The following is a 59,076-nucleotide window of genomic DNA, read 5'->3' as shown; positions in this document are numbered from 1 at the left end:
TATATATATATATATATATATATATATATATATATATATATAGGCTTTGTTTCTCATGAGATCCCCTTGATATATGAGATCATGAGATCGCATCTCATCCATTAATCAACTTTTAATGGATGAGTATGATTGAAAGTCAAAAACCAATTAATTAATGACAAATTTGAATAAGAATGGTGAAAGAGTAATTATATGATAGTGTTTAATTATGGTGATCATTTAAATAGCATATTTATCATAATATTATTCATCCTATCAATGGTAATATATAGATATACTTTGTATTATGATATTTTAACGTGCAAATAAGGAACGGTATTTTACACTCTTACAGAGCTTGCAAATGGCGCATAACACATGTATGTACATTTGTAAATTTTCCTACGTTAATGTTGCGTTAGTGTGTGCATTTGTGTGGTAGGGTGTGTGCGAATTTCTGGTAATGGAACTTTGCACCATCCTTTTTTTTTTTTTTTTTTTTTTAATTTAGTTCGATGGTGGTTGCGCTTATGTGGGTGGGCGTGTGCAAATTGTAAGCATGAAGTTTCATAAGATTCTTAAGCATGATGAAGCTATAGTATTGGTGTTTGCCATTTTTCGTTTGCCGTAATTTAATGTTGAGTTAGTGTGTGCATTTGTGTGGTAGGGTGTATGCGAATTTCTGATAATGGAACTTTGCATCACCTTTTTTTTTTTTTTTTTTTGTTTAGTTTGATAGTGGTTGCGCTTATGTAGGTGGCCGTGTGCAAATTGTAAGCATGAAGTTTCATAAGATTCTTAAGAATGATGAAGCTATAGTGTTGGTGTTTGCTGTTTGCCGTAATTTAATGTTGGCGTTAGTGTGTGCATTTTTACGTTGGTGTGTGTCTTTTTAAAAAAAAAAAAAAAAATTTCGTACGTATTAGGTTTGCAATTGTAGGTCTTTGTGTGTGCTATTTGGGGGGTTTGGCGTGTGTAAGTGGTTTTTTTTTTTTTTTTTTTTTTTTTTTTTTTTTTTTTTTTTTTTTTTGAGGTGGTAGGTGTGTGCAGTTATGTGGTATGGCGTGTGCAATTTTTTAAGCGTGTGCGTTGGAACAATATTAGGCGTGTGTGTTAGAACAGTTGAGCTTGTGCATTACACTTTATCGTCATTTTTAAACAGTAAACGAAAGGAAAAATATTACATTTACTATCAACATTTTGAGTTTACATTTACGCAAATTGGTGTGGGTGTGTACGTTTGTGTTACATGGCGTGTGCATATTCTGGTGTGTGCATATTATGTGTTTTTTATTATTACTTTACTTTTGATTTCATGGCATGTGCATATTTCGAGCAGTGCAACTTTGCACCCTGCCGTGTTATTTTTTTTTTCTTTTCTTTTTTCTTTTTTCAAATTTAGTGGTGTGATGGTAGTTGCATTTAGGTAGGTGGACGTGTGAATTGGTGCATGTTTGAATGTGTAAGTTGTGTGCGTTACTTCATCTTGACGTGTGCATGGCATTTTTTTTTTTAATTTTGTAGTTTGGTGGTAGTTGCGTTTATGAAGGTTAGCGGGTGCGAAATGTTAGTGTGTTTCAATGGGGTGTTTGGAGGCGTGAATTAGTATGAAGTTTCTGATTTTTGGGTGTGTGCAGTTTATTTATTTCATTTTTTTGACCAAAATTATTATTAGGTGTGTGTGTGAGTTCATGTTGTTGGGTTTTTTTTTTTTTTTTTTTTTTTTTTTTTTTTAAGATTGTAAAAGTACTTTTCTTTTATTTTTGTTTAACCAGAATTGTTATTTACGGTGGTGTGTACATGGTGTGCAACAACAGGTGCAAGTTACTGTACCCGCCAAATTTGCATGACGGTGATTTTTTTTTTTTTGTTGTTAAAAAATTGTTATTTGGAGTGAGCGTGAATCATTCACGTTTTTTTTTTGTTAAAATTTATTTATTAATTAAAAGAATGCAAAAGCAGTGGACATATGATTTTGTCGGTGGTGTGTGCATAGTAGTGGTAAGGCATGTGCATAGTAATGGTAAGGCATGTGCATCGCAGTGGTAAGACGTGTGTATGTTATACAATTCTAAATTAAAATAAAAAGCAATCAAATACTCCGTAATATTTAACAAATTACAACTCAAAAATTTTGTAATAGTACAAGAATTTACTAATATAATATTTACAAGCACATTATTAATAAGACAATAATAACAAAATGAGGTATAGTGGGGCATTGATCTATTGAAATGCTTTAGTGCTTTGACGCCCAGACAACTTCGGTTGTTCATCCACAAGTTGTAGTTCCATCTTCTAATGGCCAAAATAAATAACCCAACAACGGTGACGCCACAAAAACTTGCAACTCTGTTGGGCGTTCAACAATAACATGAGGCTGCTTCCCTGCACATAATGTTGAGGATACAAATCATGTTATCACAAATACTCCAACACCAAAGAAATCACACGAACACACAATATGCACAAACCTACAAACGCATATGCACACTGTGAACACATCATCCTGCAATGATCAACAAACCCGAAATAAATACACAAAACCGCACCCATGGTACTCTCGCCACACCCCATGACTCCACAAAATGATAATTAAATACAAAGAATGCATGCACACACAAATGTGCATTTATGCACCAAAAAAAAAAAAAAAAAACAATCCTAAAATGCACATATATCCCAACTAAAATACACACATCATATGATATTTAGACATCACTCCCAACTGGCCAATAACAATACCACATAGGATATATGCACAAACTAAAACCAGCAAGACTACAATGCACACACCTTCCAACTAATATGCGCACAACAAAGCACTACATAACTTCACCAAATCCTGAATATAAAAAACAAAAAACCAAAAAAAACAAAAAACAAAAAACAAGAAAAAAAAAAAAGAAGAAATGAAACTCCCACCACACCCAGGAATCCATAAAAATTCAAAAGAAAAACAGAGCATACAAATGTGCATATATAGTTATACACACAAACCAAGGCACAAACACTATCTTATGGTTGCCCAGAAAAACTAAATCTTATACAATAAACTTTAACACAATATTTAAAAAAAAACATATATTGAAAATAAATGAGCTACACCTGAATGAAATCTTGCACTATGTATAACTATTATGTTTAATGTGATATGGCAAAAAAAAAAAAAAACAAAACAAAAAAAAAGAAGAAGAAGTCATAGAGACATGAAATAAATATTTGGTTGCCTACTTACAACAATTACGATAAAGAAAAGAGAAAAATAAAAAATAAAAACCCTTGCTTAAACTAGTACAGAGAAATTTTAATTATACTAAAAATTAATGAATTTAGGCATACCAAGACTATATGGTCTAATGGTACCTAGGTTGGACTTCCATTTGGAAGGTTACAAGTTTGAGCCTCAGTGAAGGCGTTATTGATTTTTTGTGTTTCGGTAGGTTGAGAAAGTATATGAACACATACTACAATGTAATAGGGCCAGTAACATTCAAAAAAGTAATTTATGTACAAAATAGTGTATACGTACAAGAAGAAAGCAGTAAGGGGTTTCCTACTTAAACAACGAATTGATGAGTGTGAACTGCAAAATAAAAGTAAAACCTAGAAGGAAAATAACTAGTATATCTCAGAATTCAAAATTGGTAATTAATTAATGAATAGGTGAAATTACATCACAGCCCCTAACCAATTTACGTTCAGCACATAACACCCTCAAATCTGATTCGTTAAAAAAAATGGCTATATATATATATATATATATATATATATATATATATATATATATACCCGCATGGGCAGCTCAACTGGTTATAGAGATGAAAAGTTGAAAGAATAAGCTCCTTGTGCGCAATGAGCAAATGTTTAACCTCTGTGATTTATGTTCCATTGATTTACATCCTCTCAAATACTCTGTTGGGTTGGGGTTCAACCTTTTGAAAAAATGAATATATTTTGTATTGGATAAAAATATTACCTCAACCTTTTTCATACGTTTTATTAGGAAAATACAGAGTATAATTTCATTAATGTTATAGATAAGGTAGAATAGTAAAATTTGCAGCAAAATAGTGAATAGTGAATTTCATATTTTAATTCCCTTTACTAGAAAGAGGCAAGATGAGAATACAGTTACAGTATAATGTCGGCAATGGGACAATTATTACCGCCGCCATGCCCACTTCCACTCGGATCTGCCACGTTCAACATCCTACACTTCAACTGCCCAACATTTTACAACTTCACTTTTCGTAATTTTCTACTTTTTACACCGTCAAAAGTAAAAACACGTTTTACGTAGGCTCTCTTATATAGAGACTAGCATTTTGTATGCGCGATGCGCAAAAATTTATGTTCAATATTAAAATATTTGTAAGTAACAAAATTTAAAAAATTAGTTAAAATTATATTTTGCAATTTCTTAAAGTGATGATACTTTTGAATTATCATATATTTGAATAATATAGTGATCAAAACAAAAAAATATATTATATTTTTATATAATAATAATTTACAATTAATACTAATCTAACATTCACATATATGATATATTGATATGGATACACAAATAATATATATATATATATATATATATATATATATATATATATATATATATATATATATATATCATACACATATATAATTTAACATTCATATAAATATTTAATTAAAATATAATTTATAATTAAATTAATTGTTATATGATATTTTTAATAAAATGATAATTAAAAATAGGAAAAGGATATGATAGATGTAGGTGTATGGTAAGATTGGTAGATATATTAAAAACTAACGGTGTTATAATGGTGTAAGGGTGATTTTGTCCAATGCAAATGAATGTACAATAATAAAAGCAAAATGTATATATTTATTAGCATATAAACAAGGGACAAAAATTAAGGACATAACTTGTATTGACACTTATTATGTTTTTAGATATATATATATAGATAAATGAGAGTACAGGTCAAAACACACTTCCTTGTAAAAATAAAAAATATGGACATATTTATACTTTTTATTTTATCTTAAAAGTTAAAGATGGGGATATTATGATTACTAAAATTTTAAGTTTACAATGAAACTTATTTTTAAAATTTTTTAATAATTATAAAATTAATTTCGTATTTTTTTATTAAAATTTTTAACCATTGATAGACCTTAATAGATTACTAAGATCTGTCTTTAGATTTGATCATATATATATATAAATGGGTTCTCGTGCGATTGGTCTTCTCAATTGCAGTTGCTAAGGTGCGTTGTTTTCCTTCTTAAGGTGCGTGGTTTGTATTCTTAAGGTGCTTTGTTTGTGTGCATAAGATGAGTGGTTTGTGTACATAAGGTGCACCATTTTAATGCTTAAGGTGCAACCGCATGGGAAGCTATACCCATACCTGAACCCTAGCTTCCATATATATATATATATATATATATATATATATATATATATATATATATATATATATATATATATATATATATATATATATATATATATATATTTCAATAAAAATATTCTACATCATCAACTAAAAATGGAACGAAAATTAGGTAAAAACATCACTGCATCTCATATTCTAATTGACTAATTGACTGAAAATAAAAAAGAATAATTGGTTGAAAATGAATATGATATTACTAATTGACTGAAAATATAAAATGATCACTAATTGACTATATTCTACCATTATATATTTTCACCCGAACCACCCATCCGGATGGACTGATGGTGTTAGCTCTAGGCGAAGATGGACAAGATTGTGTTGCTACTACCAATGTTGTCTACAAAGAGGTTTCAATAATGTGTAAATACAATTGGTGGTATTATGTTTTTTTTTTTTAAGAAATCGCAAAATTGCTATATATCTAGACAAAAAATATATTTTTCATACAAATGAATTAGGATATCAATTCATTTTTATAACTGAGTTCCTAGATAACGAGCACATTTGCCAACAGTGGCGGATCCAGAAAAAATTGTCAGTGGGGACAATACATTATAATTTGAAAAACAATGAAACACTTAAGAAATATAGTCATAAATATTGTTGGATATAGACGAAAAATAAAACACATTAAAACTTTATAAAAATATTCATAATATATATATATATATATATATATATATATATATATATATATATATATATATGTATATATGTATATATGTATGTATATATGTATATATACATATATATATATGTATATATACATATATATATATGTATATATATGTATATATATATATATATATACATATATATATATATATATATATATATATATATATATATATATATATATATATATATATGTATGTTGTGCAACCGTGTGCACCATTTGCAAAAACGACGTCGTTTTGACTAAAAACGCGCGTCCCACTTAAAAGAAAAATCAAGTTCGATTTCCGGCAATAGCATTTTTTTGTGCATAATTTGAATTATATATCCACAATGAATGAACTAAATATCCACAATGAATAAACTAAATATCCACAGAGAATGAATAACTAAAAATCCAGAATGAATGAACTAAATATCCACAATGAATGAACTAAAAATTCACAATGAATGAACAACATAATGCTGTTGATGGGAATCGAAACTGATTTTTTTTTTAATAAATAGGAAGCGCGTTTTTAGTCAAAACGACGTCGTTATGCAACCGTGTGCACCATGCATGGTGCACACGATTGCACATCATAACTATTGTTGATGGCGCCATGGGACCTTGGGGGTCATTTTATTGAGAAAGTCTTGACCTAATCAGGAGTGTCCATCTTTATTGATGAGGTGTTAATCAATAAGAATAATGCATGAAAATCTATTGAGTTAAGGAAAGAATTAAGCCTAGAGCAAAATAAGCTACATCTGAAAAATATTGGGAAACTTTTACAAAATGACAAATTTGTCCTCTAATAATTTGACAAATCAAAATAATTTTTTAATTTAAATAAAATTTATAAGTAATAGATTGAACCAACCCGTTTCAAGATAAATAAAGGGAAAATTGTATTGAGCAATAATTTATGGATCGAGTCTACAATTTATGCATAATTGATGGACTAAAACAACTATTTTCTCTTTTTGTATTTTTAAAACCTCTATTCCAATTATAGAGTCTTACATAACCAAATATCAATATTGATAATCATTCAAATTTCTAATTCTACCTACTACCAAACATGCAAAATACTCTCACCAAAATTCATTACAATTACCAAGTACTCCGTATTTGATTTCCATTCCAATTTCAATTTCCATATTCGAACCAAACACACCCTCAAGACTCCTGCAAATTGGATTACAATTATTAATAGATAAATTAATTCATAATTAAGTTATTCATAAACTTGTAATTAAACAAACATATATCATAATTAATACTCACAAAATGCGTAGGATATTAATTTTTATTTTTTTTTGAGAAAAGGATATTAATTATTTATTATATCATTTTTCATCACACGATTGTTTATTTTATTTTTTTGGTGAGAAACTTTTATCACACGATTGTAATAACACACACACACACACACACACACACACACACACACACATATATATATATATATATATATATATATATATATATATATATTTTTTTTTTTTTGAAATACTAATAATTCTTTACAAAATATAGTATATGTTCTATATTTGTGCAAACTATTTCAAACCAAAGAATCAACATTTTTACATTTAAATTTTGAGTATTTCTATATTTGGTTTTTCATGTAATCTTCAGATTTTTTTATTTTATTTTATAAATCGATGAAGTCTAGTCCCAAAAATTAAACTACAATAAGTTAATTTTAAAAAAGTTTAGAGATTAAATTTGACTATAATTATTAAATTCGAAAATATTAGTATATTATATATATATTTTTTAATGCTAATAACTCTGTTAGAATGCAATATTTGTTCATAACTACTTTCTCAACGTACTGGAGTACAAAGAGACAATACCGCCTTCAGTGGGACTCGTACGCATGACCTCCCATTTGGAAGAGCCATGTCACTAGACCATAAGGTCATTGACATTAGTAAATTATATATTTGACAAAGGTGAAATTAATTTTTTTTGGGGATAAATATACTAATAAATTTAACCAATTATGCACTATCGAACCCGGATTGATTAAACATATGATTATGAATTATAAATAATTAAATAATTATATTAATAATTAAATTCAATTTTGTTTACATTAACATATATTATAAGTTAAAGGGAAAAGGATTAGATGTACCTTCAAATTATAGGTGGAAAAAGATGCATTCAAACTATAAAAAGTTCAAATTAGACACCTCTAACTCCTTATTTCAATACAATTAACAAGGCGTTTGATTGGAATGAATGAATTAAAGGGGAAATGAATTGTAATTCGGTGGGAAAAGAATAAAGTGAGAATATAATATATAGCTAGTATGAATTAAAATTATAGTTTGGTAAGGAGGAATATAATTATTCGGAATGGAAATGGAAGAATTGATATAAAGATTAAAATGTCATTGTATAATAATATTAATAATAATATTTAAGAGCAAATATATCATTTTCTTTCATTTCCCTTTTCTTTGTATGGATGAACTGCAATTCATTGAATTGAGGAAATTGTAATTCCCTCCAACCAAACAATATAGTTTATCATTTAATTGAATTGTATTGGCATTGAGTTACAATTCATGCCAACCAAACACCCTATTAGTTGATTAACTGATTATCTTTTAGGTAATCAGTAAAAATGTCTTTTTTATTTTAAAAAATATTGTTAAAATAAAAAAAATTCTAAAAATATTTTTTAATTCAAATAATTTAATTAAAAATAGAATAAAATAAAAATAATAAAGAAGAAATTTTTACAAAGAAACTTGTGTCTGATGGGCTTCTTCACCCCGCCGGCTACTCTATCCAATTGGATGAAGAAAATGGCCAATTTCTCCATTGATGAAAAAGTGAGCAATTTGTTTTTTTTTTTTTTAAATGTTTTTGGATAAAAGATGTACATCAAATGTATGTTATCGATTATCACATTGAGTTTACTAACCAATCGACCTTTTTTTGAAATATGGCGTACCATTATATTAATTCAGAAATTGAATGATAGAGTCAGGAGGGATTAAATCTCAGTACATAGAATGATCCTGATCATAGGTTAAACTAGCAAGAGTATGTGCATGTAAATTTAAAGCTCTAGGAACAAAACTAAGCGAACAATAAATGAAACTACTAATAGCTATTCTACATTGCTCAATCACAATTCCAACATAGGATAAGTTCGGTGTAGTAACTGCATGAACCGCATTCCTTAAGACAAGACAATCCGTAAGAATATCCACCTCATTCTCGTTTCGGTCTTTAAGCCAGGACAAGACTTCCTTGCATGCTAGTGCTTCTGCCATAAGAGGAGTAAAACACCCCGGGAGCTTTCCATTTGCCGCTGCTTTAAACACACCATTCGGACCGAGTAGGACCGCCCAATAGGTTGCATTGCCGGTACTCGGGTCGTATCCGGCGTCAACGTGGCACGTCGCCCGTCCGGCTGCCACCGCTTGCACCCCTTCGGCTGATGTCGCCACTGGTCGAGCGTGGATTGCCGTGTAGCTCGCTTCTCCCGCAGCTGCACGGCGCCACACCACCTTCGGCCTCCTTACCGCATGTTCCCAGACCGCCTCGTTTCTGGCCATCTATAAAAAATAGAGGACCCCCACAACGCGTCTGACCTGTTCGCCTGTGAGCATATCCATAACAGTCATAAGCCAGTTTGGAAAAGACGTAGAATAAATATTCATAATAGGCAGCCCTGAAATATTCCATACGGCTCTAGAATAATCACATAAAACTAATGAGTGCATAACATTCTCATTAGTAAGACCACACAACATGCATGTTGGGTTCACATCTACCCTCTTTATAATCAAATTTGTTGTGGTTGGGAGTATATCACACACCGCTCTCCATAAAAAAGTTTTTCATTTGGGTGAGACTTTCAACTTCCACAATGTAATCCATCTATCAAATTCTCCCAAAGTATGATTAAATTCTCCCATTAGGCGCCTATAAGCATCCTTTACAGTGTAGCAACCATTTGGGTCATTATGCCAATACCATGTGTCTTTATAATCTGGGCTCACAGGTATTTTTAAAATTCGATCCACATCCTCAGGTTCAAATAGATCTGATAAAATATGGGGGTCCCATGTTTTTGTTTGCTGATCTATTAAACCTGCTACAACTGCACCCCTTAATGGTTCAGGCATTACTGTTTGAACAAGTGGACTAGGATTATCATGCAACCACGGATGACCCCATATTAAAGTTTCCTGGCCATTTCCAATTCTCCTTCGTACATGGGCAATAACCAAATCATGAGCAACCATAATACTCCGCCAACAAAAACTGGGATTATTTCCCACCGTTGCATCCACAAAAGAAGTTTTCGGGTAGTATCTTGCTTATATATTCTTGCTGCCAGAGACTCCGGATTAGTTAAAAATCGCCATGCCTGTTTACCCAACATCGCAAGATTAAAATTCCTCAGATCTTTAAACCCCACTCCACCAAACTTTTTAGGGATACACAATTTATTCCATGCTTTCCAGTGGATTCCTCTTTCTGGCCATTTTCCCCACCAATACCTATTCATGGCCCTTTGAATTGACTCGCAAACTGATTTAGGGAGCAAAAAAACACTCATTGAAAATGTGGGCATATACTGAGCCACACTTTTCAAAAGCACTTCTTTACCAGCCTGTGATAGCAATTTCTTGTTCCACAAGAAAACTCTTTGTCTGATTTTATCTTCTACATAAGAGAAAACAGTCCATTTATTTCTCCCTACAAAAGAGGGTAGCCCCAAATATTTTCCAAAATTCCGCGTCTGCTCCACGCCCAGACAGTCCGCTACTTCCTCTCTCATCTGTTCTCCAGTATTCTTACTATAGCATATATTAGATTTATGATAGTTCACCAACTGACCAGATAACTCCCCATATCTTTCCAAACACTGTTTGACCACTATAGCTTCCTGGACATTGCTTTAAAGAACAATAAACTATCATCAGCAAAGAAGAGATGTGATATTGGGGGGCTCCCCTCGCCACCCTACAACCGTGAATAGATCCTACTGCCTGTGCTTTCTGTAAAAGCATGGATAAACCTTCAGCACAAATAATAAATAGGAAAGGTGAAAGTGGATCTCCCTGTCTGAGACCCCTTGTTGGTTGCACCTGGCCTCTACTCACGCCATTCACCATAACACTGTATGATACAGTGGTAACACATGTCATTATCAGCTTAATCCACCGTTCATCAAAACCCATTACCTCCAGCATCCTTTTCAAGAATGGCCACTCCATTCTATCATAAGCCTTAGCCATATCCAGTTTAAGTGCTCCCCATCCTGCTATTCCACATTGCTTACGATTCAAAAAGTGGCCCACCTCCGCCGCCACAAGTATATTATCCGTTATAAGCCTACCTGGGATGAAGGCACTTTGGGACTCTGAGATTAAATCCCCCAACATAGGTTTCAACCTGTTGGCAATCATCTTTGCCATAACTCTATACAAGACATTGCTCAGGGCAATATGCCTCAAATCCGCCACAGTTGTAAGGTCATTCTTCTTTGGAATCAAAACAATATTGGTAGCATTCAAATCATTCGGAATTTCACCTGAATTCAAACAATTGACAATAAAAGCAGACACATCCTCTCCAACTATATCCCAGAAACGCTGATAAAACCCCGAATTCATTCCATCCGGTCCCGATGCCTTGTTAGGATACATGGCAAATAAAGCAGTTTTGACCTCGGCCACATCATAGGGACACAATAATGCTTCATTCTGGTCAGTCGTCACTCGGGGGCCAAACTCATCAAATAAAGGGTCCTCACACACAGGATTACTAGTAGCAAAAATTGTATTGAAATAGTTGATTACTACATTATTCATATTCTGTCCCTCCACCCATACCCCAGACTCATTCAACAGTTTAGAAACAAAATTCTTTTTCTTTCTAGCAGAAGCATACCTGTGATAATACTTTGTATTCGCATCTGCGCCACGAAGCCAATGCTGCTTCGCTCTCTGCCTCCAAAAGACATCTTCCTAGGCTTTTAACTGGGAGATCTGATTATTCAACAACTGGAACTGAGCCAAAGATCCCGGATCCCTCCTACCACGGATCCGCCCCTGCTCCTTGCGGAGCCGCCGGATGTGCTCTCCAAACTTATGAAAATGGTCACCGCCCCAGCGCATCAGTCTATCCCCACATCGTTGCTGACAATTCAACAACCCCTCTATCCTCCCCCCTTGCCAGGCAGTTTCCACCACTTCTCTACACCCCTCATCCAGCAGCCATGCCATCTCAAACCTGAACCTCCTCGGAACCCTTCTTCCCCCCCCCCCCCCCCCCCCCCCCTCCTTTGTGCATTTATATCAAGGAACAGAGCTGAGTGATCTGAGTTACGAGTAATTATATTCTATACACCCGCCCTTCCATGCGCATCACACCACTCCATCGTTGCCAACACCTTATCTAATCTCTCCTCCAACCATTGATCCGTTCCACTATATTTCTCCCAAGTAAACTGGTATCCCCTCATAGGTAGCTGACGTAAACCACAGTCATCCACAACTTCACTAAAACCCCGGAGAAAGTTATCTGGATGTGGATTGTTTCCCCTTTTCTCATGCTGGAATAAGAGATCATTAAAATCTCCTATTACAACCCACGGAAGCGGAGACTTCCCCACCAATGATTTCAGCAACTCCCATGATTCTCGCCTTTGACTACTCTTAGGGAAGTCGTAGAAACATGTCATACGCCATGTCTCTCCTGATGGCATACAGACCTCAATATCCACATGGTTTTTCGAATAGCCCAGAAGTGTAGCTGTATTATTCTTCTTCCACAACAAAGCCAGTCCCCCACCATTCCTCTCATTATCCACATAGAACAAACCTTCAAAACCTATCCTCACACGGAGCCTTTCCGCATGATCTCGTTGCACCATTGTTTCCATTAGAAATACAAAGTCAGGCTTCTTACCGGACACAAGGTCCACAATCTCTCGAACTGTACGTGGATTGCCCAAGCCATGACAGTTCCAACTTATCGTACTCATGATGATGGGCGGGACTGGGCTCCAGTTCCCGCCACTCGCAAGTTTTTTGACACATCGGTCATAGCCACATCCTCCCCTTCACCCTCAACCCCTCGGCGGCATTTAACATTTGCCACCACTCCCTCCACCCTCTCCCCAACCCCCATACTGCCCTCCCTTATCTCCCCCTCTTCCCGCCCCCATGCTCCGCCACCTTCCACACCCTCCCCCTCCTCCTCCCTCACCCTAGGTTTCGGCTTCCTCCCAACCGGCACCAACCAGTTTTCCCCCCACCGCCCTCGGCGCACCCCTACTCCCTCCCGCCCGTAACCCTACAAACGGGTGCATCTCAACCGACATTGGTCTCTTACGTGCTTTCAGACAGAACATGTGAACATGGCCCAACATCCCACAAAACGTACAATATTTGTGTAGACGTTCATACCGAAAAGTTATCCAACTCATCGACTTATCTCGTTTCACCAACTTCATGCCACGCCTCAACGGCTTCCCTACCGCAATAGATACGCGGATTCGGTAGAACGTAAGCCATGGTGCTCCCGCGAACCTCTCATCATGTTTCACAAACTTACCTATAAAGTTTCCAGCCTGCTCAAGTACCGTATCTGACGTATACCCCATCGGCAATCCATGCAACTGAACCCACATATCAATTGAATTCAGCTCCACCTCCCCAGGCACAGCTCCGGCCACCACCTCCCGGCATACCAAGGTATTATTTTCAAAACCCCATGGACCCCATCCAAGACGTAATCTATGTCCGTCCTATGATAAAAGACAAACAAGAAAAGTCCCGGTTGAATCTCCGTAACCTGCACCCCCCTCACCGGTTGCCATACGGATGCCATAACCTGCTTCATGAACTCCAATTTGACCAGCTTCGTAGTTAGAAAACGGCCGACAACAGCCCACGTTTCCTCGTCATCAACCTGGAGTTCGCCGACCCCTTCCCCCTCCGGCACAAACTCATCATGTTCATCCTCCAAATCAAAACCCTCCCACCGTGCCGTCAACCTTTCGACCTCACTGCCCTCGTTCGCCATTCCTGCTGCGTACACACGGCCTCGCCTCACGTCAGAAGGAAGCCTGCGCTGTTCGTCGTAGAAATCCGGCGTTCTCCGCCGTAGTAATTGACCGGAAAACGCAAGAAAACCTAGGTTTCCCTAGAGAGAAAACCGAAACCCTAGTTTTACCCTAGATTAGCTCAACTTTGTTAATCGGTATTGCATTGTAATTGTAGATACAAGTTAGACTAACCAATCGACCTAATTGCATCAAATTGAAGGGTTGAGGTATCTACTTGAAACTTTTTATACTTTAGGGTCTAATTATTTTTTTTTGTACTATTGACTCTATGTCTCTGTTACAAGGTAGTATATATGTATATGTTCAGTATACTTTCTTTATCTGTTGTAGAACAAAGAGCTAATAATATCCCATCATCGGAGTTTGATCCTATGACCTTCCCTAAAGAAGAGCTACAAGAGTACCAATTTAGCACAAGATATTTGACATGACCTAATTGTTTCCTTATCTTATATTTTAATGACATATTTGATTGTTTTCTTTAGGTTAAAATATTACAGAGTACATTATATTTTCTATGTCCCATTTTATGTGTCTAATTAACGAGTGCAAATTATATTTCATATGTAATTTATACATTATTATACTGTTGGAAAAAATAGCTTAAAATGGCATAAAATGGCATGTTAAGTGGCTATTTTGTGGTACAATTATCAGTGGGGTCCACTTCCGATTTGGGTCGGGTCAAAGTGGATTCGGATTCTTCGTAGTGAGACGAAGAGATCGATATATTGTACGCTCAAAACGGATAATGGGTGAATGAGATATTGATTCTCAAAGTAGACCCATTTGAGCTGGAAAATGATGGGAAAAAGTGAGCTTTTTGTCCCACATTGCTTTGGAATGAAGATTTTCCCCCCTATATACAAGAGCTCTTTTGAAGCTTGTAGAATTGTATAGCATAGAGGCTCTCTCGCGCGGGGGGTGGGGGGGGGGGGGTGCAAATCAAATTCCAACTTTCAGAGATTGAAAAAGGCTTGATTCAAGCCCGAGCTCGTGTGCGCCGCTGGCCTTGCGGGCTAAGTTATGCCAAACTTCGGTATCATTTTCCAACTGGTATAGCCACTTGGTTCGGTTCTACCGAGAGCACAACTCTCGTGCAACAGCCACCTACTCTCGTGTAGTGGTGCACCGAGAGCACAACTCTCGTGCAACAGAGTCCACGAGAGGTGCAAGGGCCGAAACTGGATGAGGTCGAAAGTTGAGACCGAACCCTGTACGCTAACGGTCAGGAACCCGAAAGTTCTGACTGTTGAGGGGATTGAATTCATCTGTTACGGAATTAATTGTCTATTAATTCCAATTTTGAATTCTGAATTCAATTCCCAGGTAGTGGCCTGCTGTTATAGCTGTTGGAAGGCAGCTTTAATGTCATTTTTAATTGCCATAATAAAGGCTATTGGCTCCTTCAACCCTATATAAGAGAGGGTAGAGGCAGTAGAGTTTTACACACAGAAACATAGAACACGAAAGTTCGGTTTTTCAGCTTCAAAACCTCTCTGCTTCTACTCTTTCTTGGCCTACTGTGTTCATAGCCATTGTCTTGCTCGCCGGATTCCTTGTTTGAGTGCTCAAACATTGAATCATTAGCAAGTTTTATCCTAGGAAGCCTAGGCCACAACGCTCCTAGCATCTTTGGGAGGTGGCAAATAAGGTTTTAAGGAGAGAGTGCTCACTCGACTCTTGCAAAAACCCAACACCAAACACTAGCCAATTTCTTCAATTTTTCTTCCCCTCTTTCCAGGAAATAATAGTCAATTTTTATTTGATTATTATTTGTTTTCTATCAACGGTTCCAACATATACAATAATAGAGTTTATTCAGTTTGCACCTTCGAATAATGTTGTGAGTTTATGGTCATAAAAAAATTTACATTGTATAAGTTCATAATCTATAATACTTCAAAAACTAAATTAAAATATTTCATGCGCATAATAATAAATGTATTATTCTTACTACTACTATTATTAGCAATTTCCATAGATTAATCTAGCTTTTTCCACCTTTAAAAAAAAAAAAAAAAAAAGAGCAAACCAAAACAAAAGAGTACGCTATACAACATTTATCACACGAAAAAAAAGACATTTTTTTTGCGCTACATTACCTACATATAGCACATGATATTAATTTTATTATGAAAGTAATCTAAATTAATTTCAAATTATACTCACAAAGTTTAATTCATATTTATACAAATAACTAATTTAAAATCTTTTAACATAATACACATATACAAGAATTGGTACTTGATAGTATGACTTTAGATATTAGTAGCTCGTTTACAAATTAACTCAAGCTATTAAGTTAGATATTTGTTCTTTCATTGTGTTTTAAAAGGAAAGTTCTTCAAAAATTTATCAAATTAAGAAATGTATAACTTTCGTTATTGTTTTTAATATGCAATATCGTTATGAATCAACATAAAAGCGACTTTCATTTTTTATTAATTAATGCATTTAAATAAAATGAAATTGGTTTTTTTTTTTAAATGAAATTGAAGAAAAAAAGATTAAATATTTCAAATATAACATTCCACCATGTGTTTCATCCTATCATTTATTGAATAATCTGAAATTAGATTACCTTACAACGCCTTACCATATTTTTAAAATCTACCTTTTTATTAAAGAGTCGACTAACAAATAAAAAATAAATTTAATATAATTAGGAAGAAATTATCTACCAAGGACCTTGTAGTCTAGTGGCACCAAGTTGCTCTCCCATTTGAGAGATTGTAGGTTTGAGGGTCAGTGGAGGTGTAATTGACTCTTTGTACTTTAGTAGTACTCAAAAGAAAATTCTCTCTCTAAGTGATTTCTCCATAAATTTGATCCGATCAAAATGTGGTCTCGAAACATGAGAAATTTTACTTTTTGTATATAAGATCTCTCTGAGTGATTTCTCCATAAATTTTATCCGATCAAAATGTGGTCTCGAAACACGGAAATTTCGCTTTTTGTATATAAGATTATAAGAAACTGTTAAAGAGAATTTTTTTGAATACACTATAAACTCTATTACAATATAGTATCCGTTCAATATGCTTTCTCTAATCGTAGTAGTCCAATGAGTCAATATCCCACCATTGAAGTTTGATTTTGTGGCTCATAAATTTTATCCGAACAAAATGTGGTCTCGAAACACAAGAAATTTCACTTTTAATTATATATACATTTGATTGTTTTCATTAAGTTAAAATATTATTATAGAGTACATTATATTTCCTATGTCCCATTTTATCACTACTGGAAATTATGGAATTTTCGACCACCTGAAAGTGATCTTAAATCAAGTCGAAAGTCTTGTTCCGACCACTTTTGGTATCCGGAAAAACTTTTGTTGCTATTTCTGACCACTTTTTTGCTTTTAACTTGATTCAAGATCACTTTCAGGTGGGCGAAAATTCCATAATTTCCAGTAGTGTATGTGTCTAGTTAACGAGTGCAAATTATATTTTGTATGTAATTTATAAATTATTACACAATAATGGAGTTTATTCAGTTTGCACCCTGGAATAATGTTGTGAGTTTATGGTCATAAAAAAATTTACATTGTATAAGTTCATAATCTATAATATTTCAAAAACTAAATTAAAATATTTCATGCATTCAAAAAAAAAAAATTAAAATATTTCATGCGCATAATAATAAATGTATTATTCTTCTCCCAAATAAATGTATTATTCTTACTACTACTATTATTAGCAATTTCCATAGCTTAATCTAGCTAGCTTTTTCCACTTTTTTTGTTTTTTTTTTTGTTTTTTTTTTTTTGTTTTTTTTGTTTTTTTTTTTTTTTGTTTTTTGTTTATTTGAAGAAAGCTTTTTTCCACCTTTAAAAGAAAAGAAAAAAAAAAAAGAGCAAAAAAAAAAAGGAATAAGGTACAAATTGGCCACTGAATGTAACCTGAAAGTGCAATTATGTCAATGAAGAAAAAAAGAGTACAACTAGGCCACTGAACACTCCAAATGTATGCAATTTCACCTTATAGTAGGTTATCATCCATTTCATCAAGTTGCTTGCTTACCAGGATGGTGAGTTGGCACTTTTAAATAATTTTTAATAATAAATTTAAATAAAAAATAAAATATGAATATAATAAAAATAAAATATAATAAAGTTAATTATTAAAAATTATCCATTTCACTCCAATGTTTTTTATTTTTAAAGTTAATTATTAAAAATTATCCATTTCACCCCAATGTTTTTTTTTTATTTTTTATTTCTTATTCTTAAAGTTAATTATTAAAAATAATCCATTTCGGTGTTTTTTTTTTTTTTTTTTTTTTGTATTTTATAGTTAATTATTAAAAATTATTTTAAAATGTCAACTCTGAAATTGATGGTAACCTGTTATCAGGTGAAATTGCATACATTTAGAGTATTCAGTGATCTAATTGTACTTTTTTTTTCCTTTCATTGGCCTAATTGCACTTTCAGGTTATGTTCACTGACCAATTTAGACTTTATTCCAAAAAAAAAAAAAGTACACTATACAACATTTATCACACGAAAAAAAGACTTTTTTTTTGCGCTACATTGCCTACGTATAGCACATGATATTAATTTTATTATGAAAATAATCTAAATTAATTTCAAATTATACTCACAAAGTTTAATTCATACTTATATGAATATAACTAATTTAAAATTTTTTAACATAATACACATATACAAGAATTGATACTATAACCTTAGATATTAGTAGCTGGTTTACAGATTAACTCAAGCTATTAAGTTAGATATTTGTTCTTTTCTTTTTGTTTTAAAAGGAAAATTCTTCAAAAATTTATCAAATTAAGAAATGTATAACTTTCGTTATTGTTTTTAATATGCAATATCGTTATGAATCAACATAAAAGCACTTTCATTTTTTTACTAATGCATTTAAAGAAAATGAAATTGTTTAAAAAAAAATGAAATTGAAGAAAAAAAGATTAAATATTCCAAATATAACATTCCACCATGTGTTTCATCCTATCATTTATTGAATAATCTGAAATTAGATTACCTTACAACATGTTACCATATTTTTAAAATCTACTTTTTTTTATTAAAAAGTCCACTAATAAATAAAAAATAAATTTACAGGGCGTTTGGTTGGAGGGAGGGAATTATGTGGGAAATGAATTGTAATTCCATGGGAGTTGAATTATTGGAAATAAAGTGAGAATTTAAATTCCAGTGTTTGGTTGACAGGAATAAAATTACTGGGAATTTCAATTCCAATGTTTGGTATATATGGGAATTGAAAGGGAATAAGTAGTATAAAGTCAAAAATGTCCATTGTTGTTGTTAGACATTAATTTTAGGTTAAAAAATGAAGGGGTAATTTTGACTCATCACTATCTTTTTTTCCCAGGAATTAAAATACCAGGGGGGACATGGGATTTTAATTCCATGAAAATGGGGGTCCCTCCAACCAAACTACGGAATTTAATGGTCTTTGGAATTAGGTGGAAATTAAGTGGGAAGGGAATTTAAAAATCCCTCCAACCAAACGCCCTGTTAGTATAATTAGAAAGAAATTACCTAATTCTTTCTCCAAAAGTGATTTCTCCATAAATTTTATCCGATCAGGTTTCGAAACACGAGAAATTTCACTTTTTGTATATAAAATTATTATAAAAACTGTTAAAGAGATTTTTTTTTTTAGTATTATAGACTCTATTACAAGGTAGTATCTGTTTAATATACTTTCTTTAACTGTTGTAATCCAAAGAATCAATGTTCATCTATTCGAGTTTATTTTATGATATTTTTTCAAGGAGAGCCACAAGGTATCAACTGAACGTGCAATGTTAAAAGAGGATAAGTAAAACACAAGAAGATTAAAGGGTTTGGGATGTACCAAAAATGGCAACTCTCACCCGTATTCTATCACCCCCGTCAGAAGATAATGGGAATAATATAATATAATATATTTTCATTTATTGAATTTCCTACTCTCAATTTATAAAATTTATAAATAGTATTTTTAGCGCTGCTGTAACTTTCATTTCTTTCTCCTTGTCTCTCTGCGCTTCTGTCCCATCACCTCCCTGTCTCTCTGTAGTCTCTGAAGTCCAGAAGGTCTAATTATTCTCAAATAGAGGAGACTAGGTGAACAGAATTTTCTTCCTTTTTGTGTAAAGAATAAGGACAATCCAACGCACCCTTTGAGGTAAAAAAGCTATTGCCTTGGATAAACTAGTAGTTGTAGTTGTAATAATGGCGGCAGCCCCATCTTTCTTGGATCAAAGCTGAGATCTTTATCTGTTTTTGGTGCTTTTCTTCTTTTTCTTTGGATATATGCCTGCTGTTTTCTTTCTTGGATTCTTGTTTACTCTTTCTGCAAACCAAGATTGGTTTGTCTTTAGATTCTTTATATTTGATGCCATTTTTTCTGGCCCTTTGTTGTATGGATTTTAGCTTTTGCAAACAGTTTTTGTTTTTCCCTTGATTTGTTCATTCTATTAGTTGTTGAATTCAAGGATAGAAACCTGAGTAGTTGAGGATGTCTTTGTTTCATTGGATACTTTTCTTGTGTTTTTTTTAGACCTATTTTTTTCTGGGTTTTTGTGGTTATGAGTGCATTTCATGATTTTCTAGATCTGGGATGGTATGACAGATTCTTTTAGGTGTTCTTCTCAAATTTCCTTTTTTTTTTCCCGGGAAAATTGTGTTACAGACACAGGATTCTTTTGAGTTTTGATAGCTAGTGTCTAATCACGGATTTTTTTTAACTTTCTATCTGTCAAAAAAGTTACCTTTTTCTTTCTGCTTTGTATTGGACTCCACGTTTCTTATGTGATTTCACATGTTTATCATTTTGCTCTTCTGTTCCAATTGCGGCATATAACTGTTTTAGTCTGTCATATGAATGAATTGAGTTTGTTTTGTTAATTTCCAGTATGCTATATTTGCAGGAGAGAAGAAATAAGCAAAATTGAGAAGCTTTTTCCTGGTATTCCCACCTTGATTTTGCAATTTAGTGGGGAATAATACTCCAAGTTTGTGTTTAGCAATCAAATCCTGATTGGGGTTCTTGGGATTTTGGCTTAGACTGTAAAGATGATGATGTTTGAGGAGATGGGGTTCTGTGGTGATCTTGATTTCTTCCCGGCTGCACTCAAGGAGCCTGCTGATGTGGTTGCTCCGCCGCCTCTGCCGCCTCCTATGGAGGCGGGGGAGGCGGTGGTGGTGGAGGATGACTATAGCGACGAAGAAGAGATCGAAGTAGATGAGTTGGAGAGGAGGATGTGGAGGGACAAGATGAAGTTGAAGAGGCTCAAGGAGATGAATAGGAGTAGTAACGATGGCGTGGATTCTGCGAAGCAACGCCAGTCTCAGGAGCAGGCGAGGAGGAAGAAGATGTCTCGGGCGCAAGACGGGATCTTGAAGTACATGTTGAAGATGATGGAGGTGTGTAAAGCTCAGGGTTTCGTTTACGGGATTATCCCGGAGAAGGGGAAGCCCGTGAGCGGGGCGTCTGATAATCTCAGGGAGTGGTGGAAGGATAAGGTGAGATTCGATCGGAATGGTCCAGCTGCCATAGCAAAGTACCAAGCAGAGAATGCGATCCCGGGGCAAAACGAGGGCGCTGAACCGGTCGGTCCAACGCCTCATACCTTGCAGGAGCTTCAAGACACTACCCTTGGGTCCTTGCTTTCAGCTCTGATGCAGCATTGTGACCCCCCGCAAAGGCGGTTTCCCTTAGAGAAAGGCGTTCCCCCGCCCTGGTGGCCCACGGGGAACGAGGAGTGGTGGCCTCAATTGGGGCTACAGAAGGAGCAAGGGCCTCCCCCTTATAAGAAGCCTCACGATTTGAAGAAGGCGTGGAAGGTCGGTGTCCTCACCGCTGTCATCAAGCATATGCACCCCGATGTGGCTAAGATAAGGAAGCTCGTTAGGCAATCGAAGTGTTTGCAAGACAAGATGACAGCCAAGGAAAGTGCCACTTGGCTTGCCATCATTAACCAAGAGGAGTCCTTGGCTCGGGAGCTTTACCCCGATCGCTGCCCGCCTTTGTCCTCAGCTGGCGGGAGTGGAACGTTCGCCATGAACGACAGTACCGAGTACGATGTTGAAGGGATTGACGATAGACCCAACTTCGATATTCACGAGCAAAAACCGAGTAACCTGAGTTTGTTGAATTTGGGGGTCGAGAGATTCCAAGACGGGCTAATGGTGCAACAGCCCCCTCATTCAATCAAGGATGATATCAATATCGTCACCAACTTCGATTTCACAAGGAAGAGGAAGCCGGGAAGTGACCTGCCTATTCTGTTGGATCACAAGATCTATACATGTGACTCCCTTCGATGTCCTCACAGCGAGATTCGTCTCGGTTTTCCAGACAGATCAGCCCGAGATAACCATCAATTATCTTGCCCTTACAGGAATTCTGCACAATTTGGTGTGTCACAGTTTCATATTAACGAACCCAAACCGCCAGTCTTTTCCCAACAGTTTGTTCAACCCAAGACTGCCTCTCTGCCAGTCAATTCAGCCCCGTTGTCCTTCGATCTCTCGGGACTCGGGGTACCAGAAGACGGGCAAAGGACGATTAACGATCTCATGTCTTTTTACGAAACAAACATTCAGGCAAACAAAAACTCCTGTTCTGCCAATGTTGCTGCTACCAAAGACCATTCTCTTCAACAACCTAGTATTCACTCCCAACAGGACAAGTACCTCCAAAATCAACGAGCCATGATGGAGGGGATGATCTTCGAGGACAGTAATCGCCCCATGGTTCCACCCGGAGACCGGTTCGATCAGTGCAAGGTTTTGAACTCTCCTTTCGGTCCACTTTTCAATGGAAACTCTAACGAGGCTTTCCCCTTCATGTTTGGCTCCCCATTCAACCTACAACCCGTCGACTACAATGAAGGTTTACCCGGTGCTGCCCGGGATGCCATGCCAAAGAAAGACGTTCCCATTTGGTACTAGCCCAAACATTGCCAAATTATCAGCTTTTTCGGGTCTATGGATCACAATCGATCTGCGATGGTCAGTTTGACTTATAGTCGCGCTTACAGTTATTGTAGTAACAGTATTTCCTTGTAGCCTATGCATAGTAAGACAAGGTGGGGAAGTGGGCAGGGAGGAACCATCTGCTCAAGTATTTGCTGATTGTTCCATAAATAAGCTACTCTATTTTGATTCTGTTTATGTAATAGATTAGAGAATGCAATATTTTGCTGTCTATAATGTTGTCTATGTTTGGCTATACATTATATTGTCCTAATGGCATTTTGATGCTTTGATGTAAGTTTGTGTGACTATTCAAAAACTAGGTTGTGTTGTGTATTTTGTTGTGTTTTTGGACCTTATCACAACTTTGATTAGCAATCACAAGATTCTTTAATTTTACTTTCTTGTGGCTTCATCCTCTGCCAGGATAGTCATACAGGGAGAATTCTGAACTTGTTAGTTGGTGGCTGCTGACACCATCACTTTCTGTACCTAAAAACATTATCAGGGTAAACCCTAAACCCAAGGGACCCTCGCCCCTGCCTTGGAGATTGTAAGATCGATGAGGTAAATTGTAGGATGTGCCTCAGTAAAATAGGGTTTAAGTGTTTGTTTTTGCTCTAAGGTTGAGATTTTCTCCCATTGAGAATTCGAACCTTAATATTTGTTGGATTATACATGTTGGGCATTGACCAAATTGGTCGAGTTCAGCCCCTGCTCGATTCAAGGTCGAGTTCAGCCTCTGTTCGATTCGAGTCGAGACGTAGTGCTATGATTTTATCGAGCTAATTTGTGGGTTGTGCCTCAGTAAACAGGGCTTGAGTGCTTTTTTTGCACTAAGGTTGAGATTTTTCCCCATTGAGAATTCGAACCTTAATATTGTTGGATTATACATGTCGGGCGTCGACCAAATTGATCAAGTTCAGTCCCTGTTCGATTCGAGGTGAAGTTCAGCCTTTGTTCAATTCGAGACGTGGTGCTGTGATTTATCATGGAGCTATGTCCGGAGCTAAGAACAAGATATTATAGGTGACATGAAAGCTAGCTTGTTCTTTGAAGCAATGAGCTAAGATAGAGGAAATAATTGGACCCAGAAAAGTTATCTGCTAGATATAAAAGAAAATCACAGAAAATTGGTAGTTGAATGGCCAATTCAATAAAGTATGATGACCCTCCACCATATATCATGTGATCCTCATTATCTAACCCCAAAGTCAGCATACTTTTGAAGGGTTCAAATGGCCATCACTCCTGACCCCTCCACTTTTTCCCAGCATAGCCAACAGTACCCCCAACGCCCCAACCTCTTATTATAAAAACATTATATAATACCTCCTACCCAACATAACTCAATGGTGGGTTTAGTGATCTGTTTTATTGAGATACGTTTCGTGATTTACTTCTTTCACATTGTCTTTTAGATTGAGAACCGTGACATTTTTATAGATAATGCTCTCTGCTCCAACATAACTCAGCGATATAAAAACAAAGTGAGGTAAGTCTCAGCATCGCTAGCCTAGCGAATGGCCGAATGCAAGTTGATGAGAGTTTGATACTTGCACGCAATAACACAAGTTAGAGTTGAATCCTTTGTGGGTATTAGTGTACTTAATCACTCTTTCATTGAGACACATCGTGTCAATTTACCTTTTTCACAATGCCCTCAAGGTTAGGGTCACTAAGCCTACTATTAGAAACAAACAAAAAAATAAACATCACTTCTGTAAATAACTAATTAACTGTTTTTTTTTATTTATAATGTTAGGTATGATAATGTCATTTCTGACGACATCGAGCAATTTTTCAACATATAGCTATAAAAGATCATGGGGGTGCTATAAAAGATTATGGGGATGTTTGGTAAATAGTTGTTAGCTGATTGGGTTAATGTGTTTGACAAGTTGATAATATTAGCTGATTGTAGAAAGATGTTTGGTAAATTAGCTGATAGCTGATTATATGTAAAATGACTTTCTCAAAAAGCTTATTTAAAAAAACACTACTTTGAAAAACTTTTAGAATTTTAGTATTTTGGCGCAATAAGTTGTTACAAAATGCTAATTAATCAAACACTCATATTGATTGTTTAACCAAGTTAAACAACTAATTATGATCAAATAAGTCAAAATTGACTGATAAACTAACTATGTTTTAAATGAGGTCCATATGTAACACAGCCAAAAAGTAGTTGCATAGGAGTAGGGGGGCAAACATGTACATTTAAAGCAACATCTATGATTCTTAAGGCAAGAGAACATGAAGATGTGTCAGTGCATCTACAAGAGAATGCACCTGGACTTTTTTTGTTTCCATTTTTATTTTTATTTTTTCTGGAGATCCAATATTTACAGAAATGCAAAACCCCTACGTACAAATCAAGACATTGAAATTTCACAAAACGGTGCAACAGACAGATGTGCGTTCTTTGTATGTATTTGGTGCATGAACAAGACCTGTCCCTTAAACAGTAGACACCATTTCTTGACATGCCAACTGTACTAAATTTATGTTTAATCTTATCTAAAAATTTTAATAATTAATCACAGCCACTCTCATAAACCTGTGATTAACGTGATTTTTTTAATAGCCTGACAGTTAATAGTTTATGTCTTACGATAATTGTGGTTAGCTTGTCGCTGGCATCTTCGCATACTTTAATAAACATCGTATTTGCTTTTTTTTTTTTTTTTTTTTTTTTTTTTAGTTACGTTGACTGTCTATTAAACAATGTTGTAAAGGTTGGTGTGTAAGCAAAGCTGAAACGGAAAAGGAGAGAGGGCATGTTTTTTTGGACTAAGGGGGAAAATGTAGCCGTTATCTAAAGATTTTGTGTAATGGGCTTGACCGATAATAGATTGGCAAGAATTGAATTTGTGATCACGTTCTAATCGTTCGGTTATCCCTTTTAGAGTGATAAAATGTGTTTTGACTTTTGAGCCTGTGAGTTGGTTGTGTATTTCACTTAGGGTCCGTTTAGAAACGTATCAGGAAAAAAAAAAAAAAAGATTTCCAAAAAAATGAATCATGTTTGAAAAAAAAAATTCATTTACGTGTGTTTGACTAAAAGTCATAAAACGTTCTTTTTTGTTAGGTTGATAGTTAGAAAATTATATTTTTCATAATATAACTTATTTTTCTGTTTAATTTGGTTCTAACTCGTAACTTATTATAATAAAAATAAATACATAAAGTGGTACATATAATAATTCTGAATTAAAGAAATTGAAAATTAAAAAAAAAAAAAAAAGGAAAAAAAAAGGGATATATAGGTCGGGCCGGACCAAAGTTTTTATTGTTTGGTTTGTCTCATTCCAACTCATATTTAATAGACAATGATAAATGTAATAACTTTTTTTTGAAAGTGATAAATGTAATAACTATAAACTAAAGAAATTAAAAGAAAAAAGGGAAAATGACACTTTTTCCCCCTATGTTATATACTTAAAGCACTTTTTCCCCCTCAATTATTTATGTAAGCACATTAGTCCCCTCAATTATTTTAAAAGTGGTGGTTTTCCCCCCTAATATATTAAATTGACATTTCTACCCTTAAAGTAAACATTTTATTTATTTTACTTCTCCAACAAATTATTGCGTATATGTAGCGATTACCACGGTTCGGTTCGAACTGAACCAGACACTATAGCAATCGAATTAAAAGTTTTCAGTTATGATTCAGATCTAGAACCCAATATTTGGATTTCAATTTATTAAATTTAAGAATAAAAAAAAAAAACTGGATCATGAACCGGCGGTTCCGGATCCCGTTCGCGATTTTGAACCATCTTTATTTTAAAATTTTATTTTTTATTTTAAAATAGTTTAAATTCAACAATAAATGTATTTTATTTTTCAGTTCGGAACATGAACCGGCCATTCCAGTTCGCGATTTTAATAAACTCTAAATATCGCATTTTGATTATAAATTGTAATTGAAATATTTTGGTTTGGTTACTATAGTATCTGGTTTGAACCAAATTATAGTAATAATTTATTGGAGAATAAAAATAAATGAAATATTTATTTTAAGGGTAAATATGTCCATTTAACATTTCAGGGGGAAAAAGAGCCACTTAAATAATTAAGGGGGAAAAAATGCTATAAATATATAACATAGGGGGAAAAAGTGCCATTTTCCCAAGAAAAAATTAGTTTTTATTTTTATTTTTCGGGTTGTGGGTTGAACCAAGATTTTTATTGTTTGGTCCAACTTAACTACAGTTTCATTTTGATATAACTATAGTTTCATTCAATATTTATAGACTTAAATATGTAAAAATGTAGTTTTATTTTATATACACTATAGTTTTATTTTATATACACTATAGTTTTATTAAGACACAACTACATGATCATTTTGATATAATTATAGCTTCATTGTACAATATACACTCAAATATGTGAAATGTTATTCAGTTTCATTTTATATACACTGAAGTTTCATTTCACCACAACTACAGTATTATTTTGATATAATTGCAGTTTCATTTGATAATATAAAAATAATACGTAAAGCAGTGTCGGTTTAGATATACTGTACTGTCAGTTGGTAATTAACATACAAAAACATGCGCGTTCCGTTAAAACTAACGGCGCCGTTTTGACCGCGGAGCATGTGCACCGCGGTCCACGATATAACCAGCCGATAAATGTAATAACTATGAAAAAAAAAAAAAAAAAAAAAAACCTTTTAAAAAATTGGGTTATGGGCCGAGCTAAGATTTTTGTTCTTTGGTTCAGCCCAACCCAATTCAATATTTTAATCTACCATCAATAAATGCAATAAGTTTAAACTAACGAAATTGAAGAAAAAATTACATTTTTTAAAAATCTTTTGAGTTATGGGTCGGACTAGACTAATATTTTTTTGGCCTAACTCGACCTGATTCATATTTTTAACTAGAATTGTCCAGTCTAATTCAAATAATAACCAAACATATGGTGGGTCAAGTGTTCAACCCTCTCATTTGGCACTACTTTAACGGGGCGTTTAGTTGGAAGGAGCAAATTAGGTGGGAAAGGAATTGCAATTTAATGAGAGAATAATAGTGTGGAAATAAAGTGGTAATTTAAATTCCAGTGTTTGGTTTGCAGGAATTTCAATTCTAATGTTTGGTATACACAGGAATTGAAAGGGAATAAGTAGTATAAAATTCAAAATGCTCATACTTATTGTTGTTGTTGTTATTATTATTATTATTAAATTTAAAATTTTCTTTTGAAATTTTATGTAAAACGTTGTATAAATGAACCGTAGAATTACATAATGAAAGTAATAAAATAGATAAGGGAGTTTCAGGAAAACATATTTGATTGAGGTTGGCCTACTGATTGACATTTTGTGTTAAGAGTATAAGAAAAAGACACGATATAATCGAAAGAGATAGGTCAAACATCAATTTTATGTTAAAATAGAGGGTAATTTTTTCTCAAAGTTACTTTTTTTTTTCTTCATAAAATCCATGGAACTGAAATACCAAGAGGGGCATGGGATTCTAATTCCATGAAAATGATGGAATTTCAATTCTGCAGAATTGCAATTCACTCCAACCAAATGAAGGGATTTGCTTGCCTTCGGAAATATGTGGGAATTATGTGGGAATGAAATTGTAATTTTCTCCAACCAAACACCTTGTAAAGGGAGAGGGTGAGAGAGAATTAAGCGTGAGGTAGAAATTCAAAAAATGTCTTGCTGTTATAAATATATCATTATGTGGACATTATTGTAGACTATATAACAGTTGTAACGGTTTCTGTATTTATGTCTCCATTATTACCTTCCGTTACAAATGTATAATATATATATGTTTTGTTGTAATATGAAAATACAGATGAATGAAGAGATGTTTCTCCATTTCTCCCTTATCTCTCTATTTCTGATTTTACTTTTAACACGTTATCAGCACGATACTATGATATTATTTTAATAGGCTACTTGGGTACTGACTATTTTGTTTGATCCCCGCAATGCCAAGTTCAAACTGGTTATACAATGAATTTCCCTAAATGTTCAAAATGAGGACAATAACACTTGTGTTGCACAAATGTTATATGAGCTCTAGAAGAGCCATAAGATTATTAGATATTTACTCTAGTGACAATCCAGAAGATTTGTCCAATCCATTTCTTCAAATTTTGAAATATTTGTAAAACTTGAAGATTGTTATCTTCAGGGGGAGACGGGAGTACATTTACTCGAATCATCCGGAAGATTGGACGTAAAATCCTGAAGATTAAGTCACAAAAGACTAACAGTTGTGCACTATTTGCAACACATCATGTACTCTTTTCCTCACTAGTTTTCTCCCATTGGGTTTTTCTAGTGTGGTTTTTAACGAGGCATGAGTATGATATAATGATATAACTGGGGAAATGTTGCAAAATAATTGCTTAAATGGACAAACCCCAAAATCCTGAAGATTATGCAGTTTGCGCCCTAAAGGCTTATGGTTGTACTATTTTTCCCTTAACTAAGTTTTTCCCACAGGGTTTTCTTAAGTTAAGCTTTTTAATGAGGCGACTAATACAATATATGTTTTTACATGAGTAAAAGACATTTTTGGTCCTAAACTTATAGTGGCACGGACAATTTTAGTCCTCTTTTAAAAAATCAGACAATTTGTGGACACTCTTATTGTGACGAGGACAATTTTGGTCCTCCGTCACTCTTTCTGTTAGTTGCCCTGTTTGAGAAGGGGTATTTGCGTCTTTTCATCATAACTCCTTCTTAGTGAACTTTAATTAGGTGACTTTGTGGCCTAGCCGCGTGAAACATCCTTCTCGAATATGTGATCGGCGGAGCAGCAGTGGCTCGGTCCTGGACATCTTACTTAGCCACTCTCTGCAACCAGCATCCCGATTCTTTTCTCATCAAAGCTCACAGTTTAGCAGAAGGCTATAACAAGCTCGACCCCATTGTCATTGGAGTTTGCGTAATCATCTGTTTCATTGCAATTCTCAGCACAAAGAGCTCTTCCCGCCTCAACTACGTTGCCAATGTCGTCCACATAATCGTGACTTTGTTCATCATAGTATGTGGCATCATCAAAGCCGATGCCAGCAACTATACTCCCATTGCGCCGTTTGGTCCCGAGGGGGTTTTCAAGGCGGCGGTTGTGCTGTTTTTTGCTTATGTGGGTTTCGATGCGGTTTCGACCATGGCGGAGGAAATGAAGAATCCAGCTAAAGATTCTGATCGGGTTGGTGGAGTCGATGGTGATTACAACCACTATATACTGCTTGATGGCGATCACCCTGTACGTGTTTGATGCAGAAATATGACAACATTGATGAAAACACTCCGTTCTCGATGGCTTTCAGGAGTGTTGGGTGGTCGTGGGCTTAGTACTTGGTTGCTTTTGGAGCTTTGAAAGGGATGACCTCCGTGTTGCTGGTGAGTGGGGTTTGGCAAGTGCGGTATCTAACCCACATTGCGCGAACCCACATGATTCCGCCCTGGTTCTCCCACGTGAATGCCGCAATGAATGCCAAGACTGGGACAACGCCACCACTACAATGATGGAATCCACTGCGGTGATTGCCTTGTTCACGAAACTGGACATTTTGGCCAACCTACTCTCCATCGCCACGCTTTTCATCTTCATGCTCGTTACGCTTGCTCTCTTCGTGCGCCGCTACTACGTCGCTGGGGTCACTACGCCCCATGACCGCCACAAGCTCATCCTCGCGTCTTCGGTGACCATGGCTGCTTACTGGGGTGTGAGTGACGACGGGTGGATTGCCTACTACATAACAGTTCCGATATGGTTCCTGGTAACTCCGGGGCTTTATTTCTTGGTTCCTCATGCTTGCGATCCTAAGCTGTGGGGGTGCCTCTGGTGCCATGGCTGCAAGGAGGAGGTATGATGAAAAGACCCAAATACCCCTACTCAAACGGTGCAACTAACGGAAAGAGTGACGGAGGACCAAAATTTTCCTCGTCATAATAAGAGTGTCCACAAATTGTCTGATTTTTTTAAAGAGGACTAAAATTGTCCGTGCCACTATAAGTCTAGGACAAAAAATGTCTTTTACTCTTTTTACATATATCATGTACTCTTTTCTTCAACTAGGTTTTTCCCACGTGGTTTTCCCAGTGAAGTTTTTAATGAGGCATGAATATATTTTCTATTGTACTCTTTTCTTGTCTAGGTTTTCCCCACGAGGTTTTCCTAGCAAGTTTTTTACGAGACAAGATCGTGATCAAATAATGTCCAAGGGGGAGTGTTATAAATATATTATTATGTGGACATTATTGTAGACTATATAACAGTTGTAACGATTTCTGTATTTATGTCTCTATTATTACCTTCCATTACAAATGTATATTATATATATATATATATATATATATATATATATATATATATATATATATATATGTTTTGTTATAATATGAAAATACAGATGAATGAATCTCCCTTTCTCTTTTATCTCTCTATTTCTGATTTTACTTTTAACACTTGCGAGTAAAAATATTGAAAGAATTTTGTTTGTCAAAATGGGTCATGTTTTCTTTAACTGAAATGAATATTTTCTGTTACCTTCATTTCTCTTTAATAGTCAAATATTGACAAATCTAAAAACTGATTTTGAAAATCATTTTCTATATTCCAAACAAATTATTAGTTATTCTATGTAAGGTTGTTTTCTTCCATTATTTAATATAATATAATGTATGTATTGATAGTGAGCATAATTTATTAATTAATTGTACTAAAATATATGTCTTTTTGAAGCACAAAGAGTCAATGTCCCACTAAAGAAAGTGTCATTGAGCTACAACCTACTTGGCTACTGAAAATATATGTTAAAAATTAATATTGTATGTGATTCTAATAGATTAATTGTACATTTACCTTTTCAATATAATAATAATAGTAGTAGTAACTGATTCAATAATATTGTTCTTGAATCTGATTGTCTTAATTTTTGTTCGTCTTTTAATTGGTGTAATTTGGATCTTTCATATGCTGAACTGATTGTTAAGCAATGTCGTAGCATTGCTAGTGATATTGTGAACGTGTCTGTTCGCCATATCAATAGGTCAGCGAATCATGTTGCTCATGTATTAGCATGGACATCTAGTTCTTTGTCTGTCCTGGTCACGTGGTTCACTATGCCACCGGCCTATATTTCGTTATTGGTTGCTTATTAATGCAATTTCTTAGTTTCCCTTCAAAAAAAATAGTAGTAGTAACTGGGTAAGGTTAGAATCGAGTATATTAGTATGTAACTGGGTAAGGTTAGTAGTAGTAGTAGTAGTATTATGTAACTGGGTAAGGTTAGAATTGAGTTTATAAAATTTTAGAGTTGCACAATTGTACTCCATAATTGTTTAGGTTTAGTGAGTTTCATGCAGGACATATTTTAAAAATTATACTAATTTTTTTTTTTTTATTAATGTTTCCCTTATACCATTGTCGTAATTAAATTATATTATTTATTATCCCAAAGTGAAACCACAGTCAAATTAGTCGAGTTGTTCGTGTGATAGTACAACCTAGACTAGATTACCTCATTGTGGTCCTTTGACAACTAAGATTACAAAGCTAGATATACCTAGTGCTAGTGGTTGTACTTTTTCAGGCCTCGTCACCATAAAAAGAAATCAAGATAAGAATTAAAAAAAGATTAATAAATTAAATTATCCTACTGTATTTAACAAGAAGTAAATTGGGTCGAAAATCAAGTTTGCTTTTTATTTTGTGGTGCATAGAAATGGAAATTTGTTTGAAAATAATGACTTTAGGAATGTTAATGAACAAAATCGATTCCCTACGTTTCTATATGCGTTGGATCCTAAAAAGATTTGGAGTTAAATGGACATTTGGATGAATTCTGCCCACATATGGGCATATATATGGCATATGGCCATATGGGATGCCTTTTTGTGAAAGTTTAGAGTAATTAGGTATGCTTTTTTTTTTTTTTTTTGGTGTGTGTGAAACTCAATATTCCTTTTACTGATACTGATGGTCAAGTTGGTTTTGTGCATAGATTAATGTATTGTTTTAATAACAAATGTATGTATAGCTTAGTTTGTTAAAATTAAAGGTCTTTTCTTTTGCTAAAAACCTTGTGGTTAAGCGGCATGAAGTGGCTCTCTCAAATGGGTGGTTATGGGTTTTAAGCCTCAGTAGAAGCGATATTGACTCGTTAGGTTTTAGTAGGTTGAGAAAGTATATATGAACAGGTACTACATGTAAGTGATATGATGTAACCGGGTCAATAGTACTAAAAAAAAAAATAAAAATTTCTTTTCGTATTCTTTAATCATGACTTTAATGTTGTATATTATTACCGTTTATTTTTTATTTAAAAAAAAATTAAAGGCAAAAGGGTCAAATATGTATATTTACTACTTACAAGTGCTCAATTAATTAGTTGATCTAAAATATGAGCTAATTTGATACCTAAACTTTCTAAAATTCTTGCATTTACTATTTTTTCAAGGTTCAACCCTGTTTTGATGACATGACTTTCGATTAAGCTCATGTGACTGGCAAAATAATTTTTTTTACATGGCGTCCAACAAAATAACATTTTCCTGACATGGCTTCACTCCACCAAAAAAGTAAATTTTTCACTTTTCGGTGGCTCCAATTCCACCGAAATTAAAGGTGGAATTAATTATTATAATTTCACCTTCCTATGGAATTGCTTCAATCTACCAAAAAGTGGATTTTTCACTTTTCGGTGATGTAGCATCACTCCAATTCTACATGTCCATTACGTTCAAATGCATCATTCTCATTTTGTTCTCTAATAAATGTGACTAAATGATTCATTTCAAAAATTACATCAATATAAAAATAAAATACATATATTTGCACTTTCCATCTTTGACAATCATAAAATTTCCTCTCAGAAAGACCAGCTAAGTTGTGCAAATTGGGAATTTCAATCCACAATGACAGTACATCACATGCTCATACTCCAAGTTGTTTTGCGCACCTAATGAAACCGAAGATGAAGACATTTCAAACCAAGAAGACGAGCGAAACGGATTCAATTTTGAGAAGATGAAGCTGAAGAAAGAAGTCAAAGATGAAGAACATATATACTGATAGGGTTTGCTTGATTTTAATTTATAGTTATAATAAATTCCATGTCAATAGGATCGAATTGAACCCCAGTGGTGGAGTATTAACGCTTTGGTCTTCAATAGTTTGAGAAAGTATAGAACAGATACTACCTTGTAATAGAGTTAATAGTATTAAAAAAAAAAAATCCATGTCAGCAACCTTTTTTTTCATTAAATTCCTATGTCAGCTTAAAATGAACTAGCAACTTGATGGAACTTGAAAAAAATGATAAATACAAAAATTTTAAGAAGTTTATGTATCAAATTGGTTTTTATTTTAGACCAAGGGAGTTAATTGAACGCTTATAAGTAGTAGATGAACCTAGTTATTTGACCATTTTGCCAAAAATAAATCAATATAAATTGTGATTTGAAGTTTAAAAATAATACGCCGGGCATCATATTTGACCTGAAATAAACCTAGAAAATTAATAAAACGAAGGAAAATAGTTATGGTACTGATTGGATTGAAAAAAAAAAAAAATAGAGAAAAAAGAGAGTCACGTTCTAAAATTAATAATATCTAATTAACATGGCCAATGGCTTTGTAAGCTTGTAGTTTAATAACATTAGAATGTGATTTTAGATTATATTAAAAGGTTACATGTTCAATCTTTAACAGTTTAACCCCTTCATTTTATTTATTTAAAAAAAAAAATCATTTAAATCCTATTCACAATAAAACTCTATAAAATTGCGCCTAAAAGTTTAAGCAAACTATCTTAATTATGTCTAAACTTGCTGGCCTGCTCAAATAAAAATTGTGTACTGCCTGGTGTTTTTGCAATCAATGTGCAGACTATGGCAAAAAATTGGGGCAGATGAGCGGTTGGAAGGGTGAAGTATTGAAGTATCAGATTAAATTTTTGATAACCCAACAAGGTAGCTCAAGTGGCAAATGAGTTCTCTTGTGGGGAGAATTCCGGGATAACCCAGCTTCTGTGCCTCTCGAAACGAATCGCGTGGACCTGGACCGTTAAACGGACAAAGAAAGATCCGGACCATATTGTGGTTTACACAAAAAAAGATTAAATTTTCGATGATTTGAAGAATCTCTTTTTATTAGATGTTGATAGCACTTTATTTTGGAAAGTAAGGGTGTAATGAGTGCCATTATTTTAAGTTTCACGAGTAAAAAGAATTTAAAGTCTCTCAATCATTCTTTCTAAAAGGTTGAACCCCAATCCTAAAGTCTCTCAATCATTGAATTCAAGTTTTGGAGTAATTATATTTATTTATATTTATATATTGAAGGGGAACTTATATTTTTTAAAAGAATAGAAAATAAAATCAGTTGTTAGGTGATTAGCTTGTTTGAGTTGTTTCCTTCCCTTGTTAGTATGAATGGCCGGGAATTATGTTGGGCATGGAATACAGGCCAATTTAGGTTGAGCTCGGAAATTGAAACATACATATATAATCAATCAAATCAAATGATGCAACCCCCATTTTGCAATTTAATTTGCACCACCGTACTAAAATGCCAATAATATCTATATTGTCTAGTACATTCAAATGGAATGAGCTTATGGTCAGTATAATAATGTGATTCTGCCAAATTAAATATCATAATATATTGTGACAGAGTCAGTAATACTCGAAAAAAATGAAACGAGAATTAAATCGACATACAGTTCTTAACTTTGAGTTATAGTCAATGAATTAAGCTTATGCGGATAACATTAAAGCGAGAAGATCGAATTTTGAAGTGAGGATAGCTAGCTAGGGACATTTAGGGCCACCTCTCTTGGTCTTCCAATTATTGTAACAAGGGCAGACTTGTTTATGGCCATAGGTTCCTGGAGGCACGCATCTGCACTTGAAGCAACACTTTTGGCAGAAGAACATGCATGGCTTCTTGTATGCTGTCTTTGAGCATCTATATGTGCATGCATCTCCACACTCTGCATGCACCTTCATCATATCATTCATTTATATCTATCTATCTATATATATATATATATATATATATATATATATATATATATATATATATATATATACACATATATATAATAATGCAGATGTAATAATTAAATTAAATTAAAGATTTATCTAATCTATCTTGCCTGCCTGGGAGAACCCTGAATGCCTGTGTTTCTTATGCTGCTGCACAGTAGTAGTGGACTGGAAATCATTCTGAATCTGAACCCAAAAAACATTAAAATAATAATAATAATAATAATAATAATCATAGTAACCTGATGACTAAAGATAAAACTTGTGACCACAGGTCATGAATTTGAATCCCATGCCAGCTAACCTTCTTGATTTGAGTCGGTCAGCTATGACCAATTTAGGGTTCACCCAGTGCACACTTTCGGATAGTGGCGGTGGGTTTCCCTCGTCAAAAAAAAAAAAAAAAAACAATATAATAATGTACATTATTTATGTTCTTACTTGGGCTGATGCCAAATTTTGAAGAAAGCAAATTAGGAGCAAAATGCAAAGGAAAAGAAGAGCACAAACACTTCTGCTCTGCATAGTTACTGAGATCAGACCGAATTGAGTGGGCGGGGAGAACAGATGAGATGAGAACCCACCCAGGCCACCCACATTTATACCCCTATATATGATAGATTATAATTAGTGGAATATTGCATAAACAGTACGTACTACTACTTGTCTACTTTGTTTTTTTTTTTTTTTTTTTTTTCAAACTTGTTCAAAATGCCAAATTTAAAGATTTCAATGGCCTCCATGTGAACATTGTGGTGGTTGCATCTACTTTCTACTGCTAATAATGATGGATATATCATATATATGTTGTTATCTTTTTTTTTTTTTTTTTTTTTTTTAAAGTTAAGTTGCTACTTTTTTTGAAACTTGAATTACATCAATTTTTAAACTATGAACTTCAACATAAGCCGTCTCTTTTATTCTATTTATATGCTAACAAAAGAATATATGTATGCTAAGTACAAATTTTACCCACCCTATGGACAAGGGAATGGGTGATTATGGGTTATATAGATGGATGGGGTGTGCAATTCTCGGTCAATTTTTATTAATAACTGAAATAATTGGGAAAAAAATGTATATTACCAGAGATAATCGCCCAAATTTGACATTTTTTTAAAGTTTATAACCGACAAACAATTGTAAATCAATTATTGCGCATTCCTACATTTAAATTCCTATTGATCGAATTCCTAACCATTAAGATAGTAAAAACCAGCCAAAAATTTGAAATAACCAAAATTTTTTAACTTCATAATTATAACCGATTGAAAATTGACAATTTTGATAGATTATCAGGTATCGGTTATTCGATTGGTCAGCTTTTGTTGCTCACCCCTAGTTACAGATACAATATGTTGTTGAGTAGAGGTCTGAAACACTAGAAGGCTAAGGACATGTTTGGTAAATAGATGTTAGATGATAGTTATTAACTGATTGGGTTAATGTGTTTGACTAGTTGAAAGCATTAGATGTTTGGTAAATTAGTTGTTAGTTGATAGCTGATTACATGAAAAATGACTTTTTCACAAAGTTGTTCGTAGCAACTTTTTTAATTTTAGTGTTTTGGAACAATAAGTTGTTACAAAAAGTTCAAACACTTATATTATTGGTTGTTTAACCAATTAAGTTAAACAACTAATAGTGTTCAAATAAGCAAAATTTACTGATAAATTAACTATGTTACCAAGCATGACCTAAGTTTAGCCTCTTGTCATCCGTACGTGTACATTCGAAAGCCTAACTTATGTTGATTATTACACAAACATAAAGAAATATTTACTCTCTCGTCTCTGCTTTTCGACTACTCAACTTCCTACACGGCCGTCGCCTCCGTGAAGCAAGCGGATCAGAGGCGACGTCCAATCGTCTTTCCCTTGCCGCCATCTCCACCGCAGACAACGTCCACCTTCATTGTCTTCTCTACCTTCACCATTTTTTCTTTCATTTTCTGCCTTCGCATGGTTATTTCCCTTTACTTTGTTTTACTGATTTAATTTTGTTTGCCGTTTCTGTGTTTTTTCTCTCATTGTTTTGACGAGTTACTTCCTCTCGTTTATTTGGCGAGTTCTTTTTTTATAAAGCATGAAACGATATAATTGGTCATGGCGTATGTGAATCTCATCCTGGGTGACAAACATGACAATGAAAAAGAGACTCCTTTGAACTATGATAAGCAGTTCGGCCCGATGGAGATATTGTCAGAAGAATGGAAATAAATACTCAGGTGGTGTGCAAGACTATTCAACCACTGTCTACGTTTGACCAAATCATTAAAGAAGCTTTAAATTCCTCCAAAGAATCCAGTTTCAAATTTGTGAAACAATCTGCGAATCAAATTTTCTTTAGCATTGCTACAGAAATTGTTTAACCATTCCATCGATTTAACTTTATTGTAAACGTTTCAGCCTATGATTAATAAATTAGCTTCTTTATTTTTAAAAAAATAAATAAATAATTATTTAGTTAGTCCATATAATTTCTGACGTAAAAATAAACATTTTATCATAACATTAACTTTTTTTAATGAGTACAATATTAAAAATAAAAAAAATTAAAAAAAACAACAACAACAAACAAACAAACAAAAAAAATACCCATATTATATATATAGTAATTTTAGGTTTACAGTTAAACCATACACGCCATACGTAGTATGTTTTGGTGTTAAATGAAGTTGCCGGCGGTCGGTGGGCATTTACTGTCACCAACATATCTCCGCACCGACGCTCTATCTACAATAAATGCATGCCTTGATGCTTGAACAGTTGAACCATATAAGCATGAAAAAAAAAAGATTTTTTATTCTAATTTTACTCTTACTTACATGCTGGCGAATCCGATCCCAGCAAAGATTAAAAAAGAAAAAAAATAATATTTTCGTGTTCACTTCTAGTCTCTAAATTATAATTAACGTTGCAAATTTTGTCATCTTCTCTAACAAATCACTAGGGATGAAATTTAATTTGTAACATCAGTTATAACTTAAGGACGCGAGAATTGAGCACGATCAACAAGTACGAATAAATTTTACAATTACCATATAACTTATGGACGAAAATACAATTTTCTCACGAAATATGAAAAAATAAAATGTATGGATTTAGCTTTGTGGCTTTGTTGATACAATAGTGTACAAATATTTGGTGGCATGTAAGCTAGTCGATGCATATCTCGAGATTTACATATTTACTGTGATTACCGATCTCAGACTAATATAAGAGTGATGATTGACCCTCAAGTTTAAAGTTCAAACTTATATGATTGAAAGTGTATGATTCACTTTTTTAATGCTTTGAAATAGTAAGATACACATAATGAAAGTATTACTTAAATAGAGATACTTAATATATTCTAATTTAAAAAAAAAAAAAAAAAACAAAACAAAAAAACAAAACCGAAACTTCAACTACCAGAAATTAATTAATTAATGTAGAAATACAATAACATGATTCCTTGATATACCAACATGACAAATTAAAACATTCCAATAGCCTTAACTAACTAATAAAGATTTACACACAGATCAACAACTAAGTATGAAAACTGATATGAATGATTCAATTCTTCTTTTTTTCTTTTTCTTTTTTCACACTTCAAAATAATAAAAGATACGTGACGAAAATGTTACTTAAATAGAGATACTTAATGTACATATTCTATCTGAGATTTAAAATGCATAAACATTTATTTAAAGGAAATGCAAATTATGTTTTTAGAATATATTCTTGCAAAGTTGTTATACCATGGACCCTGGTCCTAAACAACGTATAAATTGTGTATTTTTAGTATTAAATTGTGTTTCTAAGTCAAAACACATAATAACTGTAGAAGGAAATTTGTGAATATAATACAAGACCATCAAATTCTAATATGTTAATATTGTGTAACTGCAATATTTGAAAGGAACTTGTGAATACAAAATAAGGTAATCAATTACATATACGTTAACATTGTGCGTTCGTAATATACAAATTGTAAATTTTTAAAAGGTAAATTGTAAACATTTAGTATATAAATGGGGAACATTTAGACTCGGGTCCACATAAAAATTTGCAATACTTGTATTATCGGACTTACATTGATGGGATGAAAGTCAAAAAAAAAAAAAAAAAAAAAAAAAAACAAACAAACAAACAAACAAAACAAAACAAAAACAAAAACAAAAAAAAAAACAAAACAAAACAAAACAAAAAACAAAACAAAACAAAATAAAACAAAAAGGTAATCTTTCTAATATTAACAATTAACACATATTATAAACGGAAATAAAATAGAGGGATAGTAAATCTCATATATAAATATTTTTAAAAATTATTTTATTTTATGTGTTTGGTTTGAAATTGATTAATAATAATTAATTGTCAAAGGCCTTGTGGAAGAGTGGTAGCCCCTTACATTGTAATATAGTCAATAGTATTTAAAAAATTAAGTTATTTTTATTTAACTTGTATATTAATTAATTTAATATAGCAAGACTGTGTGGTCTAATGGTACCCTGGTTGGAATTCCATTTGAAAGGTTGTGTGTTCAAGCCTCAGTAGATTGAGAAAGTATATGACCAGATACTACATTGTAATAGAGTCAGTAGCATTCAAAGAGCAAGTTAATTTCATATCTACAAATAAATATTTATGCATTTGAAACATAAATAAATATAAAATTTAAAATCATAAAAATATTAGAAACCAGCTAACAAAAATAATCAACATTCACATAGTAAACATAGCATGCGACTTGACATTAACTAATCGGGCTATTTTTTTTTTTAATGCTACTGACTCTATTTTTTGTTCCTTCACTAACAATTCCTTAATTCAAAATCCAATTTCAACGGGGTTTGATTATAATAAGCTGAGTATTTTTTCCCTCCAAAAGAAAAAATATTAAAGATGAGTATGTAACAATGTTCTTTAGAGAGTTGTTTAAATAGAATTGATCGAGACTCAACTGAATTAGTTTTGTCTCGTGAAATATGAATATTAGTGTAATATGAAAAAATAAAAAATAAAAAAATTAAAGATTGTAATAGTATGTGAATTTATGAGCACTGCTAGAAACCTCTCTACTTTTCACCGCATTTTTTACTGCTTGAGTTGGAAAACGTTAAATTATTATTTCTATCAATGAAAATGCTTTGACTGTACTATTCAACATTATGTTATCGCAAATTATGCCCTGGAAACGTGTTCACTGTGAATGGTGAACACAAGTTCAAACGACGTCGTTTTTACGCAAAAAAAAAAAATAAATAAAAATAAAAATAAATAAATTCTCGGATGTGGAGTTAACGGCGCGCGTTTGATCAAATTATGAATTTTCTGTTATGAGATTATGAATGTAATGTAAATTCATAATCTCATAACAGAAAATTCATAATCGCATAAAAGTAAAATATTTATTAAATTATGAATTTTCTGTTATGAGATTATAAATTTTCTGTTATGAGATTATGAATGTAATGTAGATTCATAATCTCATAACAGAAAATTCATAATTTCATAACAGAAAATTCATAATCTCATATCAGAAAATTCATAATCTCATAACTGAAAATTCATAATCTCATAACTGAAAATTCATAATCTCATAACTGAAAATTCATAATCTTATAACAGAAAATTCATAATCTCATGGTTCCAAAGTGAATGTGCAGGCATGAATTCATAATTTATGAATATCCGAAATCATTGCTCACCTCAAATTAAAGTGAAACCGCGAAATGTGAAAATGAAGAAGAAAAGTCACGCAATTAATTAAGGGAAAAAAAAAAAAAAAAAAAGAAGAAGAAGATAACGGTGTACTAACACCGTTGGAACCGTGTTCACCATGAATGGTGAACACGGTTCCATGGCATAACGATTGTTATGTTATTCAGTGGGCTCTTTAATTGAATAACTAGTTTTTTACGCGCATTGCGCGATTGAGGTAGTGCCCAATATTTTTCATAAATAAGTATATTAAAGTATATCAAGGTAAGATTATATTGGAATTGTTCATGCATAGATAATTGAATGTCGAATTTACGTATTTAAATTGGTAATTCTAAGTTTACAAATGCAAGATAATATAGTCAAGAATGATTATAATTGTCAATAAAATAATTGTATGGGTATGGTTGAAACCAAATACGGGATATAAGGGAGCAAATGAAAATTAAAGCATAAAATATTAAATAAATACTAATATTGTTTGAGGAGATTCCGGCAGTAGGAGCGTTATGCTGTGAGCACGTGCCCACCTTGCAAGGTGGGCACGGTTCTATATCCATAATTTCTATACTGTAGATTCATAATTTTTATATTGTAGATCCATAATTTTTATACTTTAGATTCATAATTTCTAAACCGTAGATTCATAATTTAAATACAGTAGATTCATAATTTCTATATAGTATATTCATAATTTCTATACTGCAGATTCATAATATCTGTATTGTAGATTCATAATTTATGTACTGTAAATTCATAATTTTTAAACTGTATAGTTATCAATTATGAACATATAGTTCTATGAGTTGTGAAAACAGAGTTCAACAATTAGAATCAAAAGTATAAATTTTATGAATCTACAGTATAAAAAATATGGATCTACAGTATAGAAATTATGGATATGGAACCGTGCTCACCTTGCAAGGTGGGCACATGCTCACATCATAATTTGCCGGATTTGTGGTTAGAGTTTTATTAAGACTTTAATAATATTAGAATTAGATTAATGTTGTAGTTTAATTCTATATTAGACTTTAATATTAGAATTAAACTAACGGTGAATTAATCGTACTTAATGAAAAAGTTAAAGGATCTAAAAATCATATAATTAAGGATAAATTAGGAAATCTCAAGGAAAAAACAAAAATCTGAACAATATGAACTTTCATTTGATTTAATAATTTGACGGTCATTTTTTCTACCCAATGTTTATAATTAAATAAATATTTAAAAGTATATCAATGCAAGATTATATATAAGAAGTTTAACATAAGTAATTTAATGTCTAATTTGTTTATTTAAATATGTAATTCATAGTACGTATATGAATACAATGTAATATAGGAGATTCATTATAATTATTATTAAACTTTATTTAAATAGTAACCAAGTATTTTTGTTGCAAAGAGTTCTAATATATTTAATGAATACACATATATACAAGATCAATGAATGACTCAACGGCACCAGTCCTTTAGGTGTTTTGCTCAGTATTCATTTAGTTCAACCATTATTGTTGTATAAATTATTATGGATAAAGAAGTTCCTAATTTAAGGAATTTAGATGTAGTAAAAATTTTAAATTTTTAATTATAATGTAACCCAAAGATATTGACGATTGGTAAATATGATGTAACCCAAAGCTCAAAATGCTAAAGAAAGTGTTTTGGTTATTGAACAGTTTGAAGCAATAATTTGTTCCAAACCACTGAAAATACAAACATTACAATTTATAATATTTTCACTTAGCGTTTTTGAGAATGATTTTCCCAAAACACATCTATATTTTTTTTAAAAAAATTATTATTAAAATAATTATTATTATTGTTGTTGTTGTTGTTGTTGTTGTTGTTGTTATTATTATTATTATTATTATTATTATTATTATTATTATTATTATTATTATTATTATTATTGTTATACCCTTATGTCATTTTAAATGTTAATTTAAACAGCTAATTTTTTCAAATATATTTTTACCAACCGTTAATGTAATTCGCTGGTCAAATCTGCTAATATAATCCGCTAAGGCTAACCGCTAACTACTAATTGTTAAACAAGGACATTGCGAGGTAGTTTCTCACTTCAATTTGTTGTGTGATTTGAATACTCTCTTTGTCAACAAATTCCTCAAGTAGTTAATATTATTGGCTTTATTAATTTAAATTTTTTCATGGTATTAATAAAATACTTGGTAAATAAATATATAGCATTATTTTATATTATAACTTTGATATTTAATTAAAAAATAGTGAACAAAAAAAAAAGACAATGTAGTGAATATAATCAATTGATGAATTTGAATGTAAAGAATTTTTATATTGGAGAAAAATAAAGACAATATACTAATGAAATTATTTCTCTTAATTAATTTATTGATAATGAATAATTTTTTTTTTATAAAGACATTGTAGGGACAATGTAGCGAATATAATCAATTGATGAATTTAAATTTTGAATGTAAAGAATTTTTATATTGGAGAAAAATAAAGACAATATAAGTAATGAAATTATTTCTCTTATTTTTTTTTTTTTTTGATATAAACAACACCTTATTTCTCTTATTTAATTTATTGATAATGAATAATTTTTTTTGAAAAAAGGCATGACACATAATTCTAAATTAAAGAAATGCATATGTATTGTTTTTTGTTGTAGCTACTAAATTATTATTTAATTTAATAAAAGTAAAACAGAGTACTAATTATGCCAACTTTGATTGGAATGAGGTTCGAACCTAAGACCTTTCTTATTGAAATCAATGAGTAAGTTAACGGTGAACTAACAGAAATTAACGGAAAAGATAATATTTAACTGAAAATTTAACAGATAATCATATTCATTAAGGATAAATTAGGAAATCTCAAGGAAAAATTAAAATCTGATCAATTTGAGCCATTCATTTGATTAAAAAATTTAACCTCATTTTTTCTACCTATTATAGGCCTAACTATCTTGGGCTCTTATTAGTATAGTAGATAGTAGATATTGATGGATTATAAGAGATAGAAACATACGGGGAGAAGCATTGTCCTTTTATTTGTGGGTATTTTCCACCATTTTTATGTATTATGATTTTATTTTACAGCTTGAAGGATAAAATCATAAAACATATATAAAAACACTCTCCAAATTTTGAAGGGTCCAACCTCCAATACGGGTGTTAATGGACCCGATTGAAAAGACAGCCCATTTTCAGAACTTAGAGCATGAAAATAGAACATCATAAAGCCCAGACTAATAGATTCAAAGCCCCAGAAATTACGAGTTCTTATTACATGGACCAGGTCCATCTTGCAACAATCGTTATGCCATTGATCCGTGTTCAGCATGCACGCTGGACACAGGTAACAGTGTCGATAGTGGCACTGTTATATTCCACTTTAAAAAAAAAAAAATTCAGACCGCTTCGTTATAGGAGTATATGTTCATAATTTTATTACTATATGTTCATAATGTCAGAGCTCTATATTCATAATTTTATAACTGTATATTCATACTTCCATAACTATACATTCATAATTCCGTAACTGTACATTCATAATTCAATAACTGTAACTTCATAATTTTTGAAGCTCTATGTTCACAATTTTAGAGCTCTATGTTCATAATTTTATCACTATATGTTCATATTGTAAGTTTATAATGTCTGAGCTCTGTGTTCATAATTACATAACTGTACATTCATAATTGCATAACTGTACATTCATAATTCTGTAACTGTACATTTATAATTCAATAACTGTAAAATTATAATTTTCGAAGCTCCATGTTCACAATTTTAGAGCTCTATGTTCATAGTTTTATCACTTTATGTTCATAATGTCAGAGCTCTGTGTTCATAATTTTATAACTTACATTCATAATTGCATAACTGTACATTCATAATTCCATAACTGTACATTCATAATCCCATAATTGTACATTCATAATGGCACAAACGAATAACGCCGTTAACGGCGAGACAAAATCAATTTTTTTTTTTTTTATAACTGGAATGACGCGTTTTCCCTGAAAACGACGTCGTTTTGGAATCGTGTCCACAATGCATTGTGGACATGAGTCCAGGGCACAAATTGCGATCTTGCAACTTGCAAGATAGACCATAGTGCTAAACGATGTATAAATTGTGTATTTTTAGTATCAGAATCGTGAACTTTTAAAATATAAATTATGTTTCTAAGTCAAAACACATAACATTTGTAGAAAGGAATTTGTGAATCCAATATATAGTCATCAAAGCTTAATTGAGTTAATACTTAATACCCAATATAGTCTTCGATTATAGTGGTTTTACTCAATTTAATTCTAAATGACTTTTTGTGCTCAATTTAGTCTCCGACTTTGATAATTTTACACAATTTAGTCTTTTGTTAAAAAAATTGTTAGTTGACTGTTAGAAAATGATCCTAATGGTAATTTCTCATCCTTTATCCCTTTTGGGATGATTCGTTCTTCTTCCCCTTGGTAAGATCAACGCATAAATGCAAACCTTCGTACGCAAATCAACTTCAACCCTAAATAAATAAATACATAGTAAAAATAAAATATCACCTTTCTGCATAGAAGATGACAATTTAAATTCGGTGGATAAAGGAATTAAAATAAAGTCTTTTGAACTTCATATATATATATATATATATATATATATATATATATATATATATATATATATATATAGGGTTGCATTCAAATACAAACTCCCTTAAAATACAAACTCCCCTTAAAATACAAACATGAGCTCGTGCACATATTGACATACTTACATGCACAAATCGTGCACTGCCAACAATTTATGGGATTAACTCATGCACACAGTAACATACTTACATGCACACAGCGCGTAGGAGAAAAAATCACAACCATTCATCAAAGCTCGTGCACACATTAACATACTTACATGCACACAGCGCGTAGGAGGATAAAATCACAACCTCCATCAAAGCTCGTGCACACATTAACAAACTTACATGCACACTGGGCACACTGCCAACAATATATAGGATTAGCTCGTGCACACACTAACATACTTACATGCACATAGTTTGTATTTTAAGGGGAATTTATATTTTAAGGGTGGTTTGTATTTGAAAATAATCCTCTCTCTCTCTCTATATATATATATATATATATATATATATATATATAGTGAAAGGTTCCCGTGCGGTTGAATGCTTCCCGTGCGGTCGTGCGGTTATTAATGTGCGTGAGTGTTGTGTCTAATGTGCCTGAGATTTGTACTTAATGTGCGTGAATGTGAAAAATGCAGCAGAAAATATGGTTATCAGCTTCTTCCCCATCCCCAGCACTCTGTGAGTTGCTTCAGAATAACTTCGATTATTGGGTTGCTTATAATAGTGTGTTGCTCTGCTTTACTGATGTTTACAATGAAATAAAAGCTTCCCAAAGTGAATACACAAATTCTATCCTTATCAATGGTCTATGCAAACCGATCTTGGTGCGAGAATCTGGAACTTCTGTTGTTTGCTTCAATTCCATCATGTCAGATTTGTTTATTTATTTATTTATTAATTGATTTATTCTGCTATGGTGAAGGTGAGTATGGAGGACATAGAAAAACTAGTGGAAAGAAACAGAGAATTTTGATCTACTAGTGGTTGGTCTGCAAGAGGTTCCTCATATTAATGTTTCCAGATTGTTGAAAATTCTCTTATTACTCACGCACATTAAGCACAAATCTCACGCATATTAAGTACAATACTCTGGCACATTAAGTACAAAACTCACGCATATTAACATGACGCACATTAAGTACAAATCTCAAGCATATTGAGCATAACACTCACGCACATTAAGTATAAACCTCACGCACATTAATCCACCGCACAACCGCACGGGAAGCAACAAATGCACCTAATCCCTTCCATATATATATATATATATATATATATATATATATATATATATATATATATATATATATATATATATATATATATATATATATATATATATATATATATATATATATATGTTGAGGGTATTAAAGTAAAATAACTGTTATAACATAAACAACAACTCTTCAACCAAATAGATTTATATTGCATACCTCAGTTTTAACTAAACACATAAATCTAACATTTCCAGTAATCTGACATTCTGTGAACCAAACGACCCCTTAGGTGGCGTTTGGTGCAGGTTATATAAGATAACCAAGGTTATATTTGCTTGGTAATATAAGATTCTCATGTTTGGTTCAGGTTATGTAACTTTTCTAGGGAATGTCAGATAACCTCCGCATTAAGTTTTTAGCTATTGGAATGGAATGTGAGATATCCTCCAATTTCTTAGGTAATCTCGCATTCCTTTGTCTTATTACTAATATTGGACTTTGGACGTTTTAATCAATTTATCTTATTACCTTTGTCTTATTTACATATCTTAGTTTTAAACCAAACACAGGAATCTAACATTCCCAGCAATCTAACATTCCCTAAGGTAATCTAACATTCCGTGAATCAAACGCCCCCTTAGGGTTTAAGAATTTAAGGTGTGCACTTACAAAATGTTGTACACCTTTGTGCACTCCAAGAGTAAAAGTTGTGTATTGCTAGTAGTAAAAAGTGTGCATTTTTATGGAACTAGTGTTGCATTACTTTGTTTGTGGTTATGCATTCTAGTGACTTATGGAGAGTTGTTCTTGAAGGGAGGGCTTTGTGCTCTTTGGGGCATGGGTCTATATGTTTATAGAGTCGGATTTACGGTTAATGGTTTAGGGTCGGATTTACGGTTAATGGTTTAGGGTTTCAAGTTTATTCTTTAGCGGTTAAGAGTTGATATTTAGGGCGATTGGGGTTAGGGTTTAGTATTCAGTAATTAGGGGTTAGTTTGAGGTTTTTAGGATTTATGGATTATGGTGTAGGGTTTTTCATGTAGTGGTTAGAGGTTAAAGTTTAGATGTTGATACGGTGGGGCAGTTGCTGTAGTGATGCATTGTGGCGACAAATGTTGTAAAGTGGTGTGGAAGTGGTTGTGTGTTATGGTGGTGGTTGCAGCAAGCTTGTAGATGCAAATTTGTGTATCGGTGTTTTAGTGCCAATGCATTGTTGTTGTAGTTATAGTGTATTCTATTGTTAGTCGTGGTGTATTATACTGTTGTTATGGTTTGTTTGTCGTGGAGTTTTGTTTTTTAACTTCTGGGCGTATGCTAATATTTGTGATTAAAAATAATTGTTTGTGAAAGGAATGTTCGCTTTCTTTCTTCTTCTTTTTGTTTTCTGTCGTCGTTGGATGCTTTTGGGTGGACTAATTTGCAATTGACCATATATATTTTTTATTATATTATGCTAATAATATCCTTAATTTTAAGAGATGGATGCGTAGATCATAATCGTGCATCTCTTGATTTTAATGGTCCATATTAGACGACAGTTCTCACCTAGGACATAGTTATTATGAGAGTCGGACTCTCTATATATAATTTTTATATTTGAAATTAACAGGCCAAACTATTTTGTGATTGTGTATGGCTAACCTAAAGACCAATAGTTATTGTGTGGACCACGATCCAAAAACGACGTCGTTTTGAGTTTTTTTTTTTTTTTTTTCACGCGACCCGCTGCAATATATATTTTTATAACTCATAAAGTAATTTATCTTACCCCAGAAGTTTCATTATTATAACACATAAAATATATTGTTCTAATACATAAAATACATTATTCTAAATCATAATGTACATTATTCTAATTCATAAAATTCAACTACACAACTCTATAAGGCAAATTATGTTGTGCATCCGTATGCACCATGCATGGTGCATACGGATGCAAAAACGACGTCGTTTTGCATCAAAACGCGCGTCCTACTTTAAAAAAAATTAGTTTCGATTCCCAGCAACAACATTATGTTATTCATTTTTTATTCATTCATTCTGGATTTTTAGTTATGAAATTCTGGATGTATAGTTATGCAATTCTAGATGTGTAGTTATGAAGTTATGGATGTGTAGTTATGAAGTTATGGATGTGTAGTTATGCAATTCTGGATGTATAGTTATGAAGTTATGGATGTGTAGTTATGCAATTCTGGATTTATAGTTATGAAATTATGGATGTGTAGTTATGTAATTCTGGATGTATAGTTACGAAATTATGGATGCGTAGTTATGGAATTCTGAATTTATTTTTTTTTTAAGTTAGACGTCAAAACGACGTCATTTTTGCATCTGGATGCACCATGCATGGTGCATACGGATGCACAGCATAACGATTGACTCTATAATTTGGCAATTTATATCCTACACCACGGCGCGCGTTGTATTGTGCGCCCAGATGCAAAACGACGTCGTTTTAATTTTTTTATTTTTTTATTTTTTGAAATTTCCCGCTCCAGTGTTTGGCAGTTAATTTTTCTTTACAAAAAACCCATGTTCAAAAATGTACATAATGTTATACATGAATGTACATAATTGTATAACAAAATATACATACTGTTTTTTAAAAGATAATACACATAATCTAACATAATACATAATAAAACTTTTAACATAATACACATTAACTCTTAACATAATACACAAAAATTTCCTGATTCGGATGTACATAATTGTATGAAAAGAATGTACATAATTGTATAAAAAATGTACATAATTGTATGAATAAATATACATAATTGTATGAACAAATATACATATACATAATTATATGAACAAATATACATAATCACAGCAACTTTCTACCGCGCCTTTCGTTTTGGGAGGCATGCGGCGCACAGTGCTACGCACGCTGTGGTGTAGGGTATAACGATTGCTATAATTTGCCCCTCGAGACCATGTAGCAAGCCCATTGTAGTATTAGGTCTGAAAGCCCATGGTTTCTTTGGATGCTGCAGCCCAGCTGGCTTAGGTGGTGCTGATTGCCGAATGGCTCATCCATGGGGGACCACACACCCACAGTGTTCACAGAAAGCTTTCTTGTCTTGATGTTGTAAAAACAATTGGAAAGGTGAAGTGGGAACAAAAAGGTACACAGCTTCAACAGCTCACCACACTCATATTCTACTCAAGTAAACTTGACTACTCCCAAAAACATCACTCTGCTCTATATCCTCTAAACCCATAACAAAGCCTTCGTGCATATTGTTTATGACAAAACCTGAACAGAAAATGCAGTTATTATCTCACCTACCCTGCTCTCTGATCTATTCTGCCTCTCCTTCCCCAAGAACCATACCCACTCTCAACTGCCCTCATTCTTGTCCCTGTCCTTTTCTTCATTAATCATGCTACTTTACTTCATCATTGGCAGAAGCTTACCAATTTCATTCTTGAAATTTATACTCATGGGTTTCCATTGAGTTTACATGGTGATTGGTGAAACCCATGTTTTTTATTGGTCATAATGCTGGAAAATGTATGTAAAGGTCCCAGCTTTTTCAAGGTTTGTTCCCATTTTGATGTTTGGTGAGTAAATGCAAGTAATGGGACATTCTTGAATTTGCAAGATTTTGAGGTTTGTTGACTTTTTACACTCTCTTGTTGCTACTTGTTCAGTGCCTTTTGGAATTGCTATTTAGTTATCTTGAACTGTTGAAGTGATTGATAGAAGATTCCTGCTGATTTGAGTATTGTATATTATTATTCCACTTGTTTGATTGGGAGAATAGAGGGAGGGAATGCAGATGCTGTGTACTATTTGTTTGATTCTATTGTCTGTACTTGAGTTGGTACTTGGGAGATCAGATTTGGAGGCTCTTTTAGAGGTCAAGAAGGGATTCCAGGAGGACCCTTCAGGGAGAGTTCTTGTTTCATGGGATTCTAAGTCTTTGGCATCAGATGGATGTCCCCAAGACTGGTATGGAATCAGCTGTAGTGAGGGTCATGTTACTTCAATTGTACTTAATGGTGTTGGTTTAGTTGGAGTCTTGGATTTTCCAGCAATTGGCAGTCTCAAATTGCTGAGAAATTTGTCAGTGGCAAACAACCAGTTGAGAGGCAATGTCTCAGCTGAGGTTGGTGCTATTGAATCATTGGAATATTTGGATCTTTCTCGAAATATGTTTAGTGGGTCAATACCCTCCGAATTCGCCAGGTTAAAGAACTTGGTGTTTCTCAATTTTTCCTTGAATAACATGGAAGGTGGGGTTCCTTCTGGTTTTGATAGTCTTGAACGGTTAATGTATCTGGATTTGCATTCGAATGGCTTCTCAGGTGATGTCACGAGCCTGTTATCTCAGTTGGGTGGTGTGGTTTATGTCGATATAAGTGGCAACGAGTTCTTTGGATCACTGGACTTGGAAGTTGGGATAGGGGATTCCGGTTTTGTATCTACTGTTCGATATTTGAATATTAGTCACAATAAGCTGACAGGCGAGCTCTTCCCTCATGACGGGATGCCATACTTTGACAGCTTAGAGGTTTTTGATGCAAGTAATAATCAGTTCTTGGGCAATCTCCCGTCCTTCAATTTTATCGTCTCTCTTCAAATTCTTAGGCTTGGAAACAATAAACTCTCGGGATCTCTACCACAAGGCCTCCTGCAAAAGAGCTCAATGGTCTTATCTGAATTGGATATAAGCCTTAATGAGCTTGAAGGTAAGTGGAATTCGAGCCATCTTTTTTATGTTAGCTCATATGAGTGCTAGTTTATAACTTTATTGTCGTTTTTTCTGCATTATAACTTTCACTCTTCACAGGTCCAATAGGAAACATAAACGCTGAGAATCTTAAAGTTCTGAATTTGTCTTCCAACAAGCTTTCGGGCCCATTGCCTGTGAGGGTTGGACGTTGTGCAGTTATAGATCTTAGCAATAATATGTTGTCTGGAAATGTTTCGAGAATCCAAGGTTGGGGAAACAATGTTGAAGTTATTGCATTGAGTTCCAACCTGTTAGTGGGATCTTTGTCGAGCCAAACATCTCAGTTCTTGAGGCTTACTTCATTAAAGATCTCGAACAACTCGTTAGATGGTAATCTCCCGCCCGTTTTATGTACATACCCAGAGCTAAAAACGATTGACCTTAGCACAAACGTATTTAGTGGTTCCCTCCTCGCCTGCCTCTTTAACTCTTCGCGATTGAGTAATGTTAACTTGTCTTCCAACAAGTTTACGGGGACAATACCTATGGAAGAGTTGACACCTCAGAAGAACCCGATCTTGGTATCTCTTGATTTGTCACATAATGTTCTGTCTGGGCATTTGCCTCCAGAGTTGAATAGGTTCTTGAACATTGAAAGTCTCAACCTTTCTGACAACGATTTCGAAGGTGGCATTCCTGGTGGCCTTTCGGAAACGTTGAAAACTTTCGATGTTTCTGGTAACAATCTCTCTGGCCCCGTGCCCAGAAACCTGTTGAGGTTTCCTAACTCGGCATTCCATCCCGGGAACTCCTTACTCGAGTTCCCACACGAGGAAATTTTGCCAAATGGTGATTCGAATCTGACCCCGGTGAGACGAGGTCGCCACATCAAATCTGCTGTCCGGGCAGCTCTCATTGCAGGTTTAGTTGTCACAGCTTCCGTCGTTGCTTTGTTGATCTTCTTGATCTACTCGAAAACCCATCATGTCGATAGTGGAAAGGCGAATCCTAAAGGAATCAGTGAGAAGAAAGGTATGGAGCTCCCTCGAGAAAACGGGGAAAACACAAAAAAGGCTTCCTTTTTACTAGACTAGCAATTCAAAGCTGACTTATTTTAGTTTCCCTTCCTGCAGGTTCACCCTTGTCTGCTGGACCCGAGATCGGGAATCAGGGCTTGCCTGTTCCAGTGAGACAAAATGAAGCATTATCTTCTCCTATATCGCCTTCTAGGATACTACAAGATCCATCGAAAAGCCCTACTTCTCTCAAGGTTTCTTCCCCCGATAAAATGGCTGGATCTTTACATTTATTCGATAGCACCTTGAAATTCACTGCGGAGGACTTGTCGTGTGCTCCTGCAGAGGCTGTTGGAACAAGTTGTCACGGGACTTTATATAAGGCCGTGCTCGGTTCAGGCCATGTTTTGGCTGTCAAGTGGCTAAAAGAAGGGATACTTAAAAACCGGAAGGACTTTGCAAGAGAAGTAAAGAAACTGGGAAACATTACACATCCGAATTTAGTATCCCTTCTAGGCTATTACTGGGGCCCTAAGGAGCATGAGAGGTTGATCATATCAAATTATATTAACTCGCCATGCTTGGCCCTCTACCTTCATGGTAACTCTCGCCTTTTTCTCTCTTTTGTGAGTTGCACTCTTGATAGATCAAATTGCTGTTGGATGGTCATGATCCTATCTAGGAAATTTGAAGCATGATTAGTTGGTTCACCTTAAAACTCTTACTGTATAGATGTGTAAAACCTTGGTTCTTGATCTTCAACCAAAAATGTGCAGTTTATAACTTGTTTACAGAACTTACCAACATAGTTTTTGGAGTACTAAAAAGCTGATCTTTTGTCATTTTATTGTCAATGTGAAATTCGAAATGAGGGGACAACTCCCCCAACCAAGTTGGTCAAGCTGTTGACTTGGTAACCACAAGGTTCCAAGTTTGGACTCTCCGTGGGAGCGGCCTATTGGCCTTCTTGGTTTAAGCCGATCAGCTATGGGCAACTTAGGCTGGTTTACCTCCTTGTGGTCTTTTGTTGGCTAGGGTCACAAGGCGGGTGGGGGTTTATCCAGTGCACACCCCTGGGTAGTATTTGGACACCTCGTACACCACTTTCCTTGTTACTTTCTTTCCTTTGTTGTCATGATGACATTCATTTAGTATTGACCTTCTTGGTTTGAGCTAGTCAATTAGGGACAATTTAGACTGGTTTACCTCTTTGTGGTCCTTTGCTGTCTAGGGTCACAAGGCGGGTGGGGGTTTACCTAGTGCACACCCCCGGGTAGTATCTGGACACTTCATACACCACTTTCCCGGTTACTTTGCTTTTGTCAATTCAACTTTGCCATTGTAAAGTCCAAGTGCTTGGTTGATGCCCCTCTCCCTTACATGGTTTGTGTGTTATCTACCATCTTTCTTGATTTGCATTTACTGAATAGACATCCTTTCTGTGGTGTGATTTAAGGTTGTTTCATGTTTGAACTGTGCAGACAAAAATTCGAAAACACTGAACCCCTTGTCTCTAGTTGATCGGCTCAAGATTGCTGTGGATATAGCTCGGTGTCTATGCTACCTTCACCATGAAAGCGCCATACCTCATGGCAACCTCAAATCCACAAACATCCTAGTCGAAACCTCCACCCACAACGCCCTCCTCACCGACTACAGCCTCCACCGGATAATGACATCCGCAGGGACAGCCGAGCAGGTACTAACTGCAGCTGCACTGGGGTACCGCCCCCCCGAATTCGCCAGCACGAGCAAGCCTTGCCCTTCGTTAAAGAGCGACGTGTATGCCTTCGGGGTCATCCTGCTCGAGCTCTTGACGGGGAGAAACTCTGCTGAAATCGTGCCCGGGAATGCTCAGGTCCTGGATTTAACAGAGTGGGTGAGGCTGCTGGCTGCTCAGAACCGATCTCTCGAGTGCTTTGACCCGTCCGTGCTGGGAAGCGGGAGCATGGAGCGCGTTTATGCAGGTCTAGACGGGATGCTTTGCACCGCTCTCCGGTGTATCCTCCCTGCAGATGAAAGGCCTGACATGAGAGTGATCTTTGAGGAGCTTTCATCAGTATCAGTAGAGAACAACACCACAGAGAAGTGAAGTCCAGAAGAGACTCAAAAAAGTGTAGATTTTGTGGCTAAGGAATCAATTGATTCTTAATTCCCTTGGTTCATTGTTTAGATCAAATTCATTTCTTGGATAGCATTTAGAATTTGGTTTTTGTGTAGTTTCCCTAAAGAATAAATGTCTAGGCATCATTCTTTCTTGTAACCTTGTTAGTGTAATTTAGCTGAGAGTAGCAAAATATCAATAGTTTTAAGTGAAATTATGTCATAAATCAGATATTTTATTTTTTTTCTTTTTTGTTTTTCGTCACTGAAAGTCATATTACTGGGATGAAACTCGAATTCTAAACTTTGGAGATGAGATAAAATACTTGCAAATGTTCATGAAAAATACATATTAAAGCTATTAACCCATAATGAATGATTCAGACATTAAGATTTTTATCACTTAGACAAGACCTTGAGGTTAACGCTAATTAATTTCAACTAGTAATAATGTTAATATATTTATTAAATATACAATTTCGCCAAATAAAAACAAAAGATAGTTTTCTAGGGCATGAATTTTGAACTGTTTTTGCAGAGGTGATTAGGAGAGAGAAGGGAAAGAAGAGAAGAAAAAAAAAAACTGCAGATGAAATAACGCGTCCGGCTGGGCGCTCCTGAACCCACACCAAGGAGTAGTTTCACTGATTTGGTGGGGTTCACACATCTTACAAAAACCAAAGTCTTCCTGCAAAGACCTAAATTACTCTCTCTCTCTTCCACATAAGATTACATTTTCTCAAAAACCACCTCAAAGTTTTTATTAAGAATACTTTTTTTTTCTTTTTTTGTGGATGGGAGGGACCAAAAGGTCCCGAGTATTAGTAGAATCTTCTAAAAGCGATGTCCAGCGCATCCCGAACAAGAAACTCACTTAAGCCTTCACGAGGATGATCCAAGACAAAAGTACCCCAATGTGAAGTTTGTCCCATGTTGACTAGAAAGTCAGCACATTGATTGCCCTCACAGAGCACATGCTTCATCTCAATATCTTGTAAATGTTTCATGAGGAACTTGCAGTCGGAGACTAACGTATCAGCAACCAGAGTGGATCCCATATCCTTTACCGAAAACTTGAACAATGGCCTTCGAGTCTGTTTCGGTAACAATTTTGCTAAGAGTAAATGACAGCCAAAGGTCCTCTAAGTTTGGTGGTTTCGCCACCTTTAGTCCTAAACTTTCAAATCGACCACTGTGATCCTTTGAGTTTCGAATTCGACCTACTGTAGTCCTTCTGTTAACGGTTGTCGTCTGCGTCGTGACATGTAAGGGCAAAACAGTCTTTTTTATTTCAACTCCAACCAGAACAAATCATTTTCCTCAAAAATTGTAGAACTGTAGAGCTTTCTTTGCCAGGAACAAATTCACAATTGTGAAATCTTCGGATTGAAATTGTGGTTTTAGCTCGCCAAAGAAAGGTGTTTGCATAATTGAAAATTATTGGAGAAGAAGTTCGATGGGAGGAGATTAGGGCTAATTTAAATTTTTGAGAAAAATTAATTGTTTTGATTGAGGTTGAAATAAAAAGACTGTTTTATCCTTACTTTTCACGGCGCGGATGGTATATGTAAACAGAAGGACTACGGCAGGTCGAATTCGAAATTTGAAAGACCAGAAATGATTGATTTGAAAATTTAGGATTAAAGATGGTGAAATCACCAAATTCGAATGACTTTAACTGGCATTTAAAATCGTGATTTTTAGCAAGAAGCAAGCCTTCCCGAAGCCCCCAAATTATTAAGAATACTCTACCATTAATATAATAATTCCGTCGTTCTAAATTTAGTCAAACCATTGCCAGATTACAGCCATGATTTGACCGGAAACTATGGCCAATCTAGCCATGGTTTGCCCAGAAACAATTGACACCTTTTTTGGTATATATGTTGACATGACATTTTCATGCCAAAACTCTTATTAGGAGTGTTTGATTCAACAAATATTTTGAGGTAACGTAATATTTATGGAAATTTTACGTAATTTTTCCTTAGGCTTGTTTGGTTCGCGGAAAATATTTTAAAGGAAGTGGAATTGAAATTCCATAGAAAAATAATTATTAGGAAGGTGAATTTCATTGTTTGGTTGGTGGAAAAAAAATTACTGGGAATACTAATTCTATTGTTTGGTTAGATTTGGAATTGTAAGGAATAACGAGTATAAAGACATGTATGCCCCTACAAATTAATAAGAGTAATATAATTAAAAAAATAAGGATAAAATTGGTAATCCATATCACTTTTTATTCCCATCTCCCATGAAAAACAAAATCCTAGGTCCAACCAAGGATTTTGTTTTCCTCAAATTTGAGGAATTCCATGAACCAAATAACAGAAAACAACATTTTCCTCTATTTTAGGGAAAATGTTTTCCAAACATCCCCTAAAGGTTGAATCTCCAACTTTAAGGAGTCCCACACCCCGACCCGACAGAGTATTTGGGAGAATGTAAATTACGGTGACTTAATTATTCAGCAGACAAGGTCAAATGTCGGTACATAAGGGATCTGTTCACTTTGGGCATAATCCTCACACTACCGCCGTTGAAATTCAAACATTAATCTATTATCCCAATACTGCATACTGAACTATTGAGCTAAGCTCGTACGGGCAAATTTTACATAATCTAATAATGTGTGAGCAATCGTTATGCTGTGCAACCGTACGCATGGTGCACACGGTTGCAAAAACGACATCGTTTTGATTAAAAACGCGCGTTCGACTTTTTTAAAAAAAAATCAGTTTCGATTCCCGTCAACAGCATTATGTTGTGCATAATTTGAACTATATAGTTCATTCATTTTGGATTTTTAGTTCATTCATTCTGGATTTTTAGTTCATTTATTCTATATTTTTAGTTCATTCATTCTGGATATATATTTCAAATTATGCACAACATAATGATGTTGCCAGAAATCGAAACTGATTTTCTTTTAAGTCAGACGCGAATTTTTAGTCAAAACGACGTTGTTTTTTTGCAACCGTGTGCACCATGCATGGGGCACACGGTTGCACAGCATAATTTGCATGTGATACTTATGAAAGCTATATAAAATAAAATAACTTTTTTTTTTGAAAATAAAATAAAATAACTAAATGTAAAGTTTTTTTTTTAAAAAAAAAAAATCTCATATTCCTTGCAGTAACTTCACATTTTCTTGTATGATTCATATCTAGTATTTTCGCTATTTTAAGAGTAATATAAATTGATTAAATTCACCTAGAGTTATGCATCTTTTTTTTTTTTTTGAATGATACTGGCTATATTACAATGTAGTATCTGTTCATATACTTTCTCAACCTATTGAAACACAAAGAACCAATAACGACTCTTGGATGAGAAGAAAGGTCAAAATACCCCTAAATTACACGGCCTCTTGATGAAAATACTAACGGTGGGACTAAAAGTGGAACACATTCAATAACAATAGTTGTAAAGTGGCAAAAGAAATTAAAGTGAACTGAAATTGAAAATGCCCCTATAACAGTAGGACCAAAAATGAAATT

General features: G+C 33.9%; 4 protein-coding genes, 1 long non-coding RNA gene and 1 pseudogene across 8 annotated transcripts; 4 read left to right on the top strand and 2 right to left on the bottom strand.

Annotated features, from left to right (window-relative positions):
• Window positions 1–9,110: 9,110 nt before the first annotated feature.
• On the bottom strand, window positions 9,111–9,671 carry LOC109192819. The gene has a single exon (XM_019343521.1). The coding sequence runs from the start codon at window positions 9,669–9,671 to the stop codon at window positions 9,111–9,113; it is 561 nt and encodes a 186-aa protein (XP_019199066.1).
• A 10,487-nt stretch (window positions 9,672–20,158) lies between these two features.
• Window positions 20,159–23,495, top strand: LOC109193054 (ETHYLENE INSENSITIVE 3-like 1 protein). 4 transcript variants are annotated; one of them, XM_019343842.1, is made up of 3 exons: window positions 20,193–20,364; window positions 21,110–21,145; window positions 21,241–23,495. In XM_019343842.1, exon 3 carries the CDS (start codon window positions 21,255–21,257, stop codon window positions 23,133–23,135), a length of 1,881 nt encoding a protein of 626 aa, XP_019199387.1. In that variant the 5' UTR covers window positions 20,193–20,364; window positions 21,110–21,145; window positions 21,241–21,254; the 3' UTR covers window positions 23,136–23,495. The 4 variants fall into 4 exon arrangements, with proteins under 4 accessions (XP_019199386.1, XP_019199387.1, XP_019199388.1 ...); XM_019343843.1 differs by having other exon boundaries at window positions 21,110–21,149; window positions 21,240–23,495; XM_019343845.1 differs by lacking the exon at window positions 20,193–20,364 and adding an exon at window positions 20,436–20,465.
• A 1,511-nt stretch (window positions 23,496–25,006) lies between these two features.
• LOC109192818 lies at window positions 25,007–31,369 on the top strand (annotated as a pseudogene).
• A 1,917-nt stretch (window positions 31,370–33,286) lies between these two features.
• On the top strand, window positions 33,287–40,803 carry LOC109193056. The gene is made up of 2 exons (XR_002056192.1): window positions 33,287–33,354; window positions 40,770–40,803. It is a non-coding gene; the product is annotated as an uncharacterized LOC109193056 (long non-coding RNA).
• On the bottom strand, window positions 35,663–36,865 carry LOC109193055 (protein GAST1-like). Its single transcript, XM_019343846.1, has 3 exons — window positions 36,646–36,865; window positions 36,315–36,390; window positions 35,663–36,149 (listed from the first exon to the last, which is right to left on the bottom strand). The coding sequence occupies exons 1-3, from the start codon at window positions 36,727–36,729 to the stop codon at window positions 35,968–35,970; spliced, it is 342 nt and encodes a 113-aa protein (XP_019199391.1). The 5' UTR covers window positions 36,730–36,865; the 3' UTR covers window positions 35,663–35,967.
• Window positions 40,804–50,838: 10,035 nt separating the features above from the next.
• On the top strand, window positions 50,839–55,788 carry LOC109192764 (probable inactive receptor kinase At5g10020). Its single transcript, XM_019343465.1, has 4 exons — window positions 50,839–52,470; window positions 52,572–53,486; window positions 53,588–54,070; window positions 54,952–55,788. Exons 1-4 carry the CDS (start codon window positions 51,552–51,554, stop codon window positions 55,560–55,562), a joined length of 2,928 nt encoding a protein of 975 aa, XP_019199010.1. The 5' UTR covers window positions 50,839–51,551; the 3' UTR covers window positions 55,563–55,788.
• Window positions 55,789–59,076: the final 3,288 nt, after the last annotated feature.

This window comes from Ipomoea nil, unplaced genomic scaffold (assembly GCF_001879475.1).
Source record: "Ipomoea nil cultivar Tokyo-kokei standard unplaced genomic scaffold, Asagao_1.1 scaffold1834, whole genome shotgun sequence".
NCBI classification, from domain to species: domain Eukaryota; kingdom Viridiplantae; phylum Streptophyta; class Magnoliopsida; order Solanales; family Convolvulaceae; genus Ipomoea; species Ipomoea nil.
This window is presented reverse-complemented; position numbering and strand designations above follow the sequence as displayed.

Coding starts and splice junctions, on each gene's coding strand:
- LOC109192819 (XM_019343521.1), bottom strand. CDS start 9,671: ATGGCCAGAAACGAGGCGGTCTGGGAACATGCGGTAAGGAGGCCGAAG.
- LOC109193054 (XM_019343841.1), top strand. CDS start 21,255: ATGATGATGTTTGAGGAGATGGGGTTCTGTGGTGATCTTGATTTCTTC.
- LOC109193055 (XM_019343846.1), bottom strand. CDS start 36,729: ATGCAGAGCAGAAGTGTTTGTGCTCTTCTTTTCCTTTGCATTTTGCTC. Junction 36,391..36,645: donor AAAATTTGGCATCAGCCCAA/GTAAGAACATAA, acceptor TTTTGGGTTCAG/ATTCAGAATGATTTCCAGTC. Junction 36,150..36,314: donor TTCAGGGTTCTCCCAGGCAG/GCAAGATAGATT, acceptor AGGTGCATGCAG/AGTGTGGAGATGCATGCACA.
- LOC109192764 (XM_019343465.1), top strand. CDS start 51,552: ATGCAGATGCTGTGTACTATTTGTTTGATTCTATTGTCTGTACTTGAG. Junction 52,471..52,571: donor AAGCCTTAATGAGCTTGAAG/GTAAGTGGAATT, acceptor CACTCTTCACAG/GTCCAATAGGAAACATAAAC. Junction 53,487..53,587: donor AGGAATCAGTGAGAAGAAAG/GTATGGAGCTCC, acceptor CCCTTCCTGCAG/GTTCACCCTTGTCTGCTGGA.